The 72,089-nt window shown below is 37.5% G+C and overlaps 1 protein-coding gene across 2 annotated transcripts; it reads right to left on the bottom strand.

Moving 5' to 3' along the window:
* Nucleotides 1-12,097: 12,097 nt before the first annotated feature.
* CHIC2 (cysteine rich hydrophobic domain 2) lies at nt 12,098-65,845 on the bottom strand. 2 transcript variants are annotated; one of them, XM_025921484.2, is made up of 6 exons: nt 65,358-65,845; nt 42,590-42,644; nt 42,286-42,441; nt 17,236-17,292; nt 17,010-17,069; nt 12,098-13,542 (listed from the first exon to the last, which is right to left on the bottom strand). In XM_025921484.2, exons 1-6 carry the CDS (start codon nt 65,474-65,476, stop codon nt 13,492-13,494), a joined length of 498 nt encoding a protein of 165 aa, XP_025777269.1. In that variant the 5' UTR covers nt 65,477-65,845; the 3' UTR covers nt 12,098-13,491. The 2 variants fall into 2 exon arrangements, with proteins under 2 accessions (XP_025777269.1, XP_086561174.1); XM_086705048.1 differs by lacking the exon at nt 65,358-65,845 and adding an exon at nt 60,732-63,214.
* Between the last annotated feature and the right edge of the window lie 6,244 nt (nt 65,846-72,089).

Here is a 72,089-nt window from a genome sequence, read left to right as displayed (position 1 = left end):
AATGACAATGGTAAATTTGTCAAATTTGTTTCTCTCTTTTGCTTTGAAAAAAAGATATTCTTGAAAGGCAATTTTGTAAGTAAATAGATTTGCTGTCATAGTAAATCCTCTCTTGTTTGACTTATTTTTGCCATTCCCTTGGATATGTTTTTAAAACTTCAACAATTAGACCTAGCGGTTTCAAAAAATCCAAAGCCTTAAGCCTTTTCGTTGCTGAAGAAAGCAGAATCAGCATTTTGTCAAAATAAACATAAAAATAACACTCAAATTCTGAAATCTAAATGTTACTTCAAGGCAGAGCTACTACTATTTCTGGTCAATACTTTGAACTGTTTAAAAACAAAGATCATTTTTGTTTTACTCCTTGTTTTAAGCTACTTAAATATTCCCCCAGTTGGTTTTAGACATCACTCAAAGGTGTACCTTGAACAAATTCTAGCATGCTATTTAAGTAGATAGGGTTCAACATTGTCAGCTGCTATACTTCATCTTCCTGTTTAATTGAAAACATTCTCCAGTTGGTTTCCAATGATGTAATGAACTTCATTTGTGGTCTTAATACAAATTCATTCCAAGAATGTCATTTCGATGAGTAAATCAGAGTAGTTCAATGGAGGAACCACAGATATAACCAAGAGATGCTTCATGTTTACCCTTCATGTTTGAAAATGTGGCATTCAGGATAAAGAAATTGTGGTTTATATACACAATGGAGTACTACGTGGCAATGAGAATGAAAGAAATATGGCCCTTTGTAGCAACGTGGAAGGAACTGGAGAGTGTGATGCTAAGTGAAATAAGCCATACAGAGAAAGACAGATACCATATGTTTTCACTCTTATGTGGATCCTGAGAAACTTAACAGGAACCCACAGGGGAGGGGAAGGGGAAAAAAAGAGAGAGGTTAGAGTGGGAGAGAGCCAAAGCATAAGAGACTCTTAAAAACTGAGAACAAACTGAGGGTTGATGGGGGGTGGGAGGGAGAGGAGGGTGGGTGATGGGCATTGAGGAGGGCACCTTTTGGGATGAGCACTGGGTGTTGTATGGAAACCAATTTGACAATAAATTTCATATATTTAAAAAAAAATGTGGCATTCAGGTAGAACACACCTGAAGCATAGTTTTAGGGGCTCCATACTGCCGCAGGAAGACAATTACCGTAAGAGAGATACCGTTGAGCTCAGAGATCCTACATCAAAAGGCTCTATCTTCGCTGACGGCTGCTTCTTTGAGAAGAGAATCCCAAACTATGTAAGAATCTGAGAGTGCTCGAAGCATTCAAAGGAAAAGCACATTCATAAAAACTATTAAAAATTCTGTGATTTTTAAAGTTTATAGTTTCCTCAAAAATATACCTACAACTGCTATGTTTTTTTAAGCTGCTAAATTTTCAAGCTGTACAAGTCCTTAAATGGGAGATTCTGGCCAAAGGACTTTCAGTCAGTAAAAACAATTTTAGACATTATAACTTTCTGCAATTGAATAGTTCACACTTGAAATTCATATGATAGACTACTTTCTTCTTCAGTCACGGCCTAGAGCCACAATGTCATTATTACTGATGCCAATAACTAAAACTAGGGCCTTTCCTCTCATCTCTCAGGCACCTGCTTGTCAATTACCCTACACTGGCAGCCTGCTGGCCAGCCAGCCCCTCCAGCATAGAATTCTTAGTTCCAACATTTCAATTCATTACATTAGTCAGTCGCTATTTCCTCCACAACCCTTTCAAATCCCTTGTAACTTCACAGAACTTCCCAAAGTATAAGATGTTTAAAAGAATGGCAAACTGAAGTCGAATTTCTAGTCCCTGGTGAACATTAATTGTCGAACATTCCATTTTTATATTGTCACTCCTTATCAAGACAATTGATTTCTATCCACGTGGATGCAGAACTAGAGTGGCAAGTCTGTGGAGAATGGGTTTACTACACAGCTGAGCAATGATGCTCAGACTACACTTCATTATCCCCAAGCATTTGTTACATAGGGAAGAGTACATGAAGTTTACATGCGTAGATCTATAGAAAATGTAAAGCAGGGTTCACTGAAATTAATGTTGCTACACATTATAGTTAACTCACACTTTAAAATAAAAAGAAAAAAAAGGGGGGCGGGAGAAAAAATAAATAAAGAGGGAAATTAATGGTAAGGAAACAGGATATAGTTAAGTTAGCATTACATTATTCACTGTTTGCTTGGAAAATGCAATGAGAACACACACATACAAATCGGTATTTGTAGACCTGCCTTTGTAATTTAAAATGTTAATGAAATGTAAATTTTTTCAATACAAAATTCATGAATGTTCATCTCTGGGCCACATTGTGTCCAACCTTGTTGGAGTCCTTTTTTTAATTTTATTAGTACCAAAAGTCCCTCGTTGTCCATTTCTCTTCCATCTCACCACCACGGAAGAAAATACACCTGACAATCACAACCAGAATGGTGGCACTAACACATAAAATAATTTTAATTTAGAAAACAACACACCCCTTGCATTTTTTGTAACGAAATCAAGTTTTTGGGTTCCAAGCTATTCATCATGAAGAGAATGTGTTTAATTTGATGTGAAGTTGGCTACCCAGCAGTCTCGTCAGGCCGTAGAATGTTTAACTCGGGCCTGGGAGGCTGCCAGCCATTCTGAATGTTTTCACACGGATCAGCAATAAATAACTAAATGTCTAAGTCACAGCTCTCAGGTTGGGCAGGAGCTAGAGCTAAAATTTCCTCACTTTGGACCTAAGAAATTTTGAGAACTTTCTGCTCGAACAATTTGCTTTAGATGATACTCTTTCAGCGACAAAGAATCAATTTTGATAATGCTTTCTGGATTTCAAGTGGTAACTTCTTGGATTTTTTTAAAAAAATCACTAAGTTGGTAAAAAAGACTCTATTTATAGCATTTACTGCAAGACAGACCCCACATTTGTGAACCAGGGATTTTAGTCCTGGTACTATCACTAACCACCTAAGAGTGTAGACAAGTGACAAACTGCCTAGGTCATTATAAAGTTAGAATGGGAAGGGAAAATGTCTTACCGTAATTTTTTTTTTCAACGTTTTATTTATTTTTGGGACAGAGAGAGACAGGGCATGAACGGGGGAGGGGCAGAGAGAGAGGGAGACACAGAATCGGAAACAGGCTCCAGGCTCTGAGCCATCAGCCCAGAGCCTGACGCGGGGCTCGAACTCACGGACCGCGAGATCGTGACCTGGCTGAAGTCGGACGCTCAACCGACTGCGCCACCCAGGCGCCCCATATCTTACCGTAATTGAGAACACTTTTCAAAATATACATGCTCTCCTTGCCTCTCCTCCCAATTCTAATGGGGGTTGGGTGGGGATACAGTCATGGGTAACGGAAAAACAAAAGTACTCCCCAGTTGATTCTAATGCACGCCCCCCATAGGACATCTTTGGGGTTTCTTCCAGATCCGATATGCTACATAAAAAAAAAAAAAAAAAGGTCTGTAAGCTATGGCTAAAAAGCAAGACCCACTCACTAATGACAAAACTGGAAAAGAAGGTAATTTATTTCCTACACATATCCTTTCTTCAGAGCTCTTTTCCCAGCCAAATTGTCGATGGTTTTGACAGTATTTACACACACACCATGCATTTATAAATAATCCAACTCATCTTTGCCCTAAGTAGTATGCAGAAGAAATCCTAGTCAGTCAAGGCAGAGTGGTTGGTTTTACACCTGTATTTTACAAAATTACCTTCCAGCAGGTAGTAGTAGCATGTTATAAACAGAAGACTAACTAACTATAAAGAGCTGGTTTATCAGAGTTCATCAATCTTATAATACTTCTGGTAAATTTTACCTATATTTGGAAAATAACTTCACAAGAGTTTTTGGTACATGCTTGATGCACAGAGTAAGACTATAATGATTATGTTTTATGTACATGAACAGAACAGGTTTGCCCGCCTCTTCAGGTCAGGCTGTCCAAGTATGAGAATTCCAAAGTTTAAAATAATGTTGGAGCACCTGGGTGGCTCAGTCGGTTGAGTGTCAGACTTTGGCTCAGGTCATGATCTCACGGTCTGTGAGTTTGAGCCCCGCGTCGGGCTCTGTGCTGACAGCTCAGAGCCTGGAGCCTGCTTCGGATTCTGTGTCTCCCTCTCTCTCTGCCCCTCCCCTGCTTGCTCTCTGTCTCTCTCTCTCTCAGAAATAAACATTAAAAAAATAAAAAATAAATAAAGTAACGTAAAAGTCATTTTCAGTGGAAAGAAAAAAGCTCTCAATATATAAAAATACTTGTGTTTCTCACTACTTTTCACCTATGATGAAGTCTTAGCCATTTTCCTCATTCTTACAAATTCTCAATTTTAGGATTCCAGCATTGAACGGTAGCATAGAAACCATTGATAAATACAGTCAGAAACACAAGGCTGAAGATTTAAATTCATCCCTATACTTTTCAACTTTAGTCTTTAAGCTATAGGTAAGCTTTAAAGAAAAAGCTTTAAAAATATCACAGGGGGAAAAACATCCACAAATATGTATATACCAAGGTTTTTGATTGTAAGAAAAATTCTTACTGGATGTAGTCTGGAAATTGGGATTTTATCTATGACGCACAGTAGCCAACAAGCATCTTCTGGGGGGAAACAACTAATGAAAAGGTACGATAAGTAGAGGAATTAAGAATTTCCTTTTCAGATGTCTTTTTCATAAATTTCGTATTTCCCCCCGGTAGCAGAATGCCTTTGCAATTTATGCTTCTTGCCCAGATCATTCAATATTAAAGAACTACTAGTTTAGAGTTTTTACTGATGTAATTAATTGCTTTGACCAGGAACAGTCATTTCTCACCTCCAAATCACACAGGCTTGTCCTTTTAATACTTGAGATACTTCCCTTGTGATCAATTTTAAATTTGCGGAGACTCATGTAGCAATTTTCCTTCCTAGTTTCTAGATTTCTGACATTTCTAATTGAAAATGTCTAAACTCTCTTCAAGTTATATCAGTGCAGTATTTGTGCTGAACAAAAAAAAAAAAACAAAGCCACATGCATCAGTGCCAGACTGTCTGAACGATGTCAGCCACTAAAAGGGTGTGTGTGTACGATGCGCCATAAAAGGAAGTCCTTAGCACCTTCCGGTACTGCAACCTAAGCAAGTCAGTCCACTGGTTCAAGATCGAATTGGATCCTCCTTCCACTCAGCTTTATAGTGAAGAGAGTCTTGGAAGTCTGGAACATGATACCAAGTAAGGAGCATATAACTAAAACCTTCAATTTCACAACCCAGTTAAGGTCTTTCTCACCTAGAGGCTTCCCAACCATTATGAATATGCTAATCCTCACAGCCAAAACTGGTTCACCCACAGGGCTTCCTTTAAAGGACAACTTCAGGTCATAAGGTGTAGGAAGTCTAGCCTCAGTCACGCACCAGGAAGGATTCGGAAAGAGAGTTGAACCATCTCTGTGCCACTTCAGAAAAGAGTTTCTCACTGTTTTAATGGCCCCATATGAGTCAGTGAGGTCATCTATGGTATGCAGCCTTGCGCTCCAAAAAGTGGGTGGTCTTTGCAGAGGGGAGGTGCTCACTCACTCTACCTCTGGCCAGAGCCAGTTCCTGCAGCTGGACCGAAGGCAGCCCACAGACTACACTCGGCACAGTTCTTCATTTCTCACTTGAGTGCCCTTCTTTAGTTCCCTTTCAACTGCCCACTTTATATCGGCTTCATTACACCACCGCTCCATTTGTGATGTAAATTGGGAAACTCGGGGAAGTTTTTCTTTTGGCCTTGTCTGCGGAAGAATACGGAGAGGTATTCAAAACGTATTAACACAAATCAATGGCACCAATAAAAGCAAAATCTCCTTAGCAACATAATCTTGATTGCAAAAGGAGAACTGAGAGCATTTAGCAGAACAGTGGCCCACATGGAATACGCATTTGTCTGGAAGAATCCAGCACAAAGCCTAAAAGAGAGATTTTGAAAAAATCCAAAATTAACTCACAGGGAACAGTTACTCTTTTTTTCAAAAGTACACAATTGGCTACATTAAATCTATCGTGTGCTTTTGGCTCAGCAACATTGTATCACACCGCTTTGCAAACTGAAATTACAACACCCTGCATGCTTCACATGAGTTACAGGGTGTTTTTTGTTTGTTTTGTTTTTTGAGGGTTTTTTTTCTCTTCGTTGATTTCTTTAGTAAAGCAAACAAAAAAGTCTCAAGAAATATTCATCTCACACACAATGCAAAGAAAATTGAATGGCTACCTAACAGTATCTAAGGCTGTAGGTACAAAAGGTTGAGCTATCTTTTTTAGGCTTTCTGTGCTGCCTTCTAAGATAGTAACTGCTGCAAGAGGTAACGGCATTTTTGCTTAGGCCTCCATTTGTGAAAAAGGAAACTGAATACACGTCTGAGAACTCTCATATTTTTCTCATCAGAATGAAAAAAAAAATAAGCTAATGAAAGAGCAGGAATTCAGAAGATAAGGAATCAATTCTTTGAAAACTACAGTATTGAGATGATTTGAGGAAACAAATAATCCACAAACACAAAATTTCCCTCTTAGTTTTTAAACGTTTCAAATAGAATTGTCATTTTTATTTTAACGTCAGCAATCCAGGTGACGGACGGAAGCACCTTTCCTGCCTACTGTGAAGAGACGCCTTAGTAAGCTGAGTTACAATTTATCTTCGAATGAAGTGTGTGTGCATGTGTGTGCTGGGTCATCAAGTACAATGAGAACGTAAAAAATCTGTACGACAGTTATTTGAAACAATACAACAAACTTTAAACACTGCTAAATATGTATATTTACAGGAGTAGTGATTAGAATTATTTGTGTCCCCCTGAAAGCTTAAAAACCGAGGCTAAACCTAAATAAGATAATTGAGAATCCTATTTTAAAGCTGTATTGGCTTTTGAAGTTTAGGAACAACTTAAATAAGATCTTTGGAGAAAAAAGATGATATGTAAGTTGTATTTTTTCCTCTTCTTTTTTCTAATTACGTGCAAGTTATGAATACATAAATATAAAGGTTTGTTAGGCAGGGTTCCTAAACTCATATACATAATGTCAATTATTTAATTCCCTGATATTCGTACAATCCATGTCTACAGAAGTATTTGTGTGTGTATTCATTCATTTACATGGTCAATTCAACAGACATCCTTAGTTTGGCCAATTTCTTTTAAAGTGATTTGATCTCTACATACCAGGCTCTCTTTTTCAACTTCGCCTAAATTGCCTTAAAATTTTATCTAATATAGTAGAGTGTGCAAAGAGCAAATGCTGTAAATCAGCCCACATTTTAGTTTCAAGCATAGAAACATGCACTGAAGTCACTCATTAAAACCAACTCACTTAACAAAAACTCAACTAGCCAAAGCAAGCAAGTAAAGAAAAAGTAAAAAAAAAAAAAGTCCCCTATTTCAAATTACAAATCCATTTACTAGAAAAACCCTCTCAATTAAGACTTGATTTTATAAGACTAAACCTACTGCAACCAACATGTGACCAAAAAGCAAATCACCTCAAATAGCACCCATCTACATATTTCTTCACAATTATGAAGGTCAACAAATTTTTATCTAACCCCCCAAAAATCTAATTTTAATAAAAACAGACGTTTGACAATGGTGTTAATTTCTCAATGAAAGAAAAATACAAGTACCTTTAAAATTCAGCTGTATATTTTACCGGTTATTTTCATTTTTTGCAATGTTACTAGACTTACCTGATTGTAACTAGAATTAACCGAAAACACAATACGGACCCTGATCTTGGGTCTGCATAATTGTTCACCCATCATGAGTTTCTGATTATTCTATGTGAAAACTATTCCATGCTCATTAAGGATATATATATAGGAACAAATTCCTAAAATCCTTTATTTAGTATTTTTTTAAAAAACTGTCACACTTCCATTATAAAAGGTAAATAAAAGAATACTTTATTCAAGGTGGCCTCCCATTCTCTTCTCAAAGGACATGATAGCCGAGGAAGACTATCTAGAACAAATTAAAAAAAAAATTCCATTGTAATACATAAAGAATGTATAAAAAGGAAGCAGTAAAGCTGTGTGCAATTGCCAGCCATCGCATAATTTTGCCCCTTGTAACCCAAGTGTAGGATGACAATGCAGTTACGTCTCTTGGCCAGTAGATTTCAGCATACTGCTTTCCAGTCAGGTCTACCTTGCTTCCACTGCCAGCTTCGTAAGGCTCAACTCTTCTGCCAGGACAAGATGTCAGTCATTAGCTCCGACAAATGTCAAGAGAAATACGAACTTTCAAAGGGCTTTGATAACTTCAGCTAATACAAACTCCTGTTCATGAAGACCTCAGAGCAATGCAATGAGATTGTTGCAATTAACCTAATTAAATAAGCTGCTACTAGAAGATAAAGAAGGAGGTGGTCTTTGTATTAGTGCCAAAGGTTTCTTGAGAGAACAGAATGCTCTTTCCTTCTAGAACATTTTAAATCTGTATAGTATTTGTGTCAAGAAAGAACTGGAACCAGCTATACTAAATTACAAACCGGCAGGAAAGATAATAGGAGGAAATCTGCAGTTTGAGGATGTATTATGGTCCAGAAGAGTAGCCAAAACACTGATCCATTAACTTGTCTTCTCTTAAAGGCTGGTTGACTTTCTTTAAAAATAAAATGTTGGCTTATCTGCCCAAATTAAGAATGCCTGGTATAGTTAGTTTACTGAAATATTTCTGACAAAGAGCTAGGAAAGCAATTTATTACCTTTCATACAGAGAAAAAAGCACTCAACTCTCAAATTCCGAGCACCATGTTTTATGAAGTAGAGGAAACGTCACTAAAGGGGGGCATGGTTTTGCTCAAGTATCTGAGATGTACCTATTATATTAAAGGGTCTTATTAGAAAGAAACCTTTCTCAAGTATTATATTTAATGTCTATGTGATTTTTAAACATGCAAATCATTACTATATATATAAGGAGTACTCACTCTAACTCTTTAATTTTAAATGCAAAATTGGACAGTAACTCAAATTTCTGCTGACTTTGTAACTCAATCAAAAAGCTACTCATTCGTTACTATTGAACATCTAGCTACGTACTTTTATATAGGATTTAGTAAATAAAAGCAAAATAAATGACTTAAAAATATGAGGTAGTCATAGTATCTTCCTTTTGTGGAAATGAAAATAAATGCAAAGAAGCCAAGTAATCTGATGATTTTGCAGCACATCAGAAATAAATTCAAAATCAGGATTAGCACTCTGAATTTCTGCTTTCAGTACTGTCTATTAAGGCTACAATCAGCCTCTGCTGTTTCAATTTACCATGGTGGGAGGAAGGGCAGTATTGCTCCCCGATTACAGAAACAAGTGCACAGAATTATGACTCACAATATAAACAATATTTAAGCTTCTCTTTTGTTACTACCTAAAAATCTCTGTAAAAGTACAGAACACGATAATAAGCCTTAAAGACTAATCACCTTGAAATTTCAACTTAAATAAAAGGTATGTTCCTTAACATAACATAAAGTTGGCTATTATATCTAAAAGTATATTTAAGCACAACTATTATGGGATGATTAACAGTCTGGTTTAGGACTGGCCTTAGGGCGCCTGGGTAGCTCAGTCGGCTAAGCATCCGACTTGGGCTCAGGTCATGATCTCATCATTCGTGAGTTCGAGCCCCGCATTGGGCTCCGTGCTAACAGCTCAGAGCCTGGAGCCTGTTTCGGATTCTAGATCTCCCTCTCTCTGCCCCTCCCCCACACCCGCTCTGTCTCTCAAAAGTAAACATTAAAAAAATATATATATATTAAAAAAAAGGATTGGCCTTGAGCCTCTTCTTTCTAATACTCTATGAATAAATCAGCTTTCTTCAGGAATGGTGGTTTGAGAAGCCCCACTTGCAACCATCCTTGCAGAGTCTGGACTGATAGTCTGATGAAAAGGGAAATACCAATTGTACCACTGCAACAATGGGAAACTTAAGTCAGGAAATTTTTTAAATTCAAGTACCATCTTAGCAGAATTGAGAGAGTCAGCCATTAATCACTTAATGTGACTAACTCAATTTAATTGGCCTTCTAAACACCTAGCCAAGAACGCAAAAGAATTACCATTTGTACTGGGGAAGGAAGACAGAGGCATGGTAAACTCTGTCCATGGACATCTGGACATCGAGAGGGCAGCAAAAGGACCCACGGTACTTCAGTAGGATAGGACAAGAGAAGGAAACAGGGTCCAGGACTAGATGCTGGAATTCAGTCAAAGACAGTTTTTTAAACAGGTTGTACTTCTGATTTAGTACTGCTGACCAACAGCCGAGCCAAAGCAAATATTTACAGTGAAAATCAGGCATGCAGCTCAAGGTTGTAACTGTAAAGCAGAATACCATAAAAGTGGAAACAGTCTATGTACATAATGTTATGTAAGACTACTGTAGTTTGAACACATGCAACGGTGAATCCAGCTGTACCTGTCACTATTAATATCATTCTTTTATAACCAAAGATGGATATGGAATGTTGTCAAAGTTTTACACAGTTTGCCTGTGTCTACTAGTATAAAGAAGCAATCAGAAGTCGTCTGCAAATAACATTGAGAACACAACCATGGAGAAATTTGTAGTTCTTCCCGCTCCAAAACTGTTCAATTATAAAAGTACTTTTTCTAGTAAGAAAAGGGAATCATTGCTTACTATTAAAGGTTTGAACACTTCCTGATTTTTGGCCAAAATTGTATGTTTGAATTTCAAATGAATGGAACCTAGTCATTGAAGAGTCTTAATAAAGCATCTGATGACCATTTGCTATAGGTAAGGTGACCCTCTTGTGAGCGGGGCCAGTATCTGCCTTAGAAGCTAACTGTGTCACTTGAGTTTTACTATAGTCATTAGGTTTTAGAGTATACGTTTTAACCCAGTTATATTGTAGTCATGTATTAAAATATAATAAGCTTTGCAAAGTAAATGTTTCCACACAAGAATGATGGACTACCTGTAAAATGCCAATCATACATAAACAAGGATCACAGTTATTCACTTAGCCTATGTAAAATCTACACATTAGATTTTCTGCCAATAATACCTTTTCTTGGCCAACTTAAAAAGTACCTATAGTTTATGTCTCAGGAACTTTAAGTCAGAAAATAGGAACCGAAGAACAACTACCATTTTAAATATTTCCTTTGGGCTAATGTTCACACAACATATGCATCTCTGACATTTCAGCTTCTAGTAACATGGGCCCTTAGATTCATGAATCAAGAAAAGATAAGCCAGAGGGCTCCGCGGGAGCTAATAACGAAAAGCCGAACGGGGAAATGGAACTGCTCAAGGTATAACTGGCTAATGGTGATGCCACATATTAATCATTCATCGTTCTTTTGTACACACACATTAAAAATATGAGAGTGCATATTTCTAGGGAACCTTAAAGCAACTGACATACTTCTCAAAATCAGAAAAGCTTGAAAAAATCCTATTCCTAAATATTGTCAACTATGAATATTATCTTACTGTTAAAATATTCTTATGGGAATAATTTTAAAATTATAATTTCCAGAAGACTAATAACAGGAGAAAAAAATTATGTCTAAATAGGTATAGTTCTTCCTATAAAGCTGATCAATATGGTACTCTACAAATTTACAAAATTTTTGATATGGAATACCTAAAATATGTAGACGTGTTGCAGTGTCTACATATGTATTTTTCTGTTCTTTCTGAATCCTGAGGCAGTCAGCCTTCTCCACTTAATACTTTTTCACACTGAAACCATACAGGAATACTAGTTTTTGAGTAGCATTCCCTTTTAGTTCCACTACTTTAATGTGGTAGGACATGCCCTGGACATGAAGTCAATAAAGCGAGAAAGAAGTGTTTGAATCTTTGTACTCTGAACTCTTCGCAGGAAAAGTGTTTTGGGGGGCAATGGAAACAAATCATTCTCAGACAAAAAACAAAAACAACACCCTAGTTTTTAAGATAGTTCCTAATGTCCAATATAGGATATAGGATATAAGATTCTAGACTCCAACTATTCAAATTTATATACAATTACAGTACTCTGGAGAAGTACAGAGAAATACTTTTAAAAAATACAGGTATATAAATTAAAGAAACTGGTATTTAAAAGATTTAATACAAGGAGAAAAGATACTGTATAGTGGTACCAATTCTTAATACAAATTAGTAAGCATAGTTTATATAATTTCAAAAGTTATTCACATTATTGCTAGATACCACAGTTGAATGGAACAAGTTCTTGACACACATTAAAACTTGTATAATTTCAGGTTTATAAAAACAAAAATTTACACATAGGCCATTCAGAAATTTAGAAAGTTTTAAAATGCATGGAGATATGTACAACCAAAAGGGGGGGGGATATGTATATTTGTATATATTTAGAAGAAATATGTTAATCTGATTCAAACTTACATGTCGCATTCTCAGTCAAAAAAGTATACATAACTGGACTGAAAGCAAACTAGTGGATAAAAACAGTACTAAATAGGTCCTCCGTTTCTTAGCAATAGTAATCTGTTCTAAGTATCAATGGGGTATTTAAACACCAGCTTACTTTTAATTCTAGAACTTTTGCTTTCTTCCAAAAACTTTTCAGAAACATATATCCATTCTACAATTATGTTAGATTGGGAGAAGTATTTTCCTTAGAAATTTTTAAAAGGAGTATTTCCATACTTTTCTATAGAAGATTTGATAAACAATAAAAAATAACGCAAGTAAGGCCATTATTATCATCTTGATCAAAAATATACACAGATTGTAATGCTACTATATTTTGTGATCCTGAGCTCTAGTAACCATTAGGTGCATGCATACCATTCATTATTTGTCTATTCTATTAAAAATAATTTAATACTGCCTTACTACCTCTGAAGACAGAAACACTTTCAAAATTTGTTGATAGGTCTTCATAACGTAACAGATATTTCTGCTGTAAACAGAGCATTAGGAATTGTATGGAAAAGGATATGTTAGATTCCAAAAAGCTATTAAAGAAAACTTACTATTTTAAAACAATAACTATTTTAAATTTTAAAAGGAAGAAAAATAATACAAAGAGTGTGCTTGGAATAGATAAGTAGAGGCTTACAAAAGTGTTCTTCTATATTATGGAATTAATAAATAGAGGACTGTGTGTGTACCTTGGTGATAAAATAAAAAAGGCTGGCCACTTTTTATGCTAAGTTCAAATGTATTTTTTCGGTAATACAAAAAAGTAATCCTTGAAAATCAGAATACATAACAGAAAAGAGCACAATAACTTAAGTATTAAACATCTGTATGAAATAACTGTTGCAAAGTTTGACAAAAATGCACACTTAGAACATGCGGTTATTTAAAAAAACAAAAACAGAAAAAAAAAAACAAAAAAACAAAACACCACACGATTCTGTAGAACCAATGTTATGTCACCACCAGGAGAGCACCAAGCAAGGCACCATTGGAAAGACAACATACTTGGAAAGTCTCTATAAATAAAGTGAATGCTAATCTGGTCGAAAAATCGGTGTCTTTGGTAAAAATTCTATGAGGATGACCTGTAGAGGGAGAGAAAAAAGTTTTAAAAAGATTTAAGTACATCTTTATCTTAAAAACGTTCAATTCTAGTCCGTCGCTCACAGCAATTTCGCTGTCTCTGACGGAGAATGCATGCATGCGTGACAAGAAAAGGGAGCCAGAGCTAGCAGTCATGGGATGAGAACTGGACTCCATACCAAGTGTTTCATACTCTACCCATCTATTTAATCCCAACAACTTTTCTACGAGGCAAGTATTAGCATCCTCATTTTACAGATGAGGACAGCGATGATCCAAGAAGTATAACATCATGGACTGTGGAGTCAATACTTGAACAAAGGGCTATCTTAACTCCTAAGCCTTGCCCTTTCTACTGCACCATGTGGTTGCAGCCAACCCAATATTTATTTCTTCAGGCTTCCTCTTTTGTACCTAACCCAGTTCCATGGGTCTTTAGGTTCTAGATTTGCTCTCACTTTACTGTACCAGGATATGTGGATCTCTTGATAAAGGATCTCTTAATTTTTTCAGAAGCCCTTTTCTTCCTAGGTTAGCAAAATTAAAGGTTAAATTTGTTCCAAAAGACCTTTTACTAGGAAAACCAATAAAAACAAAACACAGTAACACAGAAAAACACAAGTTGACTAGAGCTAATTTTTATTCCAATCTTGAGCTGCTTTAAATTACAATCAATTCTTTCCCTTGTTCCAACTCTGTATGAAATAGATGCTAAACAAAACATTACTTGAACAGCTTCCAAGTTTGGTCAACTCCTCATTTTTTCTTTCACAAACTTGTCCTGATGTAACCTCCAGGTTTGGACACTCTTGTACATTTAGCCAAATAGGCCAGAAACATCCATTTTCACTATTCATTTCTCTTGACTTTTGATCTGCCTCAATAAAGAAGGCTCTTCCACATACAGCTCAAAAATATTCCTCCGCTACTTTGGTTATCTCATACTAATAAGCCTTAGGTGCCACTCTCTGACCTGTTATTTGCTGACAAAAAGTCCACTAGCTTCCTGTCTAGCTTTCTTATTTGAGCTAGATTCCCCTGTTTCTCAGTTTCCTCATATTAAATAAAGGGACTGGACTAGATGACAAAATTCTGTGCAGCTCTAAAATCTGATGATTAAACTACCTGATTTGAGGTTTAACAACTTATGAGTCAACATTCAATAAATACTTCTATATTTCAAACATGTCCTCATCAAGCAGTTTTTATAATTTCAGGTCTTAGGTGTAGGCATTACATTACATACTACAAGTACGTAATACAAAATAAAAGCTATCTTTGACTACACGTCAATTATTACTGGTTTCCAAAAAATATATCCTAGAAATTCTTTTCCTTCAGAGTCACACACAGAAACTGGCCACTTGTCTTATTTCTTCTACTGCATCTGGATAAAAGTTGGTATCAAGTTTATTTTTTTCCAGATTGTCCCCAATATTCAAAATATAACCGAGGAGAATTCTTTTCTTTTAACTAACAAATGAAATTTCTGTAAGTTAAAGAAAAGCTAAGGTCAAAGAGAAAGCTGTGGTAAAAAGGCCCAATTCATTAGAAAAACAAAGCACTCTCTTCTTACTAATTATTGTGCTATCTTAACTTTTTAAAATTATTTCTTAGGGAGTTTTTGAAATTATGTTATTCCACCATGCGACTATCACAAATGACACGTACTGTGAGAAAATTTAGATAAAAATACATTTTGTAGCAATTTTCCTGTATTTTTCCTTGTTTAAAAACAAAATTTGTATTTTTAAGTAATCTCTATACCCAACATGGGGCTTGAACCCACAACCCCGAGATCAAGAGTCCTATATGATCTACTGACTGAGCCAGCCAGGCATCCCTGTTTTTTTTTCCTTTTTACTACTCTTCTGGGTATCTCCTATGATGGTGTAAGAATAATATGGCTTTAGAGGAAAAGTGTTTATCTAAAAATTTGTAATAAATTAAACTATTTTACAAACAAAGCACATAGTTCAGAATGTTTTGGAAGGTTAGTAAATTATTTTTAGTTAATAAAATATGTCATAAAAATAAGCATGAATATAATGAGTACATTTTATGAATGGATGACTTTCTCATAGCTCTATCTGGAAATAACAGCATTGGGAATAACTTTTATGTTTTACTTTTGAAAGTCAATTTAGAAATTCACTACTATTTGGGTTTATAAATATAGCAAGTATTTTTTCACAAAAGCCTTTAAATCTACATATTCATCCCTCCTCACAAGATACATAAACTCTCTTACCATCATGAGAGCACAAGACCAACATTTTCACAGGTCAATCTCAAAACGAGTTACTGGAATGTACTTTTTTTAATAAAAAAGTATCAAGTGACTTTCACATCATCATACATTAACATGTCTGCTATACTAAATAATGATAAAATCTACGTTTTTGATTCACTGAAAAGACATTTTTAAGATGTCTTTTCTGTTCAAGGTTAGAAATGGGATTTGACTGTATGATAATGAAAGAAAGGGAAAACGCTACAGAGAAAAATGATTTTATGATAATTTGCAACTATTTAAGCACTGTTTTAATCAATCTCTTAGCCACACACAGACTCTCTCACACATGCACACACAAATCTACACTATCTATGATGGCTGTACTGTTTCAAAGAATAGACAAAATTTGTCAGAAATGTGCCTGGTACTTCACAAAGACTAGGACTTTAATTTTCAACAGTTAACCCTTCACAAATCTTTTTCTTTCAATATAATAACCTTTCCATACTTAAAATAAAGCACTCAAGCTCAAGGGAGAGTAAATAAAAATTCATGATTTTCTACAGTATTTTCAACTTTGTACAAGGAAAATCGCTCAAGTAAAATCAAGGAGTCAGTAAGTTAAATCCCATACTGAATAAATTTTCAAATTCATTGTATACATGCACCACTTAGATGTCTTTTAAAGAATACAGGATGAGCAACATCTCACCTCCTGCCTTCCCTCTAAGATAATTTTTACAAAACAATATTCTAATAACATTTTTAAAGATTCTTTAAAGGCCACTGAGGTATGGGCAGTTAAAATCTATAAAGGCTAAAGGTTTCTTAAGCTCCGACGGCTTGGTTGAAAGGTTTTCTTCCATACTTGGAAACTTGATTAGCATTATATAAAAAAGCCATATCTGACTTGCTGCGTAACCAAAGTTGTGGTTATTCTTTATACAGCATCTAAAATTTCACACTCCATCAACACACGTTCAGGCTATTTTATCTTGGCAATTAATTTATTATTTTTCAGAACACAGTGAAGCCTTGTTCTCAAGTCATTCATAACTTTATAAATCAGTCCTGCACATGAAACCACGCATCTGTGAACCGTAGAAAATCCTTGCACTCAGGAGATTAAGCTCCTGACACCTTTGCTGATTAATAATCATGGAAAGAATAAGATCAGAAGCAAAATAAATGATCATTTAATAGAGAAACTCACAAAACAGCCCTTTAACTTACATATTCCATCATGTTATTCGTTTCACATTTCCTTTTGCTCAGTCTCCAGTGCAAGCACAGCTAGACAAGTGGGAGAGTAAAAGAAGAAAAATGAGCTCTGTTTTATTGCAGCGCACAGACTAACCCATTTGTCCACCTTTCATATTTTTAGTTCAACAAAAGCATCTGTTTCCATACTGTGCAATTCAGACCCCAACAGTACGAAGCTGCTCCCTGCGGTACTCACCTTGTGGTATAACCTATTGTTTTCCCATTCTAATAACTTCTCAATCGATCTTCGTGTCTGGAAGACAAATGAGAAAAAAGTTTACTCTTGACTGGTTTTAGAAAAACTTTGTTTTGCAGCTGTTTTTTGTGTGAAAAGGAGAGAGGTAAGAAGACAGTGACTGAGTACATGGTAGTCTAGAACACTTTCAGCATTTTCGTACTGCATAGTAACCTGACCAGAAGTAGTACTCTATTTTAATAAAGATATGGCTTTATTCTCTAGCACTGTATCTTTTTTTAACCGTTTCAAAATTACTAGCTTCTGGTTTAAAACTGCCAACGTCTAAAAAGCTAATGTAATCTACCAAGTGATATACATTTTAATCCCCGTTTCTTTCAAAAATATTTTTGCGGTATTTAGTGATGAAAGTTCCTTCATATCGATTTTAAAACAAGTTATCTAAATATCAGTTAACAAAATACAAAAGACTTTAGGGTAAAATCAAAAAGAAAATAATTAAAAATTAATAAAAAATCAACCAGCTATCAAAACAAACTTTTACATCACACTTAAAAAATAATGTCCAAATTTAAAAGCTAGTTTATTAATTATTCCACAAAGATTTTCAAGCAGAGGCAAAACTGTATATAAACCAACAAAAGTGATTATTAAAATCAAAAGTTTAAATCAATACTACTAGCTGCTCAAGGAATCAACTGAAAAATTTATGTTTAAGTTCACTTGATTTTTGCAATATACACCATGCGGCATGAAACGTGTCTTGCCTGGACGTGTGAATAAAGGAGAGGATAATTCATGATGCCAGGTGTTAGGATGAGACTGACACAGCTGCAGGTGCAAAAGGGACGGTGCTGCCACCAGAAGCAACTGCAACTTGGTGCAGCTGCAGCTTCCTTGCAAGGGAAGGAAAAAAAGCACCCAGCGCTATTAATGTGCACAACTAAACGACTACTAAGAATCAAATATGAAAATCTGCAGGTCAAGCAAGGATGAGCAAGGTGAAAAATTGTTAGGATCAAGCTGGTTTTCAATAGTTTGTCACAGAATAAATGGTTAATATTTAAAGTATATACAGTAACCTAAGTTACCACATTACCTTTTAGCATGTTGTACATACTAACGTTACACTAGTCACATAGGTGCCAATTATAATTCATAGCTACCAATGAGTTACCCACTATTACTATTTTCTCCAAGCTTATGTCCTAAGAATCAGAAAATCACCTAACTCTGAGCAATAATACGCCAATGACTAATTTATTACATTACTTTTTTTTTTTAACAGTTGTGTGGGTTTTTTTTTTTTTTTTTTTTTTTGGCAAGAGTTTTAAAGGAAAAAAGTGCCCTTGTTAACAATGATCAGCAGACCTCACTTGTTTCTTTGTAAAGATAGCCTTTTAGAGGCAGCTCTCCTTTTAAATGAAAATAGGGCAGCAGTTATGGTCACACTTTTTGTTAATTTAGTTGCCAGTCAGCCCCAAATCAAAAGAAAATAAGGCTGCAGAGTGTAATTAACATTCAGTTCAGTCGTTTTGTCCCTTGTCTAGCCCCCAAGCTTTGTTAAAATTGCCATCTGAATGCTGAAGGCTGTAGGGAAATCGATTTGATTCTAATCGCACCATGAAAAGAACATGATCTAACTGCTTTCAGCCCTCCGTAAATCTGTACTAGGTCTTTAGCACAATGCAACTTCCAATTTAAAAAGCACTGAATGTCTCGTCAATGACTTTGTGAAGAAAAAAGAACAAGGAGCAGACATAAAAATTCCAATAGTTGTTTAAGCATTAAAGTTCATTTGCATCACAGCGAACCTGAAAAGGGCTGACCTCTCAAACCGCCTCTCAGGTCTATGAAGTTGTAGCCTTGACAAGCTCACATTGACAGAGCTCATTGACTCTGAAAGGCTACTCTATCAATGGTGAAAAATGGCAATAGGTTCTACTCTGAGCAGGCATCTGCCTGCCCACCCGCTGCTAAACCAATGGCAAACCGATTCAAGACCTGAATCTACCTTGTAATCTTCCTTTCTAGGACTTTTTAATAATAGATTAAGATTACTATACAATTTGAGGTTTTACTTTTACTGATGTTTAAAACAGGGGGAGGAGAATGAAATAACTAGGGAGGAGAGAACAAGCTTTCCGAGTCCGTTGTTTTCTATCAATGTATAAAAAGTAAAAGCTTAACATTACATTCAGTAAATATTCATTGCGCAAAAAAAGAAAGTGTAGATACCATCAACATCATTTCATCACAAATTTAAACCTATGCTATACTATAGCGAGAATGGATCTCATTAGGAATGGATCTCATGGTGTATATGATGCACACAAAATTAATTTAGAAACTTGAAAGTAGTTACTTTAAATAACTGACATCAACTAGCAGTTTTTGGATAAAAGGTAAATTACAAAGTATGAGCCTGAAATTCCAAAATATTTATGTAGGAATTCTGAATTGACTCTTTGCCTCTAATTAGGAGTTTAATGATAGGGTTTGGTATAATAATTGTATCTTACGACATTTAAGAATTCTAAAGCAAACAAACCCTGGTATGCCGTATTCTGAATAAGCATCTAAATATAAAATATTTCTACGTACTTAGACAATCTGGAGAAAAAACTGTGAATTAGCAACATCTAATCTTGCGATAAGACTTCTTTCCTGCTTGACAGGTGAAAAAAAGCACTTGCACGTGCAGCTTAATTAATCACTGCACTTGACATCTCAATGATTTACAGTGAGGAGCAGGTGAGAACATACAAAACCAGAAAGGAACCCTTGATCTAAGTGGAACATTTCTAGGACACTAAGGTGACAAGTATATAGATTCTTAGCAGTCATTTGAAAAAGGAGAAAGAAAGAAAGAAAGAAAGAAAGAAAGAAAGAAAGAAAGAAAGAAAGAAAGAAAGAAAGAAAGAAAGAAAGAAAAAGAAAGGAAGGAAGGAAGGAAGGAAGGAAGGAAGGAAGGAAGGAAGGAAGGAAGGAAGGAAGAAAGGAGGGAAGGAGGGAAGGAAGGAAGGAAGGAAAAAGGGAGCAAGAAACTGTGCCACAAATGATTTGTTAATAACAACAAAAGCTCAAATTAAATGGAAAAATAAAGCTTTAACTACCAAGAATGGTTAATATTCTGTACTTATTTTAGCTAACAAAATCAAAATATATTTTCAAGATCAAATACAACATCAATTTAGCAAATATTGAAAAAATATACATCTCAGCATTTGTAAAAGCTATTTAAAAGTCTTTAAACAGGAAGAGAAAGCACCTCATAATTGCAGTCACCTAGAAATCAAAGAGTTTATGTCCACAGTGTTGTTAGATAGCTATTTCTAAAGAAATATAAGATTTAACACTGCCAAACTCTATAATTACTACTAGACAAGCAAACCTAGCCATATAAAAATTTGTTCTTGATTTTTTAGAAGTTTGTATCCATCACCAAATTCAATAATTAAAGCAAATTAATGTGCATCGAAAAAAATTAGTATGTACAGGATCTGTCAACACAAAATACCAAAAAAAAAAAAAAATCCTTTTTCAGTATTCTAGCCCAGTGGATTTCTAAAAATAAGTGATCTTATTAAAAGAATTTGGTGCTTATGAAAAGCACCAGATTGATATTCATGGGAACCAAAAATCTTCTTCTATTTAACTGAAAAGAACAGGCGAGAGGGCAGTGCAGGCTTCAGTGCAAGCTTCCCTACAGTGGGCCTTAATCCTTTTCAGCGTTCACACCCTGGGGGTGAGAGGACAGGTTAGTGGTTCTTTACCAATGAATCCTCGGTCCGGCAGCATAAGATGATAAACAAAAATCTGATTTTATCATGGATTCTTAACGAAAAGGACCAAGACCACCAACTCACACCATGCAAGCAAAACAAGTTTTTAAGGGAATAATGGCATGCCACTAACCTGGTCTGTAAGGGGACAGCTCCAAGAACCTGGACTCCCACCTATCTTCCTTATCACAAAGCTCACTTTAACTCTTTTTTCACACATTTCTTCAACATCTTGCTAATTCTATTTCTGTCACAGGTGAACTAACTCTAATATAGCCATATGGCAATGTTAAAGTAAAAAATAATAGAGATTCAAAAACATTGCAATTCTAAATAAACTTATTTAACAAACAGACTTTTAAGTAACAAGTAGTAATAACAGAAGGATAGAAATTTTGGCTTCTATTTCTATTACCTTTGAGACCACTTTTTTGAGAATTGTGAAATAAGTGAAAACGTGAAAATCTTAAGAGAAGTAAAACGGCCTGGATAATTCACAAAATGGCTACCTAAATAATGATTAATAAAAAAATTTACAATACGTATGACATGTTCCTATCAATTTCCAAAGAGGCATCTAAATAAAGTAAGCTTACAATAGTAAAATACCTATGAGGCACCTAGAAATAGTAAGTTAGCACAATTGAAAATTAGGGTTTCCTGAAAATTCAAATTGGACTCTTTATGAAGCATTTTTGTCATTTTTTTCTAAATATCATTACTTCCTAAGGAATAAATTACTACTCCCTATAAGCAAATTATGTGCCAGTAGATCTAAATAAGTCATTTAGGGCAGCAAGAAATCCTCTAGAAAACCTGGAGCATGTTACTCCTCTACTTTGCTGCAAGTATTACTTAATAGCATCCTCAATTACCAACGATTCATTGATCACAATCAATTGTTTAAAAAGTGGTTTTTCAAAAAGTGGTTTTCTAAAAGTTGCTAATACAATCAATGGAAATCTCATGAATTTTAAAGTACTTTAAAGCCAAAGAAAAAAATGCTAAATGTAGAAGCTGTAACAAAATTTCTCTGAAATTTTCCCAAAGAAATGGCATTCTTACCAGTCTGTAAAACATAAAGATGCTAAGATATGTTAATAAGATGTATAAATAAAATATCTCACGAATAACTATTTATAAAAGTTCAGCTATTGAAACTTCAAATTTATTTGAATAAGATTAATTTATAACATCACAATATCAATTCTTATTTAAATTCAATTTCTTATTTAAAACAAGTTTTAATTTTAAACTCCTAAATTTATAATGCATTAAGCTTTAACTAGAACAATGCTTGAATATATGCATAATCTTATTTTTTAAAGTATTTTAAGTATTTTTCAAGAACTATACTTTCTTTTAACATCTGTGCAAATTCAAATTGCTAAAATAAGTGACACAAAAATGTTTTTAGCTGTAATTCATTAGAAACCATATAAAATTTTAAATGAATTATTTGAACAAGAGAAAATTACATGATACACCTCTATTCGGAATTAATATAAGACTTATATTGTACTGATGTGCAGAAAATTAAATGGCATATCTTATTGTGACACACGAAAAATCTGGATTCAGCAAAAAGACAAACTAGAACACGATCAAATTCCTCAGAAGGATGTTTAAGCAAATTCCCTCCCTATACTTAAAGGCTCCTTTTGAAAATTTTATGTGGACATTAACTTTTTAATAATTTTAAAAAATTTTAAATGTTTACTTATTTTTCAGAAAGAGAGAGAGAGAGAGAGCGCGCATGGGTAGGGGAGGGGCAGAAAGAGAGAGGGAGACACAGAATCCAAAGCCAGCTCCAGGCTCTGAGCTGTCAGCACACAGCCCAATGCTGGACTCGAACTCATAAACCATGAGATCATGACCTGAGACAAAACTGAACACTTAGCTGACTGAGCCCCACCCAGGCTCCCCAGTAATGATTTTACTTTAAGTTTCTTTCAAACCTTTAAAATCCCCCTACTTCTAGGTATAAAATCAAATTATAATCAGTAATTTTTAAAAGCTTAATTTTGTATCCTTATCAGAGAATGGAAAAAAAAAAAAAAAAAAAAAAAGCATGAGATCTGGAGCAGTAAGGCTGGGATTCTAACCGTGGCTTAGCCTTGAGACTGTGGGGCTTCAAATAGATTACTTAACTTCTCCAAACAGATTACTCAGTTTTCTCATCATTAAAGTAGGAATAACATGAACATCTACTCATGAAATCTGGGGAAAATTACATGACACACTACAAGTAAAATGATTAAGCCAATCCCTGGCACACAGTATGCACTCAATAACTATTAGATATTGTAATATTTACCACATAGGACTGGTATAAAAATTTTAGATGGGTTTCAACAATGTATGTATATATCAAATCATCATGTTGTACACCTTAAATTTACACATGTCAATTGTATCTCAAAGCTGGATAAAAAAGACAATGTATGGAACAGATCTTACAAGTTAAATACTCTATCATACACACAAATACACACACAAGAGGGAGGGAAGGAGGAAATTATCAGAGGTGATGGTCATGTTCATGGTATTATGGTGACAGTTTCACAGGTGTATACTTAGCCGCAATTCATCAAGGTGTATACATTAATATGTACAGTTTTTATGTACACCAATCATACTTTAGTAAAAAGGGAGACAGAAAATCCAAAAAGAATGCATATAAAATGCTTTGCTAATAGCAGGTGTACAAGACAGGTTTCCCCCACTATCCAAAAGAGTGTTCTTAACAAAAACTTGTCCATAAACTGAAACAGTACAAAGAAGCAATTACCATTAATTTATATGGAAATTTTTTTGAGATTTCTCAGACCCAAAAAATAACCTCTTAGGTTCTTCTGATACATCAGGACACATCTTGCTAACAAATGTACAAAATAAAAGGAGATAAGGTACTGATGCTCACAGACACAGTTCAAAGCTATGGTGGCTGGATGCTGAGATGCTCACTGTAGTTCCCCGGGGAGGCAGCTTGGTGGGATCCTTCCTGCTGCCCCGGGTGCCCACTGTCTCTATGACGGCTGGCTGCAAAACAAACGCTAAACACTATTTTCACTTTTTGTCTTTTTTCCTAAAAGCCAAAATCCTCTTCAGATTTCATTCAGTGAGTTACCAAAAACAGGTACGAATACAGAACTTTTGTAAAACTGAAGTATTCACAATGTGAACTTTCAAAAAGCAGGGGCTATCTATAATGATCTTTCTCTTCATTTGTTCCTTGGAGTCTATTATTCCATTACATATCACTACAGAGTTTATATCTTATAGCAAAATATTTTCAGTTATCAGGAATTTAGCAATTTGGAGTGACTTACGTTATAAACCAAATGTTAATATGTTAAATTACATTAAAGAAGGTATAAAGGTCAGATAGCCAATATGAAAGGTTTTCTTAAATATAACATTAATACATTTCTACGTTAATACATAATGTGAGTTATACCCAAATGTATAATTCAAGTTTGTTTCTCCTGGTTTACAGGATAGAAATTTCTATAAATCGTATTTTATAATACTAAGTGTATCACTATACATTAAAAGAGCATTAAACCTTCCTTCGCGACAAAGATCAGATTCCTGAAAAACCTCTGTAAGAAGGGCATATAAAGTCAAGAAAAAAAAGACATTGAAGACAAAAAGCATTACTGACCACATGAAAGCCCTTATAAATATCCATTATATTTATAGAAACAAAGCAAACTGGATAGCATTCTAAAAAAGAAAAAAAGTTAGCACTGATTTTCTACATCTTCAATTAATAATAATGACTATTATAAGAACACATTTCTTTCATCATCCCTTGTTTGTTAGAAACTTTTCAGGATTCCCCTTCACTAAAATTTCATTAAGATGTTTTTAAATTTGGGGGTGCCTGCCTGGCTCAGTTAGAAAAGCAGGTGACTCTCGACCCATCAGGGTCATAAGTGCAAGCCCTACACTGAATGTAGAGATTACTAAAACATAAATAGATACACTTTTAAAAGCGAGAGAGAGAGATGCTTTTAAGTTTGTTTTGCTTCGTTTCATTATCTGCAATATGGTAGAGGCATTTTTGTTTATCTAATTCTTCACCCAAATGTTCAATGCCATTCTCATTTTATGATTCAGTTACTGACTACAAATTCTCACCATCTAAACACAGAGTAACTTAGAGTTCTGAAAACTCTGGTAACTTTTAATACTATAGTATAACTGAGTAACTATATTTCAAATTTCTCCCATATACAAATATTTGTAGCTTCCTAATTATGATTCCCCCAGGTTGACTTTCCCTTGAATTTCTTCAAGTCTTACAAGACTATATTCTCACTCAAAAACTCTACTCCTGACCTCCCCCGTTTGGATTTTCAACTCCAACTACATCCCAAGGAAAGTAATTCATAATTATTAGTTAACTAAACTGGGGCTGAGAGAAAAAGATATCCAGAAGTAAATCTAAGCATACCACAATTTAAAGAGAAATTCAGTTAGACTGTATACAGGCCCTTTTCATCAGTTTCAAAACCTAAATAGCAATTACCTTTTAAAACAAACAAACAAATAAACAAACAAACTTGAGGAACCTGGCTGGCTCAGTCCGTGCGTGGAGCCTGTGACTCAGGGTTGTGAGTTCAAGCTCCTCGTTGGGTATAGAGATGACTTGAAAATAAAATCTTAAAAAAACAAACAAACTCAGAGAAGCCAAAATTAAAAAAAAAAAAAAAAAAACCTATATGAAAAATTTTACTGAAATGTTCATTCTTTACATTTGAAATTAAAATCAACACTGAAAACTTCTTTACTTAAAGCTCAGAAATACAAACATTTCTGGTAGACTGACACAGATCAATTTTTAAAGGATTACAGATTTTCAGAGCTGGAAAGAACCTGAGAGGTCAGTTAGGCTTCCTTTTTTTTTTCAGATTAAAAGAAAAAGAGGAGTAGGGGATAGAAAAACTTCAGGCTCACAGAGGTGTTAAGTGATTCCCTCAAGGTCACCCAGTTTCAAACGGTGATTTACTATTACACTATTACACTGCAGGAAAAAATGCCTGTTACTTACTCTAAAAGACAAAATGCTTTTATTTACGTAGGAATCTTGTTTTGAATAGTAAGAACCGTATCTTCTGAAATCTTAGGATCTTACTACTCAAGGATTTCAAAAGCCAAAGGGTACATTCATTCAACACATATTTATTGAACACAAGGTAGACGTGAGGCACTGTGAGAGGCACTGGGACATAGCAGTTAGCAGGACAAATACCAGGAAAAACAATAATAAAATGATAATAATAGCAACTGCCATTAACTAAGCACCTACTATAGGCAAAATACTATACTAAGTATTCTACCTGCACTTGCTCTAAGTCTTAAAACACTGCAAGTAAGAGATTAACACCATTCTATTTAGGTAAAGACTGAAGTTTAGAGTGTAAACTGAGAAGTCACTCAGAGTAAGTGCCACTTTCCAAACCAGTTCTTTCTAGCACCAAACTACAGATCCCAGGTACCACATGGTGCAGCCTACTTCCCTATTCCTAAGCAAATGATTCCCTGATAGAGGACTAAGTAAAAATAAAATTAATAAATAAATAAAAATAAGTAAATAAAAGAGTATAAAGGGAATGGAAATATACACTATTTACAACAAATCCATATAGCATTTTTAGAAACCACATAATTCTGGTCATATGTAAGAAAGATAAGGCACGGAAAAGAGGAGGTAAATTTAAACTAACAAGTATAAGAAGTTGGTGTATGAACAGTCAACAACTTAGGGTTTTCAGTCAAAAAGGATAATGGCTAAGAGCATATACAGAGTCTATAAAGTTATTAAAGTTGGAGTAGGATATAAATATGCACAAAGTCTCAGAAGACTGAAACTAATAGTTACTCCAATATGAAACACAAATCAAAACAAAAATACTATAACACAACACACAGTAAAATTATGAAACCTGTCTCCTCAAAAAATCAGCCAAACCCAAGTGAAAACACATACAAGTCAGAGTTCACTTACTTGGACATAAATTTTCTAAATTATAATACTACAATTAAGGCACAATCAGGGAGCAAAGTATAAACAAATATGTAAGCAAAAATAAGCTTTTGCAAAGAAATGCCATAAAATCTATTTAATGAAGCTAAAGCATTTTATTCACTTGGAAGCTCCTCAGGTGCTTACCAGAGAACCTACTAAGAGGCTGAAGTTTCCTGTTTTATTGTCTTCCAAGTTCTTATCAACTATCTGTAATCACCTCATTGCTTTTTGTCTTTTAAATTCACAAGAGGAAACGCATAACCTCTAAATAGTACCTAAACAGCATCTAAAACAGTACACCAAGCCCTAATGAGATTTCAGAAATATTAGTTGAATAAGTACTTTCCAGAGAATGGCACACTAGCAGCATAAAGAAATGGCAGTTGAAACCAGCATTTTCATAAGACAAATATGCTTTTTCCATACTATCAACTTAAGAAGTAATTTTAGGGGTGCCTGGGTGGCTCAGTCAGTTAAGCGCCTGACTTCAGCTCAGGTCATGATCTCACGGTTCGAGCCCCGAGTCAGGCTCTGTGCTGACAGCTCGGAGCCTGGAGCCTCCTTTGGATTCTGTGTCTCACTTTCTCTCTGCCCCTCCCCCATTCGCACTCAGTATCTGTCTCTCAAAAATGAATAAACATTAAAAAAAATTTTTTTGAACAGAAGTAATTTTAAACATTTTTTATTAAAACAAATATATGTTATGCAATAGAATGAAAAATTCAAATGAGTATTTGAGATATAAGACAAGATTCAAATGCATTTTGTGATTGCAGGTGGCCACTTCATGTTCCTAGGCCCTAAGGACATATATTTATTGTCTTCTGTTATTAGAGCTACTTCATGAAAAACATTACAAGTAATTACAAACTTACACTATTTCTGCACTCACTCAGCCAACTGTCCAAAGAGACTACATACTCTCTAAGCATTAACATACATGTTTCTATCCCCAGCATCCAGCATAGTACTTATATGTCAAGATTGGTTCTATAAAAAGAGAACGGACTTCCATTTTCAGCCCAGATACTACAAGAGGCACCATACGTACACTCTGGCCTGACACAACAAAGAAAAGTGGGGGCAAAACATATGAAATTGTTTCGAAGACAATGGACAACAGACAGTGAAAAATACTGATTCCTGAGAGACCAGGAAAAAATGACACAGGTCCCATGCTTTCCCAAGCTTATTGATATAAGGCAGCTTCTGGGTCACAGCACATGGAGAGAGCCCAGACAAAGCCTGGGGCCTCCCTAAGTTAAGGCGACAAAACTGAGGGTCTGGGGAGACCAGGGCAGCTAGAAGCCACAGAACAGAACACCAAAGAGAGTGCTACACGCTGAACAAACCCCAAAGATAAGCAGACAGTTCCTACTGAATTGCTAAGGTGAGTCCTGAGCAATGCTTGCAGGTAAAGAAACTACCAGAGGTGGAGCAAAGAGAACTACTAGAAAGAATTAGAGGTAACAATGTCCCGAATTCACAAAAATCTAGCAAACTGCCTCTTTCCATCAGCCATACTAGAAACTATAACAATTCACAGGCGGTTAAGAAAAGTATCCAGGATAGTCTTGCCTCACTGGTGGGAAATAACTAGCCCTAAACATAATACTGCTCTGGTTCCTCAAGAAATTAAACATAAAATTACCTTATGATCCCACACTCTTAACTATACACCCAAAGAACTGAAAATAAGTATCACATCCATGTACACCCATGTTCATAGCAGCACTAGCACCTTTTGGGTAAAAATGGGCTAAATGTCCACCAACGGATGAATGGATAAACAAAGTATGGTATATACACAAAATGAAATATTATTCGGCCATAAAAAAAGAATGAAGTATTGACACAGGCCATAACATAGATGAACCTCAAAAACATTATGCTAACTGAAAGAAGCCAGACACCAAAGGTCATACATTATACGATTCCATTTATACCAAACAACCAGAATAGGTAAGTCCATAGAGACAAAACCTAGAATGATGGTTAGCAGGGCTGGGGGAGGAAGGTAATGAAGAGAAACTGCTTATTGGGTTAGGGATGTGGAGTGATGGAAAGGTTTTGGAACTAGAGAGAGGTGATAGTTGTACAACACTGTGAATGTACTAAACGCTACTGAATTGTTCACTTTATAATGGCTAATTTCTGGTAAGTGAATTTCACCTCAATAAATTATATTAATTAGAGATTAATATATTATATTAATTCTCAATACATTAGAGAAATAAAAGGCCGGAAAATGAAAATGGAAACTAAACATTGATGTAGGAAAAAAGAAAACAAACAGTAAAATGAAATTTTAAATTTGGCCATGTCACTGGTCACAGTAAGTGCAAATGGTCCAAAATCCCTAAAAGGCAGATTGCCAGACTGAATAAAAAAAAGCAAGACACAACACTGCCTGGAAGAAATGAACTTTATATAAAGGTACAAATAAGTTAAAAGCAAAAAAATGAAAGATCTGGATATTAATCCAAAGAAAGTAGAAATGACTAGAGAAAGTAGTGTTCAAAAAAATATATTATCGGAGATAAAGATCAATTTCATAATGATAAAGAGGTCAATCTACAACGAAAATACAAAACCTGTAAGTTTATGCACCCAATTATAAAGTGTCACAATATAAAACAAAAACTAGAAGAATAGAAAAACCCACGGTTACATAATTATATCAGAGATTTTAATACTAGTCTCTTGATAATTGATAGAACTAATAATCAGTGAGAATACAGAAGATCTGAACACTACCAACCAACTTGACTTAATTGACATTTATAAAACACTCTACCCAAAAACAGATGAATGCACATTCTTTTGAAGTGCACAAAAGTTATTTCACTTACCAAGACAGCTCATAGCTGAAATAAAACAATTCTTAATAAATAGAAAAGGATCCAAAACAAAGTGCTATCTAACCACACTCCTAATTTCTAATTTACAAATTAAATTAAAAATCAGTAACAGAAAGATCTCTATGAAGTCCCCCAAATATCTGAAAGCTAAGTAAAATACTAAATAACGCACTAGTCATAGAAGAAATCAAAAGAGAAATACATGCAAAAGAATGAAACTGAACCACTTCCTTTCACCATACATAAAAATAAACTCATACTAAGGGGCACCTGGGTAGCTCAGTTGGTTAAGCATCCAACTTCAGCTCAGGTCTGATCTCACAGTCCATGAGTTCAAGTCCCGCATTGGGCTTTGTGCTGACAGCTCAGAGCCTGGAGCCCACTTTAGATTCTGTGTCTCCCTCTCTCTCTGACCACCCCCCACTCACACTCTGTCTCTCTCTCTCCCTCTCTCTCTCTCTTGAAAATAAACAAACATTTAAAAAATTTTTTAAAAACCTCATAATGAATTAAACACCTAAATGTGAAACCTGAAGCCATAAAAATTCTAAAAGAGAGAACAGGCAGTAATTTTTCTGACATTGGCTGTAACATTTTTCTACATCGGTCTTCTATGGCAAGGGAAATAGAAGCAAAAATAAATTATTGAGACTACATCAACATAGAAAGCTTCTGCACAGTGAAGGAAACAATCAACAAAACTAAGAGGCAACACACTGAAAGGGAGAAGATATTTGCAAAAGACATATCCAATAAAGGGTTAGTAACCAAAATATATACAAAATGTACACAACCCAATACCCTGTAAACAAATAATCCAAGTTAAAAATGGGCTTCAAGAAAAAGACTTGAACGGACATTTCTCCAAAGAAGACATCCAGATGGTCAACAGAACATGAAAAGATGCTCAAAATCACTCATCATCAGGGAAATGCAAATCAGAACTGCAGTATCACCTCACACCTGTCAGAATGGCTAAAATCAAAAACTCAAGAAACAACAAGTGTTGGCAAGGATGTGGAGAAAAAGGAACCTTTGCGCACTGTTGGTGGGAATGCAAACCTGTGCAGCCATGGTGGAAAAGAGTACGGGGATTCCTCAAAAAGTTAAAAACAGAACTACTCTATGATCCAGTAATCACACTACAGAGTATTTACCCACAAAAAATCCCAAAACACTAATTTGAAGGGATACACACACCCCTATGTTTATTGCAACATTATTTACAATAGCCAAATTATGGAAGCAGACCAAATGTCATCGATAGATAAATAGATAAAGATGTGGTATGGGGCACCTGGATGGCTCAGTCAGTTGACTGTCCAACTTCGGCTCAGTTCATGATCTCATGGCTCATGGGTTGGAGTCCTGCATCGGGCTCTGTGCTGACAGCTAAGAGCCTGGAGCCTACTTTCGATTCTGTCTCCCTCTCTCTCTGCCCCTACCCTGCTCACATTCTGTCTCTCTCCCTCTCTCTCTCTCAAAAATAAATAAACATTAAAAAATAATAATAAAAAAAGATGTGGTATATACATACAATGGAATATTACTCAGCCATAAAAAAAGAATGAAACCTTGCCATTGGCAACAACATGGATGGAGTTTGAGAATATAATGCTAAGAGAAATAAGTCAGGTAAAGACAAATATATAATTTCATTTATACGTGGAATTTACGAAACAAAACAAAGGAGTAAAGGGGAAAAAAGAGAAAGACAAACCAAAAAACACTCTTAACTATAAAAAAACAAACTGGGGGTGCCTGGGTGGCTCAGTCGGTTGGGCGTCCAACTTCAGCTCAGGTCATGATCTTGCGGTCCGTGAGTTCGAGCCCCGCGTCGGGCTCTGTGCTGACAGCTCAGAGCCTGGAGCCTGTTTCAGATTCTGTGTCTCCTTCTCTCTCTGACCTTCCCCCATTCATGCTCTGTCTCTCTCTGTCTCAAAAATGAATAAAAGTTAAAAAATAAAAATAAAAAAAAAAGGTGTACTCTTAATCCCCTTCACCTATTTAAAAAAAATAAAAAAATAAAAAATAAAATAAAATAATAAAAAATAAAAAAACAAACTGATGGGATGGGGCACCTGGGTGGCTCAGTCAGTTAAGTGTCCAACTTCGGCTCAGGTCATGATCTTACACCAGAGCCTGGAGCCTGCTTCTGATTCTGTGTCTCCCTCTCTCTCTCTGCCCCTATCCTGCTCTCTCTCTCTCAAAAATAAATAAACATTAAAAAAAAAAAAAAACCCTGATGGTTACCAGAGGGAGGTGGGTGTGTGTGTGTGTGTGTGTGTTAAATAGGTGATGAGGATTAAAGAGTACACTTAACAACATGAGTACTGAATATGTACAGAATTGCTGAATCACTATATTGTATACCTGAAACTAACATAACACTGTATGTTACACTACACACCATAGTAATGTACAGTAGTATACTATATACACCATAAAAAATCTTAATTAAAAATAAAAATATATATATTATTCAAAATAGCATAAAAATAATACATACTTGAGAATAAACCTAAGGAAAGATATACAAGACATGTCCACTCAAAACTTAAAACATTGCTCAGAAAAAATGTTAAAAGTAAATGGAGTGATATATTATTGTTCCATGGGTCAGAAGATTAAATATTTTTAAGACACCAATTTCTCCAAATTGATGCATAGATGCAACGCAATCCAAACTAAAATCCCAAAAGAATCTCCTTGGTAGAAACTGACAAGCTGATTGTAAAATCCATATGGAATACAAACAACGTAAAAAGCAAAACAACTTTGAAAAAGAAAAACAACTTGACAAAGTTGGAAAACACTACCCAATTATACGACATAATTATAAAGCTACAATACTCAGGACAATGTGGTATTGGCATCAAAATAAACAAACAGATCAAGAGAACAGAACAGAGCTAAGAAACAGATGCACATATATACTGACAACTAGTTTCCAACAAATGAATAAATGCAATTCAGTGAAGAAAGAATAGCCTTTATAACAAATATTACGGAAACATCTGGATACCTATATGCAAAGAAAAAATATTTTAACTTCAATCCATACATTACACCATATAAAAATTTTAACTCTAAATCAATCATAGACCTAAAAGTAAAACTTGAACCTATAAAAATTCTAGAAGAAACAGGAAAAAAATCTTTGCACCCAGGCTTAGGAAGAGTTATAAGATATAACACTAACAGCACAATCCATAAAAGAACAAAGGAATAAGTTAGATTTTATTAAAATTAGAAATTTCCACTTTTGAAAAGACTGTTAGGAGATGAAAAGTCAAACCACTAATTGGAAGAAATGTTTTTTTTTTTTAATTTTTTTTTTTTAACGTTTATTTATTTTTGAGACAGAGAGAGACAGAGCATGAACAGGGGAGGGGCAGAGAGAGAGAGACACACACAGAATCTGAAACAGGCTCCAGGCTCTGAGCTGTCAGCACAGAGCCCGACGTGGGGCTCGAACTCACAGACCGCGAGATCATGACCTGAGCTGAAGTCGGACGCTTAACCGACTGAGCCACCCAGGCGCCCCTGGAAGAAATGTTTTTAAAGCATATACTTGTACCCATAATACATAAAGAATTCTCAAAACTCAACAGTAAGAAAACTCAATTTAAAAAAAACAGGCAAAAAGTTGGAATACTTCACCAAAGACACACAAATGTTAAATAAACATGAAAAGATGCTCAACATCATTTATTATTAAGGAAATGCAAATTAAAACTATAATGATGACATTATATACCTATTAGCATGACTAAAATTAAAAAGACTAACCATATTAAATGTGGACAAGAATAGAGCAGAAGAGACTCTATTGCACACTGCTGGTGAAAATGTGAAAAATCAGCACCACTTGGGCACACAGTTTCTCCATTCCTTAAAAAGTTAAACACACGTATACTATATGACCACACTACTCTGTTCTTAGAAATTTTTACTCAAGAGAAAAGAAAGCATATGTTTATAAAAAGGCTTGAACAAAAATAGTAATAGCAGATTTATATAGACGAAAACTGGAAACACAAATGCCAATCAAATAAACAAATGTGATAGATCCACACAATAAACATTATTCGGCATTAAAGGGAATAAACTACCCACCATCGACCCAACAACATGGATGAGTCTCAAAATAATCATGAGTAAAGGAAACAAAAATGAGGGGCGCCAGGGTGGCCCAGGTGGTTAAGCATTCAGCTCTGGATTTCGGCCCAGGTCGTGATCTCACAGTTTGTGAGATCGAGGCCCATGTCAGGCTCCTGTTGCTGACAGTGTGGAGCCTGCTTAGGACTCTCTGTCTTCCTCTCTCTCTCTGCCCCTCCCCTGCTCACGTGCTATGCATGTGCACGCTTTTAAAATAAATAAACTTAAAAAAAAAAAATGAATACATACTGTATGGTTCCATTTATATAATACTCTAGAAAACGCAAACTAATATATACTACCAAAAAGCAGATTAGCAGCTGCCTGGAAGGGGTGGAGGAGGGGATTACAAAGAGACACAAGAAAACTTTTGGGGGTGATGAATATGTTCACTATTTTAATGTATACCTGTATAAAGGTGTTAATTTTATGACAAAATTCATCAAATGATACACTTAAAATAATATGCAGTTTATTGTATGTGAATTACATCTCAATAAGGCTGCTAAAATAAAAACAATTTTATCATTAACAAAATACACAATACTTGAGGCCCTAAAATAACACATTAAGAAAATGAAATTACACAAAATATATTCCCTGACAACAGAATTAAACTAGAAATCAGTATCAGAAAGGTGTCTGGAAAATTCCTACATATTTGTAAGTTAAATAACACATTTCTTAATAATACATAAATCAAAGAGAGAGTTTCAGGGAAAATCATAACATATTTTGAACTGAATGAAAGTAAAATATGGAATGCAAGCAAAGCAGTGCTTTAGAGAAAAATTTCAGCTTTATATGATTGTATCAGAAAAAAGGAAGTTCTCACATCAATGTCTTCTGCATCAATCTTAAGAAACTAAAAAAATAATAAATGAAATCCAAAGCAAGGAGACAAAATAATAAAAATAAGAGCAAAGATCAATGAAATCGAAAACAGAAAAACAACAGAGAAAACCAAGACTGAAGCAAAGAGTCCACTCTCATCACTCCTATTCAACATTTTACTGGAAGTCTTGCCCAGTGGGAAAAAAAGAGAGAAAAATAAATACGAAGTATGCAGATTAGAAGCCAAGAAATAAAACTGTCACTATCCTCAGACAACATGGTTATTTTCTACATAGAAAATCCCCTGGAATCTAGAAAAACATTCCTGGAATTTAATAAGTGAGTTTGGCAAGGTCACAGAACACAGTGTTAATATACAAAAATCAATTGTAGTTGTTATGTACTAGCAATGAACAACTAGAAATCAAAATTTTAAAAATGATACCATTGGGGTGGCTGGATGGCTTAGTCAGTCTGGATTTCAGCTCAGGTCATGATTTCACAGTTCATGAGTTCAAGCCCTGCAACAGGCTCCATGCTGACAGTGCAGAGCCTGCTTGGGATTCTCTCTCTCCTGTCTCTCTCTCCTGTCTCTCTCTCTCTCTCTCTCTCTCCCCCTCTCTCTCTCTCTCCCCCCCCCCCCCGCCTCCTCCCCCATGCAAGCTCTCACTCTCTCAAAAATAAACTTAAGGGGCGCCTGGGTGGCTCAGTCGGTTGGGCGTCCGACTTCAGCTCAGGTCACGATCTCACGGTCCGTGAGTTCGAGCCCCGCGTCAGGCTCTGGGCTGACGGCTCAGAGCCTGGAGCCTGCTTCGGATTCTGTGTCTCCCTCTCTCTCTGCCCCTTCCCCGTTCATGCTCTGTCTTTCTCTGTCTCAAAAATAAATAAAACGTTAAAAAAAAATTTTTTTTTAAATAAATAAAAAATAAACTTAAAAAACTACCATTAACAATAACACTATGCACAAAGAAATACATATAAAGCTAACAAAATGTGTGTATGGTCTGTATGCAATGCAAAAAACTACAAAACACTAATGAAAAAAATCAAAGAAGATCCAAATAATTGAAGAGTTATGCCATGTTCATGCTGTGGAAGACTTGTTGTCAATTTTCCCAAAAACTGATCTACAGATTTAATCCCAATCAAAAAAAATTTCAGACACAGTATTGGCAAGCTGAGTTTAAAATTTACATGGAGGGGCGCCTGGGTGGCGCAGTCGGTTAAGCGTCCAACTTCAGCCAGGTCACGATCTCACGCTCCGTGAGTTCGAGCCCCGCGTCAGGCTCTGGGCTGATGGCTCAGAGCCTGGAGCCTGTTTCCAATTCTGTGTCTCCCTCTCTCTCTGCCCCTCCCCCGTTCATGCTCTGTCTCTCTCTGTCCCAAAAATAAATAAATGTTAAAAAAAATAAATAAATAAAATAAAATAAAATAAAATAAAATAAAATAAAATAAAATTTACATGGAAAAGTAAAGACATCAGAATAGCCAAAATAATCCTGAAAAATAAGAACAAGTTTGGAAGCCACCCTATCTAATTTCAAGACTTACTATAAAGCTATAGTAAAAATCATGTGGTATTAAAATTAAGATAGACACACGAAGATCTAAAGAACAGAGTCTAAAAATAGATCCATGTAAATAGGGTCGACTGACTTTTGTCAATGTGTAATGGCAATTTAATGAGGAAAACATAGTCTTTTCAAAAAATGGTACTGGAAAACCTGTAGTTATATACAAAAAAAAAAATGAACTCAGACCTGTACCTCACACTTACACAAACATTGACTCAAAATGGGTCATAGATCTAAAAGTAAAATACAGGGGCGCCTGGGTGGCTCAGTAGGTTAAGCGTCCGACTTTGGCTCAGGTCACGATCTCGCGGTCCGTGAGTTCGAGCCCCGCGTCGGGCTCTGTGCTGACAGCTCAGAGCCTGGAGCCTGTTTCGGATTCTGTGTCTCCCTCTCTCTCTGACCCTCCCCGGTTCATGCTCTGCCTCTCTCTGTCTCAAAAATAAATAAACGTTAAAAGTAAAATACAGAAGAGATCTATAGGAGAAAAAGTTTGTGACCTTGATTTAGGCAAGGAATTCTTAGAGAGAACACCAAACACACAACCCATTTTTTTAAATATTGATAAATTAGACTTCATCAAACTCAAAAACTTTTGCTCTGCCAAAGGCATTAAGAGAATGAAAAGACAAGCCACAGACTGGAAAAATATATTTGGGGGGCATCTGGGTAGCTCAGTCGATTGAGCCTCCAACTTTGGCTCCGGTCATGATCTTGCAATTTGTGAGTTTGAGCCCTACATCAGGCCCGCTGCTGTGAGCCTGACAGTGCAGAGCCTGCTTCGGATCCTCTGTCCCCCGTTCTCTCCTCCTCCCCCACTTACGCTCTCCCAAAAATAAAAGAAAAGAAAAAAAGAAAAACCATTTAAAAGAATTTCTTCAATGTTTATTTTTTGAGAGAAAGAGAGACAGTGTGTGTGGGCGAGGGAGGGGCAGAGAGAGGGAGACAGAATCCGAAGCAGGCTCCAGGCTGAGCTGTCATCATAAAGCCCCACAAGGGGCTCAACTCATGGACCATGAGATCATGACCTGAGCCATGAGTTGGGACACTTAACAGACTGAGCCACAGAGACTCCTCTTTTAACTTTTTTTTAATATTTAGAAAAAGCATTTAAAAATATATATGGCTACATACCTAACAAGGGACTTATACTCCAAACATATAAAAAATTCTCAAAACTCAACAATAAAAAATATTTTTGAGAGAGAGAGAAAGTGAGCAAGGAACAGAGAGAGAAAAAGAATCCCATTAAAGGCATCAAGAGAGAGAAGTGGGGCTCACCCTAAGTGGGGCTCGTGCTCACCAGAAGCAGGGCACGAGGTCACCTAATGAGGGACTCGAACTAATGAACTCACGAACTGTGATCATGACCTGAGCTGAAGTCAGATGCTTAACTGACTGAGCCACCCAGGAATCCTAAAAAATAACGATTTAAAAACGGGCAAAATATTTGGGGGTGCCTGGGCGGCTCATTCAGTTAAGCATCCAACTCTTGATTTTGGCTCAGGGCATGATCTCACAGTCATGAGATCGAGCCCTGCGTTGGGCTCCACGCCACGCAGTGCAGCCTGCTTAAGATTCTCTCTCTCTAACCTTCTGCCCCTCTCCCCCACTCTTGTTCACTCACTCTCTCTTTCAAACACAAAAACAACAACAAAATGGGAAAATACTGGAATAAACACTTTAACAAAGAGGTACAAATGGCAAATAAGCACATTAAAACGTGTTTAATACCATTAGCCACAAGGGTAATAGGAAGTAAAACCAGAATGAGATGCACTTCATCTATGAGAACGACTAAAATTTCTAAAACTAACAATACTAAGTCCTGGTAAAGGTGCCGAGCAACCGGAACTCTCATATACCATTGGCTGGTATGTAAGATGGTACAGCCACTTTGGAAAACAATTTGGAGGTTTCCTATACAATCAAGCATGCACTTACTGTAGGATCCAGCCACCCAACTCCTAAAAATAAAAACTTATGTTCACAGAAAAATATGCATGTGAACATTTACACTAAGTTTATTCAAAATCACCAAAAACTGGATTGTGGAAACCAATTACACAATCCACACTGGATTGTGTAAACCACACAATGTCCCTTCAGCTGGTGAGTGGATAAACAAATTGTGACACATCCATACAAAGGAATGCTACTCAGCAAAAATAAATAAATAAATAAATAAACTATTGATACATGCAACAAAATAGATGAATCTCAAATGCACTAGCTAAAGGAAACAGCCACACTCAAAAGGCTACATATACTGCATAATTCCATTTATATAACATGCTTGAAAAGGCAAAACTGTAGGGATAGCACACAGATCAGTGGCTGTCAGGGTTGAAGAGCTGAAAAGGGTATGACTACAAAGGAACAGCGCAAGGAAGTTTTCTGGAGAACCGTAATGTATCTTGGTTGTGGTGGTAGCATACTACTCTATGCATTTGTCAAAAATCATTGATCTCCATCAAAAAGAGTAAATTCTGCTGTATATTAAATAATTTTCAAAGATAGGTTATGGCGGTTTGTTTTTAAAAGGAAAGGCAATTTGGAAGGAATAATAATAATAATGCAGGTTGAAAACAAGGTCTCCAGAGGAAGGTCAACTGATACAAAGGGGTACTTAGTTGGAGATGGATTTAAAAAGCAATGCAGAAATCTTAAGGAATCTACTCCTGAAATCACTGTTGCACTATATGCTAACTAAATTGGATGTAAATTTAAAAAATAATAATAATAGAAAAAGAAAAAAATAAAATAAAAAAATACAAAGCAATGCAGATATCTAATTATCCAAATTATTGAATAATGTCATGAAGGTGGAAACACTGAGCTGCATAGAAAATATGCCTTTGGTCCTGATTCGACTTAAGAGTCGGAGACAATTCTAATTTTTTTTTTTAATGTTTATTTATTTTTTGACAGAGAGGGACACAGAGCGTGTGCAGGGCAGGGGCAGAGAGAGAGAGGGAGACACAGAATCTGAAGCAGGCTCCGGGCTCTGAGCTGTCAGCACAGAGCCCGACGCAGGGCTCGAACTCACAGACTGTGAGATCAAGACCTGAGACGAAGTTGGAAGTTTAACCGACTGAGCCACCCAGGCGCCCCAAGACAATTCTAACCAATACCACCTCACAAATGAAGACAAAGGAAAGGTTCAGTGGCTAACAATCAGGTAGGGTTTTAGCCTTTATTTATACTAGTATTTCAATCAAGGGTTCTTAACATGAAATACCTAGATAGAATTCTAGGACTCCATGAAAAGTGGATGAAACAAAGATTCGTCTTCATTTTCACTAACCTCTAACTGAAATGTGGTATAGTTTCCTTAGGTCATGAATGTATGCAACGGTCTGTGGTAGACTAAACAGGACTTGTACTTCCATCACTCACAGATATCATAGGTTTTTCCTATCACATAGTATTACCATAGATCCTCTGCTATCTTATTTTGTATATGCATTAATAATTATTTGCATCAATATTAATATTAATAATTTGCATTAATAATTAATAATTTGCGTTAATAAATATTTATAAGTAATATATTTGAGGGATTTTAGCACTTCAATAACGAAAGTTATAAGGAAACTTTATAACTTGTGTATTTCATTTCCTACACTTAAAATACATTAAATATTTCATTTCATACATTTAAATACATTAAATCTTTTAAAATACAAATAAAACATTCTAAGAGAGGGTTCATAGGCTTCCCCGGAACACAAAAAGAGTCCACAACAAATAAAAGTCAAAAATCCCTGCTCTAAATTATCCTGCTCCCATTGTACAAAGCACCTTCATACATGCATGAAGTGTCACTCTCTCCCTGGGTATGTAATACTTTACATCAGAGACAAGGAAATGCACAGCTTTTTTAAAAGCAGTAATCGTTTTGTTTGCACTCACTAGATAGTAAAGTCCATATAAAATTAAATTATATACATACAGAGACCTTGGACTGAATACTACATTGTTGAACAAAATGTACTTTCTGAAACTACAGATGAGAATAACCTAAAAAAATCAATCTATCTTATGTCTCAAATAAGAATTTAATGAAAGCATCTAAGAAATGATTTATGTTGGGGCGCCTGGGTGGCTCAGTCGTTGAGTGTCTGACTTCAGCTCAGGTTGTGGTCTCTCAGTTCGAGAGTTCAAGCCCCGTGTCAGGCTCTGTGCTAACAAACAGATCAGAGCCTGGAGCCTGCTTCGGATTCTGTATCTCCCTCCCTCTCTCCCCCTCCCCTGCTCATGCTCTGCCTCTCTCTGTCTCTCAAAAATAAATAAATGTTTTTGACAAAATGATTTATGTTGCTAAAAACACATGGAAAAGAGTAGGAAGTTTAGTTTTGTTTTCTAAATCCTACACTGTACACACATTGCAATGTCTTGTTTTCTCGTTTAAAAGGTAAAAAACAAAGGATCTCAAAACCTCAAAAACCAAAAAAAGTAGATTTTAAATACCTAGATTTCTAAAATAAGAAAATTCTTATGATTCCCTGAGTTAAACAGCAGTAAACTGCCAACCAAATGAGATACAGCAGTCATTTAAATAATGAAAACATCCCAAACAGGAGGCAGAAGTAAGAGGATCTAAACTCCAAGGGCTGCAAATTTGATCATGGATCAAGGGACAACCAAAGATCAAAAACAAACAAAACAAAAACAAAAACAAAAACAAAAACCATTCTGTGGTCTGAAGATGATCTGGTCAGAAATACAGGAAGGAAAAGAAGAAATATTCTTGGAGAAAAAATGAGTATTACAGATATTACAGTAAATATTACAAAATTCTAACACAAAGGCATTATCTCCTTCCTATCAATAAAATGTACTAGCTAAAATTCTTTCTCATTAGGAATATACTGCTTATTTTTATAACAGAAATCAAGGGACAAACTGAATTTGCTTTTCCATGTTCCCTATCATTATTTGATGACAAAATGAAATGCAGCCACATAAAACCACTCATTCAATTTCAACTTAACAGTATTTCATTTTTATACATATAGTTACCATACTTTTTAAAAACTTTAACAAAAATGTAATGCATTCCATCAACAATTTGCCATATCTCTATCCATATCTGAGTCAAAATTATGACTCTTTAGATCATTTTTTCCTGATTACAGAATCACTATGTACTCATCTCAGGAAACTTGTAAAATACAAAAGAAAAAAAAAGCCACAAAATTTCTTCAAAAGAAAACAGAATTCCCCATAATCTGACCAACAAGAAACAAACATTGTAACCATGTTACTTCATCTGTTGGTACTATCTTACATTTTAGTAATCACGCCATTAGTCAATGTTTATTAGACGCTTTGAGCTACTTAGTTAATAGCTTTCCATATACTATTTCACTTTATACTTGCCACAATCCTATTCAAGTAGTTGGGTGAATACTGTCATTTTGTATATAAGATAACTAGATTTTAAAAAGGTTAGGAAATGTGCCTAGGGTCACAGAGATTAGTGGTAGACCTGCACCCAGCATTCTCAATCACTATGCTATACCACCATTAATGTATACGTAGAGAGAGAATGCTGTATTCTACTCTACTCTTAGGTAATTTCTTAGATCATAAAAATTACAGATATAACATATAATTAAATTTAATATAACATTATGGACATACCATAATGTACTTAATCATTCTACTGGATCAGATTATTTTTGTTGTCGTATTCAACATGGTGTGATTCATTCAATACAAAAATAAAATTAGGTAAATGAAAGATTTGCTTATCTACTTCTAAATTTAAATTAAAATATATTAATTCAACTTACTCTTTTACTGAGGCAAATAACTGGCCACATACTGCAACCTAATGTGCAGCAGCAACAAAGGCAGCCACAAAGTAGCCAACGTACATTAACAGGAAGGTTCTTCTTAAGACAACTGTTAACTCTGTTGATGCTGGCTTTAAATTCTTCAGGAGCTACCTAAAGAAAAATTTTAAGAAATAACAACACTGCAATATTAATGTCAAGAAACATGTCTCATTGGCATAATTATTTTTTCTAATTTGTTACGAAAAGACTCTACTTTTGAGGTATATAAATAGTACCTAAGTAAACAACAGACACTCACTTTTCCAGTTAACGAAGAAGGGAATTCTGATTCAAATTTGTTGCTCAGTCCAAATCTAGTTTTTAAAAAAAGAAGAGAAATATGTTATTACATGTCATTGTTGAAAAAAACCATACCATTTAACTTAATCAAAGGTCAAGTAAATAGATGCAACTTGATATACAGAGTAACAGTGGAAGTTTGAGACACAAAAACATTGTAATCAGCAAAAATTTATGAAATGCAACAAGCAATTTTAGCAGCTGAATCAAAACTTTTGTATAAGAGGCTAAAAATACAGAAAGAAATGACTTCTTTGGGGCTCTCTTTGTAAGTCAAATATTAATGTAATGAGAAACAACACAACCGTCCAATTTTGCCAAAATTACTGAGATTCTTCCAACTAAGTAATAGAAAGCCACAACCTCTGCTATTAGTTATTTTTTAGGTCAAGAGCACTTGTCAGCACTCAATAAAGCAGAAACATGTCTAAGAATGCAAGTTGATCAGTTAGCATTTTCTGAGATCACATCGCCACTGCATTACAACCAGAGAATGCTAAAAACAACTGGACGATGTGACAGCTGCCCTGGCTAATTAAACTTTCAAGTACGAGGACACCTGCTATACGCATATACCCCCAAAGAAATAGAACTGAGGTAGTACATTTCAATATCTTTAAGCTTTTAAATGTTTGCAAAAATCATGAGATTGGACTGGGCACTTGACTATTTCTTTGTATGAGTCATTAGGAAAGAATAAAATACTCATGGACACATTGGTAATAGCAGATTGCACCTGGAAATAAAAAGTGAGATACTTAAAAATGATAAGTTGGATCCTGAAACCAAAATGTTTTCCACTTTTATTGATATAATTGACATATTAACACTGTGTTAGTTTAAGGTGTGCAACATGACTTGATACATGTATATATTGTGAAATGATTACCACAGTAAGTTTGGTTAACATCTATCACCTTACATAGTTACAATTATTTTCTTCCTGTGATGAGAACCCTTAAGATTCGCTGTCTTAACGACCCTTATAAATACACAATACTGCACGTCAGGTAGCTGGCACTAGTAAGAAGGATCCCCTAGGATAGTCTGTGTGAAACAGCTGGCCAGATGAGACTTCTAACTTAACCATCAGTAGAGCCAAACAGGAAAATCAAATAAGGTGAGCCATGCGAAAGCAGTAAGGAGTGGTGGAGACTGGCCAAGAGGAGGGTATACAGAACGTGTGTGTGTATGGTGTCATGGGACAGATCCAGCTGATTATGGTCCTACTAGAATGCAGGCCCACGTCTGAAAAATTGTATGATTTGTCTTTCTTTAAGAAGAGTTGGAAAACTAGATTTCTATGTAAAATTTCCCATCTTTAAAGTACCGTGCAAGGCAAACAAAACACTTCTGTGGGTCAGGTTGTGTGGTCTGCATCATCATCTAGATTTCCCTACGTGCGAATGGTGGCCTCGGAGACCATTTTATCATTATCATAAGTAATTCATACATTATTTTATAGAAGCATTGAAATGATATCAATCTCTCTTTATAAATAACAGATACTGTTTACAAAATAGATTACAACCCAACTACCTAAGTCCAAGCCAAAGTTCTTTTCGTACTAAACATAAACTGGCAACTATTGGTGTTGTACATAATCCTGGCATTAATGCCATTCTAAGACTGAAAGACTCTGAGTTAAATCTATTTTCTGTCTATGCAGGGCCCTCAGAGCAATGTGGTTTTACTTGAAAAAGCCCCAACAGATAACTCACTTCCAACCTCAAAAGTCCTGGCATGAGGAAGAAGTCACTGTGAAGTGTTCAATGATAGCTCTCAGTGAGGCGTCTACATAATGTACTTCCTTTTCATCTATTTCCCTCAGGGAAGAGGACATTCAACAAATGTTCAGTGAGTATAAATTATAAATTTCCATCTCTTGAAGTATTATCTCCCTTGGTCTGACGGTTCTTGCTTTCAATCAGTAGCTCCCATTTCAACCATGTTTATTATTGCAATTAACCATCTCCTTCCAATTGGTCTTTGAAAATTTTTTTTAGAGAAGCAACCACCAGATAACTCCAAGTCCCCTAAATAGAAAAGCCTCCCCCTTTCATCCCAATCATTAAACATTTAACACAGATTCAATTATTTTAGTGAATATCTACACTTTACTGCCAGGTAATATGCTAAATTGAAGGGAACAGTCCAGCATGAGTTTAAACCCCAATTGCCTTTCTTTCTAGAGGCTGAGTATTTCCTTATTGGCTAAGTGGCTGAGTATTGATGCTTTGCCCAGGGAGCACAACCAGCTAATAAATCGTCCTGTTGTTCCTGCAGGTCAGGGCTCCTTTTAAGTCAGGCTTTTTATTCTTCCAGTAAGAACTGGTAGCTCCAAGGATATTCACTCAGTTCCTCTTCAGTCATACTTTCTGTTAGGTTTTATCTTAGGAACAGATCGTAAACCTGCCTCTTCCTTCATCTCACCCCCAAAAGAATGTCCCAAAAAAAGATTACCCAGGGACATGATTAACACTATAAGGGAGTGCTTAGTTTTTCTACCAGCCATTAACTTGGTGCTGATGATTTTTCCATTCCTCTTTGCTCGAGTTTCCCATCCACAGAACAACAATACCTGGAAGGAAGGTAAAGAAAATCCTGTGCTTGAAGCCCTTGAAGTCTCCCCAGCCCAACAGGAATGAACCCCAACTGTGCTTTCTCTTTTAAAGTCTCTAAACAAGGCATTTAATATTCAAATCCAGTACTCATGATAACCAGGAGAATGAGCCATGATAATCAAGCGCCCCTTCTTCATCTTCATTTGGAAATTAGTTCTCTGCTACAGGGGAATTCAAAGGTTTGGTCAGGACCTCTTCGCTCTCTTAAATCCTTGAGGACCTCAAAAAGCTTAAGTTTATGTGGTTTATATTTACCAGTATTTTGGATTAGGCATTAGAACTGAGCCTTCAAAACATTTTTAAAACTTATTCTTAAAGGAACCTAGTATATGCTAATAAATATAACATTTTAATGAGACACAACTTTTTCAAAAAAAATTTTAGAGAGAAAAGTGTTGTTTTACATTTTTACATCTCCTTAATATCTGACAATGGAAGACAGGTGGATTCTCACATTTCTTTGTGCATTCAAACTGTTGTGATATGCTCTTTTGGTTGATATTTAAAAGGAAACTTAGGCTTCACCAGATACGCATTTGGAAATCTGTATATATCATTCTTTGATTATATACAAAAAACTCAACACGTGGTAGTTTCTTAACTGTTTTTTTTCAAGAAGGAAATTGAAACCATATCGATAAACTTTTAATACTTTGTTACATAAAATTCCGTTGATATATTTTGCCTTTTGATTTTATAACTTACACCTGATTTTATAACTTACACCTGATTTTATAACTTCATGCATTTGTCCCTTGGAAATGGAAATATTACTAAGTTATGCAAATACTCCAAATGTTGACACACTTCATTGTATGATGTTAGAATCATCACACTCATTAATAGAACCACTGATCTCATCAGAAAGGTCTTTTAAGTATTGGGAAGCTGTCAAGTTCACAGTGACAGATACAAGTTTTCCAAAGTTCTAATTTTCATACTGAAAGCTAAAATTTTATTACTGACAACAAATGCTATCAGTTGTTTTGAAGTGACAGTCTTGCTTTATTTAAAAAAAAATTTTTTTTTAATGTTTATTTATTCTTGAGAGAGAGAGAGACTGAGCATGAGTGGGGGAGGGGCAGAAAGAGAGGGAGGGAGACACAGAATCTGAAGCAGGCTCCCGGCTCTGAACTGTCAGCACAGAACCCAACGTGGGGCCTGAACTCGCGAACCTCAAGATCATGACCTGAGCCGCAGTCGGACACTTACCAACTGAGCCACCTAGGCACCCCCAGTCCTGCTTTATTTTAAAAAAATATTAACAAAAGGGGCACTTGTGTGGCTAATTCAGCTGAGCATCCGACTCTTGATTTTGGCTCAGGTCATGATCTCACAGTTTTGTGACTCTGAGCCCCACGTTGGGCTCTGTGCTGACAGTGCAGAGCCTGCTTGGGATTCTCTCTCTCTCTCTCTCTCTCTCTCTCTCTCTCTCAGCCCCATTCCCCTGCTCACTTTCTCTCAAAATAAACAAAAAAATTATAAGAGGCTGAAAGTTAACTAACCAGCATTACATAAACAAAGAAAAAAATGATTCATTTAAAATATTTGCACTACCATCTATACCTTAAAAACTAACAGCATATTATTTTAATAGTTGTTTTTCTAGCTTTGAATGTTACTGGTAGAGATACACAATGGTTGTTAATTTTAACAGGTCTCCTGGCAATAAAAGCAGGAGAAAGGAAAATGTAAGGAAAAGTGGGGAGGGGAAAGTAGAAGGAAAGAGGGAGAGATGACATAAAAAAGAAAGTAAGCATTAACAAAGTGCTACCAACAACTGTCTCATTTACCCCTCAATACTTATTGTCAGTCCACCAGATGGAATTAAAGAAAATGCAGACGTGCTATATCGACATCTATCCCTATTACCTAAAAGACCTTTTCCTCAATTATGGTTAAAATACTCACGGCTTCAGAACTGATAAAATAGTTAAAATTTTTTCAAAGAATGGCAAATATAACAAGATAAAATACATTAAACTTAGCCTATTTTACAAGTTTACCATTACAAGTTTACAGGTCTCCAAGTCTCCAAATACAGTTGGAGAAAAGACAATTCACTCAAATCACAACCACCGAAAACCTTCTATGTAATACTTCAAGAAAACAAGGTCCTACAACAGAAGACATAGTTTTGTTTTGTTTTTTTTAATTTTAAAAAGCAAGCATGTACAAGGCTGATTTTTACTTTTATGTAATTTGAGGTAATTTTGAAAGTTCATGTAATATACTTAGTAAAGCTTTGGAGAGACAGCAACTTTACACCTAAATCTATTTAGTTCGTTTGTTTGTTTATTTAAGCAATCTCTGCACCTCATGACCTCGACATCAAGAGTTGCACGCTCTTCCAACTAAGCCAGCCAGGTGACCCCAACACTTAAATCTAAATGAAATCTTCAAATAGGTTTGTTTTACTCCTATCCCTTCTTCAATTTCACTGTCCCCTCATTCTTACAATTCTTTTTTTGTTTGTTTCGTTTTTCATTCTTACAATTCTATAGCCATAATTCAGAGTGTGAGCCATTCTAATCTGTTACCCTGCACTGTCATGTTTATCCAATTCAGAATCTCCCTTTCCTGATAGACCACTCCTCTTCCAAACTCCTTTTAATATTTAACTCTGGTACCCCTAACCTGGATACCTTCTTCTATCTTCTCTTTAAAAAATTTTTTTTCTTCTGAGTATAACCAAAAATCCTGTTGGAATGACACTCTTTCCTAGAAATTCTCAATTATAGCTTATTTCCTCAAAGTCCACCTTTCAGACTCCCCATCTTCCAGGTTCCAGTAATACTTGACTACATTCTCTCCTGTACAGTCCTTACCGTACCTTATTATAATTATGTTTACAAGCCTAACTCCCTACTCTGATAAATAATGAGTTGTTTATAGGTAAGTATGGTTTCTTAATTACACCCCAATGCCTGATAGTCAATAAATACTTGCTGAATAAATTAATTAATTTCCAAAACAAAAGCTGAATCTACATTCCACTAACTCTTTGTTGCAAATTTCCATACCATTTTTCTCTCTTCCTCTGATGCCCATGACGTCTGTTTCTGCCACACTGTTCTAAGTCTCAACCATCATTTTCAGCCTTCCAGGTCACCCCCTTTGTTGGAGGTCCACAAAACTACCCTCAGGTTTGATGATTTACTAGGATGACTCACATGACTCAGTACATAGTTGTACTCAAAGCAAAGGATAAAAAGCAAAATCAGCACAGGGAAAAGGCACATAGGGAAAAGGCACATAGGGCAAAGTCCAGAGGAAACCAGTAACAAGCTTGCAAGAGTCTCTTCTCAGTGAAGACACAAGGATGCGTTTAATTCCTCCAGCAACTAGTTTTGACAACATGTATACAATACTGTCTACCAGGAAAGTGCATTACAGATTCACTGCCCAAGGCTTTTATCAGGAACTGATAGAATGTACCCTCTGCTTAGCATATACCAGAATTCCAGATTCCCAGAAGGAAAGCAGGTGTTCAGCATAAACCACACTGTTTGTTCAAATAGTTTAGGCTCAGTGAACCATGCCTATCAATTTTGGGAACACTGGGAACTTTCCAAAAGTTCAAGTTCCCAGACACCAGCCAAGAGCCGACAGTATAGGCAAGTATTTCTAAGGACAGCAATCTCAAGCCTACTATGTTAAATCTTTTCTGTACACCTTCCTACTCTCTAAGGACACACATCCTAACTCTCTACGGATGAAGACTGTTGTCTTTATCCCAATCACATTTACCTACGTCTTCAGTCTCTATCATCTGTCTCAAAGCAGGCAAGCTTCCCAAAAGCTAAACCATCTGCTCCTGGTTGCATCTCCCCCAGTCTCCTCTGTAATCCGCTCTATTGTTCCCTCTCGTTTGGCTCCTTACACATATCCTACAAACCTGCCTATGTCTACCCAGCCTGAGAATCTGAATCCCTATTTTCTTCTCCCTCAGTGAATGACGGCATCCACCTCTTTTCTTTCCTCATCCAATGTCTTGAAAGAGTCCTTATATTCACTATCTTTATCTCGCCTTCCATCCACTATTCAAACTACTACGAGCCAGACTTTACATTTCTTTACTGATGAGACCACTCAACAGACTAGTTGAAAACAAGTCTTTTCAGCAAGTCCTCCTTCACAGAGCATGCTTTCTCCCAGCAAAAAGCTTCAGCATTACATTGGCAAATGTCTTTTTTTCTTTAAGTTTATTTGAGAGAGCGCGAATGGGGGAGGGGCAGGGGGTGAGAGAGAATCACAAGCAGGCTCCTCAAAGTCAGCACGGAGCCCAGGGCGGGGCTTAAACTCACAAACTGTGAGATTATGACCGGAGCCAAAATCAAGAGCCAATGCTTAACCAACCAAGCCATCCAGGCATCCCTAGAGTGGGCAATGTCCTATTTGGCACAGGTTACAGCAAATAACTCCTTAGCATTGTCTTTGAGTTCTGCTTTGATTTTTGTTTGTTTGTTTAATTTTAGGCCAACCAAAGCAATACCGTCAGATAAAGTTTTAAGAAAATCATCTTATTTTATTAAGTGAATAAGAAAAGTCATATTTCATGTGTGTTAATATAACTGCAAAGTATCTTAAATGGTTTTGATGTGACCTAGATCACTTAATTTTGATGTTACCTTAGTTCCAGTTTCAGGGGGTTTTAAGTTTGCCAGGAAGTGGGGTCTGTTAGCAATGAAAATGAGTTATATGTTTCAGCTTAACTTGACCACATTATAAATTACTGCTTTTATTATAAATTACTTTTATCCATTATGCTCCTCCAAGTTTAAAGTCTTTAAATATGGCAAAATATAATTTCCTTTCTTCTAAATCAAAGGACAATTGGCTCTGGACAGTACTGAAAAGGCCAAATTTCGTCTTCTACAATGCCAATTTGATATGCTTGAAAGAAGAGCAATGGGTAGGAAGCTGAACTGCCTTCAAGCCTAATAACCTAACATCGTATTGATCCAAAAAAGCTGTAAGTAACAATAATTTCAAAAGATATGATTCAGGGTGGGTGGCATCTTAATTCAGTTATCTACAAAGACTAATATATGAATACAACAAAAAACTATTTGTCAAGAGGTCTTAAGATAGAAAATACCATGCACTGCTAATGAAACTTTAAGTCATTACAACCAGGGGCACCTGCCTGGCTCCTGTAGAGCATGCAACTCCTGATCTTGGGGTTGTGACTTTGAGCCCAACACTGGGTATAGAGATAACTTACAAATAAACTCTTTAAAAAAGTAAATAGGGGTGCCTGGGTGGCTGAGTCGGTTAAGCATCCAACTTCGGCTCAGGTTATGATCTCATGATTCGTGGGTTCGAGCCCCATGTCAGGCTCTGTGCAGACAGATCAGAGCCTGGAGCTTGCTTCGGATTCTGAGTGTGTGGGTCTCTCTCTCTCTCTCTCTCTCTCTCTCTCTACCCCTCCCCCACACACACGCTCTTTCTCAAAAATAAAGTAAATAAATAAATAAAATTAATTAATTGATTAATTATAACCATTCTAGAAATCAATTTGGCATTACAAACATTTAAACCTTTGTCCCAGTAATTTCTTTTTCAGTACTCTAACCTAAAATATAATCTGAGGGGTGACTGGGTGGCTCAGTCGGTTGAGCATCTGACTCTTAATTTCGGTTCAGGTCATGATTCCAGGGTAGTGGGATCAAGCTAAGCTAAGCATGGAGCCTGCTTGGGATTCTCTCTCTCTCCCTGCACTTCTCTACAACTCACATGCTTGCTTGCTTGCTCTCTCTATAAAATAAAAAGTAAATAATTTAAAAAGAAAGAAAAATAATCTAATGTGGATAAAATAACAGGCATAAACAAGTTCCCTGAAACTTTATTCACAATAGAGAAAAATAAACATAATAACATTATGGGAATGTTAAGTAACTTTTAGTATCTCAATATAACAGAATATTAGACAACTATTAAAAATGAAGTTTGCAAACAACATAGGAGATACATATACAATACTATTAAGTAAAAAAAATACAAAGCTGCACATACACTATGATTTTAATTGTAAAGAAAAAAAACTTACAAAATAACAGAAACCTTCAGAGTACAATTTGATTGTAAGAGTCAAAAACATACACATACCTTTTGACCCAGTAATTCTCCCTCTAGAAATGTATCAGAGGAAAATAATTACAGTTGACACAAATATGTTAATAAATAATCAAGTTTTCTAGAGCATTATTTTGGTATGAGAGTATTAAACGTTTTATTTGTTGTTTCTTAAAATAAGATCTAATTTTCAGATGTACTATAGTTGCTAAATAAATACTTTAAAAGCGTTTCATAATATACAATACCATTATAATTTTTTTATATATGAATCTATTTGGTATTAACTAGGTAACTTATCATAAGTAAACATAAAAAAACATAAAAAAAGTTTGGGTTCACTAATCAACAGTTTTTCTGAATGCATTTCAACCTTTTCTGTAGTTCAAGCCTATATAATATCCAGTCTTGGGGCACCTGGCTGGCTCAGAGAATGCAACCCTTGATCTTAGGGTTGTTAGTTAGAACCCCATACTGGGTATAAAGATTACTTAAAAATAAAATCTTAAAAAATATATATCCGTGGCACCTGGATGGCTCAGTCAGTTAAGCATCCGACTCTTGATCTCAGCTGAGGTCTTGATCTCAGGGTATTGAGTTCAAGCCCCATGATGGGCTCTGCGCTGGGCATGGAACCCACTTCAAAAAAAAAAAAAAAAAAAAAAAAAATCCAGTCCTTTTTGCCTCCATTTTTAATTCTTCCATGTTCCTTATATCTTCTCACATTAATGTCTCTTATAATTCACTAATGCACTGTTATTTTGAGTTGAATCATGTTTTGATCTCATGACAAATTTTGTCTTTGAAATACAGAACTGCAAGAATCTGACTGCTTCATCTTGCTTTGTATTTATTTTCCTTACTTCTCAGTTGCAGTGCTATTTTTGACAGTGAAAATTCTCAAATACTAGAAATGTCCTACAATTACATTAACGATAATATATCCATCTGAAAAGACACTGTGTAGCTCAAAACCACGTATACTAAAGAGAAGTCTGTTACTCTGAGTGCCTGACCAGGAGTTCCCTATGCTCTGGTGAATTAGACCATAAATGGGCATCTGATTTTAGAACCTCTAATCCCTGGGCTAGCTAGCAGCATATGGGACGGAGGCCCAACAAACCCGCCCAACTTAGACAACATTCACTAATTCGGTCCGATCCTCTTTCTCGAGGTGTCTATCTACACAGGAGACAATAGTTGGTAACATGAAGCTTCAAGTGAAGCCAAGATACAGTAAAGCCATGAATAAGTAGAAGTAAGGAATAAGCTGAGGCCAACAGTAAGCAGATACAACAAGAGAGGGGAAAAGCTCTCTGCCAGTTCACACTACAACAGCACAAGCTCCAACTGAAAGTAAGTCATTGTGATAGACCATTAGACCAGGGAGCAAAGGACACATGCTATTGAGAAAAATAACAGAATAACCTCATAGCCAGATTGCACTATATCCAAAAATATTAATATTCCAGTCTCCTTGAAGCCTGGCTGTACAGTGACAAATGCCTCCTGTCTTCCTTAGTGTCCATGCATTCTTACAATAAGTTTCCACTGACTACGGTCCTCTGAGTGATTCTGTTCTCTGAAATCTAATACAGTCTCATATTTCATACTTTAAGAACCCATAGTGACACTGGCATATTTTCCTAGTGTCAAATGAAAAATGTAGAATACAAAAGACTTTTAAGTATGGTCTCAATTTTTTTAATAAAAATATTTACATATACAGAGAAAATTTTTAAAAGATAAGCCATCAAAATATTAATAGCGGTTAATCATAGGCAATTGCCTTATAGGTGATATTTCACTTCTAATATTTTCAAGTTTTCTAAAATTTCTATAACATATATTGCTATTTTAAACTAAAAAAGAGATTCCTAGAAAGAAAAATTTAATAAGGACTAGAAACAAATCCACCAAAATATTAAATGACCTTGGTCTCTTGCTGATTATAGACAGTTTATTTTCTGCTTCACTGAGAAGTATTACTTTGCAATTTTTAAGTAATCTTTGTTTTTCACTATAATTAGAAAAGAGTAAAAAAAAAAAACAAAAAACAGACGGGATGCATGGATGGCTCAGTCAGTTAAGCGTCCAGCTTCAGCTCAGGACATGATCTCACGGTTCATGAGTTCCAGCCCCACATCGGGCTCTCTGCTGTTAGCACAGAACCCATTTTGGATCCTCTGTCCACCCACCCACCCCTGCTTCTCTCCTGCTCACGCTGTTTCTCAAAAATAATAAAATAAACATAAAAAAAAAATCTGTAGCATAATGCTCCATTTAAAATCAATCAATCAAAGGATCACTATGTCAGATGTACTAAGAAGACTGTATAGGTTGAGAGGCAAAGGAAGGAGGGAGGGGGAAAAAATTAAGTGTACAGCAGAAGAGAGACGATGACAACTCACACCAGTAGTGGAGATGATAAAAAATGGTCCAATTTTGAATATGTTTTGAAGACAGAACCAATGAATGATTTCTTGACAGCCTGGATGCAAGGAAAGAGAAAGACGGACTTTAAGGATGTATCAAAGATGTTTTTAATCTAAACAAATAGGATGCCAGATCTGCCATCAACTGAGAATAAAAAGACTGCAGTTGAAATTAATTTGGGGAAAAGATTATGAAATCAGTTTTGGCTATTCTGGATCTTGAGACACTCAACCTGTACAAACCTAGACTCACAGAATTTTATTTTCCTATTGATATGACAAGATCTATGAACATATGAACTAGACCTTTCAAACTGAACACGGGGAATTATGAGGATGGCAAGTGAAGACAACATTTATTTCCTAATGTTGAACTCTGAGTTCAACGGAATCAGTTTTTTAGCTATTTTGGAAGATGAAGTCGTAACTATAGAGAAAATTAACAGTTTAATGCATAAAAGCCACACTTTAAATTCATCTGGCTGTCTCGATAGACATCAGAATATCAATGCGGCTCAAGGAGGAAGGGACAGAACTGAAAGTGCAGTGTTTATTTACCCAGAAGATATAGAATCCCTGGTGTTGGGGGACATATACACATGCATCTCAGAACACATCTAAAAATTTTAACTGTGTGACCAAATTCTGAATATCTGGGGTTCATCCAACTCTGTAAAAGTACAATCTTTTTTTTTTTTAATGTTTATTTATTTTGAGAGAGAGAGAGTGTGCATGCCGGGGAGGGGAAGAAAGAGGGAGAGAGAATCCCAAGCAGGCTCTATGCTGCCAGTGCAGAGCCCAATGTGGGGCTTGAACTCATGAAGTGCGAGATCATGACCTGAGCTGAAATCAAGAGTCAGATGCTTAACCGACTGAGTCACCCACGCACCCCGTGAAAGTACAATTTTACTAATAAACTTGTGAAATCAAAGACTTATTTAAATCATTTATTAATTGACTCATCACTATATAGTTCCATAATAGTCTAGCATTAGAATTTTACTAATTTTCAATTATTAAGATTATATTTTCAAGTATTTATAGATGTTTACATATGTTGTTAAACAATGGCAGTTATGTAATATATATTGATTAAACTTAATGGTATTGACTTCTGATGATATAGGAATTCAATTAATCTAACTATCTAATTTATACATATGTTAGAATATTCTTCACACGTAAATTGTATGAGCAACACAATAATGATAAATTATGGGGGCGCCTGGGTGGCTCAGTGTGTTAAGCGTCTGGCTCTTGATTCCAGGTCAGGTCATGATCTCATGGTTAGTGAGACTGAGCCCCCTGTAGGGCTCTGCACCAACAGCACAGAGCCTGCTTAGGATTCTCTCTCTCCATCTCTCTGCCCCTCCCCCACTCTTGCACAAGCATGCTCGCTCTCTCTCAAAATAAACATTTCAAAAATAATGATAAACTATGTTCATTTAAGAATATGTGGTTGAACTGGATTATAGTATAAATTACCAAAAGTATCAATTTCAAGTGACATTTACAATTGAATAGTTTAGAAAGAGCAGAAAAAGAAGGTTAGTATACAGGAATTCCTTTACTAGACTTAACCAAGGACTCCACTGTAACTACAACACAAATTCAAAGAGAAAAAAAAAGGAGCTCTTGCAGGAAGCATACACACACACACACACACACACACACACACACACACACACACAAAAAAACAACAACAAGGGTAGCTTACCCCAAAGTCCAACCAACTCTAACCTAAATAAGTTTAGGTTTACTTAGATGGTAGGGCCCTACATAATGAGAGGCTGGAGAAGAGCTTAAGGAGAAAATGAATCATCAGCCCGGGCCTTAGTGAGAAAATTTCATCCACTGTGTACTCAATTTCACTTTAAGTGTCAAGACTTTAAAAGCACAGTCTTTTCTTCCAGTCTAATAGACAGATCATTGTCAAACACCACGTCTTGTCGTTGAAGGGTAAGACCTGACAAAGTTCCTCGCTTCCAAATCTATGATCTTGTGGGAAAGCCCCTCTCCACTTCCGACACAGGCTGTCCTCTTGGCACGTGAGCTGCCCTGTGGCGGCAGAACAGGAAATGCAGGTATGTCATCAAGACAGTCGAGTCTACAGTCAGGGAAGCCACAGGTCTCCGACCTCACTCTTTACAAAGCAAAACAAAAAACACAAAGCAAAATAGAAAATGAGATGGGAACGAGACAGCCAAAGCAGTTACTGCTATTTTTTCCGGCTCTCACAGGAAAGTTGCGAAATTTGATGACCTCTAGACAGAACTGTAACACCTCCTTTATCAAAAGACTATCACCACCATCATATCTCATCTACACCATTCAAAAGCCTTCTGAATGTGGTTTCAGTCTAATCCCTCTACCATCCTTTCCTGCCCCTACGGACCTCACCGACCTCATTTCAAGGCACCGTCCCCTTAAACTCCCTACATTCACCGCAGTTCACAAGTAGCTTTTCAGCATCTCAGGCCAGCCAGACTTATTTTACTGTTTTCCACACCCGGGATGCTCTTCACAGAACTCTTTCGCCCTTCCTAAATGTTACTCCTCCGGGAGCTTCTCCCTAACCACGTTATTTTCAGTCACAGCACCCTACCGGGCTCCTTCACAGCAATGTGCTCCGACATAATTTGTCTCTTAACCGTAAGCTCCAGGAGGACAGAGGAACTATGTGTTTTATTCATAACTATGTACCTAGAGTCTCACATAACACCTTAACACAAAATCTGATAAATGTTTGTTAAACTACTTATCAGGAAACTTTAGTAAGATAGCTGAGAATGGGGGCGCCTGGGTGGCTCAGTTGGTTGAGCGTCTGACTTTGGCTCAAGTGACGATCTCACTTTCCATGGGTTCGAGCCCTGCGTTGGGCTCTGTGCTGACACTCAGAGCCTGGAACCAGTGTCAGATTCTGTGTCTCCCTCTCTCTGGGCCCCTCCCTGGCTCACGCTCTGTCTCTCTCTCTCTCACACACTCTCTCAATAATAAATAAACATTAAAAAAAAAAAAAAGACAGCTGAAAATGAAGGATTAAGCGAAAAATTCTCTGATTAAACAAATATCTTAAAACTCAAGGATCTAAATCCAGCACCCAGAACCAACTACTCTTACTTTATTCATAGTTCTAATAATGTTGGTTGTCTCATTCTCAACCTACAGTTCATCCATTAGATAAAGAAGGTATATAGAAAAGAAAAGCCCACACATGTGAAATTTAAAATAAAGTGCCATTTAGAGAAGATCCTCAGGATGCCTCAGTGGCTCAGTCGGTTAAGCATCTGACTTCGGCTCAGGTCAGATCTTGCGGTTCCTGAGTTCGAGCCCAGCCTCGGGCTCAGTGCTGACAGCTCAGAGCCTGGAGCCCCCTTCGGATTCTACCTCTCCCTCTCTCTGCCCCTCCCCCACTCACACTCTGTTTCTCTCTCTCTCTCTCTCTCTCTCAAAAACAAATAAACATTTAAAAACATTTTTAAAAAAGAGAAGATTCTCAAACTCCAAAATAACTCAAGAACCCCTAAGACTATGACTGTGTACCAACCTGATAATATCTGCTTTTGATTAAATGTTTCCTCAAGACAATGAGATAATTCTGATTTACAGTCAGGATCTTGTTTTACTTTTATTTTTTTAATTTCTTTTATATTTATTTTTTTTTGAGAGAGAGACAGAGTGCGAGCAGGGGAGGGGCAGAGAGAGAGGGAGACACAGAATCCGAAGCAGGCTCCAGGCTGAGCTGTCAGCACAGAGCCCAATGCAGGGCTCAAACTCATCAGCCTTCAAACTATGAGATCATGACCTGAGCCGAAGTCGGCCGCTTAACCAACTAGCCACCAGGATCTTGTTTTAAAGTAGGAAAGCATATATTACGTTTTATATGGATTTCCAGGAAAATGGTAAATATTAGCCAAAAATGTGCACAAAAGCATAAATATCAAAATATGTAATAAGTAATAATTTGCTGTATTTCTACTGTGGGCACATGACATTAGATAAATTATTTCTGACTCTCACACCTAATCTCTGAGGCAGACCTTATCCCTTTTGCAGATGAGGAAACTGAAGTTCAAAAATGTTAATGGTTACAGTTAGGTTACAGTTAGGAAGTATCTGAGAATTAAAACTAATCTGCTTAACATCAAAGACCATACTCTTTCCACATATCATCAATTGCTTCTAAATGTGTCTGATATGAGAATTACCGAAGCTCTTATTAAAAATAAAAATTCCCAGGGACACCTGGGTGGCTCAGTTGGTTAAGTGCCCAACTCTTGATTTCAGCTCAGGTTGTGATCTCACAGTTTGTGGGGTTGAGCCCTGAATCAGGCTCCACGCTGACAGCACAGAGCCTACTTAGAATGGATTCTCTCCCGTCTCTCTGCCCCTCCCCAGCTTGTGCGCAATCTCTCTCAAAATAAATAAACATTAAAAAGAAAATAAAAATTCCTAGACTCTTCTCCTTAAAGATTCCAACTGGTGGAGAACCTAAAATGTATATTTTTTAAAATGCTCTTGGGTGCCTGGGTGGCTCAGTTTAGCGTCCGACTCTTGGTTTCGGCTCAGGTCATGATCTCACGGTCCGTGAATTCAAATCCTCCATCAGGCTCTGTGGAACCTACATGGAGCCCGCAGCCTACATGGAGCCCGCTTGGGATTCTCTCTCTCTCTCCCTCTCTCTACCCCTCCCCCCACCCCCAAATGAATTAATAAACCTTAAAATAAAAAAGAAAATAAAATACTCTCAGTGATTCTGATAATCAGGCAAGTTAAAGAAATCCTGCATTGGGCAGGGGCACCTGGGTGGCTCAGTCAGTTAGGCGTTAGACTTTAGCTCAAGTCATGATCTCCCAGTCTGTGAGTTCGAGCCCCGTGTCAGGCTCTGTGCTGACAGCTTTGAGCCTGGAGCCTGCTTTGGATTTTGTGTCTCCCTCTCTCTCTCTGCCGATCCCCCACTTGAACTCTGTCTATGTTTCTCTCTCTCTCTCAAATAAAAAAAAAACAAGAAGGAAATCTGCATTGGGACTAAGCTAGACTACATGAATGGTGAAAGTCTGGCTTAAGATTTGATTTTATAAATGGATTCTGAAACAAATTATGAAAAGTCACAAAAAAAATGTTAAACAGAAGATACTAAACTAAGGATACTTAAAAGTATCTGTTGCTAAATGTTATATTTAAAGCCTAATTTTATTGAGAATAAAATCTTAAGTAGCTTTATAGTTTAGAAAGCTAAACCAGGCATAGATACTACAGGGAGTAAAAGATCCTGGGCCTTTAACCTATTCCTAATAAGGACTATAAACTCAGGACGCCTGGATGGCTCATTCAGTTGAGCACCCAACTCTTGATTTCATCTCAGGTCATGATCCTAGGGTTGTGGGAGCAAGCTTCGTATTAGGTTCCATGCTGAGCATGAAGCCTGCTTAAGATTTTCTCTCCCTCTGCCCCTCTCCCCCACTCCCACGATGGCACTCTCTAAAATAAATAAATAAATAAACGAAGGAATATAAACTCAAGCTGGAGTTTAGGAGTAGCTCTCAAAGTAAAAATATTACTCTTTAGAGAAATATTATTATTCAGAGTAATGTTATCTAGAATAGTATTTAAGTAATTATAATTTCATATAACTCATTTTCACCATTTAGTCCCTGTATTGCACTTAGCTAGCCACATAAAATTTTAAGCACTAGTCAATTTCACATCTGTTAATAGGCAGAAATCCAACACTGAACTGTTTACACTGAAACACCATGTAAATTTCATATTCGAATACAGTAAAATTTTGAAACTTCAGCTTACAGCCATAATCCTCATTTCTTCAAGAAAGTTTACCCACTGAGAAGTTTTGGTAGCTGATCCAATTAAAGTGTTTAGCATTCTTTTTCTTTGTGTTAGTTACCAAAAGATATGTTCAACTCTATATTCTAAATCAACCTAATTTCCTTTGAAATAATGAAATTATTATCTGGGAAATTATTATCTGGGGAAAAAATATCTTACCTTAATTTTACAATTTCCTTAAAATTATCAATTAAAAAAAAAAAAAAGGAAGCCAGTTATCATTTGAATATGATTTTATAAGAGTTCTATTGTAAAACACTGTTTGCCTTCATCAGGAGGTTCAGGAAAGAAAACAGTTACTCCTTTGGCAATTCTGACAAGATCCAAAGATGTATGCAATTATCTCATTTATTTAGCAAACATTTTAGGACCCATAAAATTCCAGACACTAGATTAAATAGTGGAGAAATACAAACTAATAACCACAATTCCTGCCTTCAAACAACTTCACAGCCTTATGGAGAAAGATCAATAATGTCTTAAAATAAAATCTCAGAACAAAAGTTTAATCTTTAAAAATGGAATACACCTGGGGCACCTGGGTGGCTCAGTCGGTTAAGCATCCGACTTTGGCTCAGGTCATATCTCGCAGTTTGTGGGTTCGAGCCCCATGTCGGGCTCTGTGCTAACAGCTCAGAGCCTGGAGCGTTTTGGATTCTGTGTCTCCTCCTCTCTATGCCCCTCCCCTGCTCATGCTCTATCTCTCTCTGTCTCTCAATATTAAATAAACATTAAAAAATATTTTTTAATAAATAAAATAAAATAAAATAAAATAAAATAAAATAAAATAAAATAAAAATGGAATACACCTTACATATCATGCTGGGTGGAGGACAGAAGGTGAAAGCTATGAAGTTAAAAAACTTGTTTAACTGAAGTGATTCTGTTATTCGGGAAAATCACATTCAGATCTCCTGTTGCTAACTACAGCATCTGGTAGCAGTCTTGGAATACTGATACATTTCAAGATAGACCATTTTTTATTAACTATACCATTTGAAAGGTCAACGTGTTCTTGTGATGTCTCCTATGCAAAGATTTTATTGCACCCCAAAGTAGTTTCCAAGTTTTTTCATTTCAAGCCCCATTCTAAATCTTTCAATTTTCCACAGCATACCTGACATGAAGACAAGCAAAGAGAGTGAGTTCCACAGCCATTGGTAAAAACTGGTACTGAAGAATGAGCAATTATTTGTGGAGATGGTAGGAAGATTATACCTCAGAAGAGAGTACATGAAGATACAATAATTTAGTGAAATTAAAAGAGAATAACATTATTAGAAACAAACCTTAGCAAAATAACTTGCCTCTTTGACAGGACTTAAGTTAGAAGTCAAAGATTATATATGCCCTAGGAAAGCCCCAAGTGTGATTCTGATATGGGAGGGCATTAAATGAGACAGAAGCAAATAATGTCGGTTATAATGATAGATCAACTAGAAAATACTGATCTAAAAACTATTTTTAAATTCTAAGTTTTAGATTAAATCCTTTAATACTGTCATCATTGTGAAAAATCAAAGTCTTCAACAATGATCACTATATTTTGACAAATCTACTGAAGAGTAAAAAACTTTATAATTTAAGAATATTAACCAATCTCGCCTATACCCCCTAATGAGATAATCACTTTCCCCTCATTTTCATTACATAATAAAATGAGAAAACTCTCTCTCTCTCTTTCTCTCTCTCTCTCTCTCTCTCTCTCACACACACACACACACACACACACACACACACACACAGGAAATGTACTTTTAATTGAAGTGTGAACTCAAGTCTTAAATTCCATGCACATAAATGTTATGCAATAATAGGAACTTATTTCCCTCTTCCTTCAAATACCACCTTTCCTCAAAATATGCTTCTGTATAAGATTTCTCCCTGTTGGAGCTGCCACTCTGTTCCACATTGTTACATGCAAATCTAGCAATGAAGAAAATTATTAAACTTATCCAGAAGAATGTCAAAAAAGAATACTGATCATGATGGAAGTACAAAGTATAAGTCTGATTTGCAATAGATGTAAAAATATTTGTGTTAAAAACACATTAAAACAGACTTTGTTTAGACAAATTGTTTTACATCCTTATATCCCAAAAATCTGATTATACAATTATACCCCCAAAATAACCACGACCTGCCTATGTAGGAGAAAATGGAAGGTATCTTACTTTTTCACATCACTATAATGACATGCCAGATCATGTCACATGAGAACACAGTAATTTCTAAAATAAAGTAAGAGTAATACTATAAAATGATTATTATGGTAGGGAGGAAAAAAGAGTGGAAATATTCAGATATAAAGGTCTACTCAAAAGTGAAATCTATGAAAAACAAATATGGATGAATCGGTATGTTTTGAGATTGATCACGATTACAGACGATTCGGGTGGCACTATCATTTACTTCCAAACCTGTAAGAGAAGACTGCTCTGAAGAGCTCCTTAGTTTAAAAAAAACAGGTAGGGTGGGAGCAGCAGCAGCTTTACTACAACTGTTTTAACAACTCTTATTTATATTTAAAGGTAAGAAAAACTGAACATGCTCAACAGTTATAGTAACCCATAAGAACCAATTTCAGAGGTGCCTGGGTAGCTCAGTCGGGTAAGCGTCCAACTTTGGTCAGGTCACGATCTCACAGCTTGTGGGTTTAAGCCCTGCATGGGGCTCTGTGCTGACAGCTCAGAGCCTGGAGCCTGCTTTGGATTCTCTTTCTCCATCTTTCTCTGCCCCTTCCCAGCTCGTGCTCGCTCTCTCTCGCTCTCTCTCTCTCAAAAATAAATAAACTTTAAAAAAAAATTTTTAAAAAAAGAGCCAATTTCAAAAACCTTATAGGCACTAAGTGGGCTACCCACGGGCATAGTATGCCAGTGAATTATGTATGACAGAGTCATGTAAAAAGTTTTGTATTACTATTACTAATCTATGTCGTTACAAAACAGGTTTAGGTTTTCAATGAAGATTCTCACTAATTTTCATGCAAATACTTCACATAGTAATTTAACCTCATATACATTGTTTAGAAATGGAAAAATAGGACTAAAGTCAATCATCGTTAGGTTTGAAAATGGCAGTTCAGATTTCTTAGTACTGTGCTTTACACTTATGTTTCTCAAAGTGGAACACTTTTAAATATAGAGGGTAACTAACGAAGGTTAATATTTATTGGGCACAGTATCACACAATGTGATGATTTCCTGGCGTATACTGTCTCATTTAATCCTTAATAACCTTAAAAATTAAGGACTATAACGATCCCCATCATAACTGAAGAGGCATAAATAATTTACCCAAGTGGCAGAGAGTAGATTTGAACCCAGAGCCTAGAACCAAGGTAATGGGGAAAAGAGGGAAAGTGACTGAGAGAGAGCACAGAAACATGAACTCCAGTGCAGAAAGGCATACTGCTTACTGGGGGCATGTAGTCCCTCCTCATACTCAGGATGAGAGGTTTTCAACTCTGCCTGTACATTAGAATCACCTGTAGGACTTTCTAAACCAACATCCAGGCCTGGGACCTCACTCAGATACTAGGCCTTCAACTGGCCTGGCCCTGGGGAAAACACAGCTTTTCTTGTGTTGTTCTTTTGTTTGTTTAATTTCCGCAGGTAATTTTATTTTTTTAAAAAAATTTTTTTTTCAACGTTTATTTTTTATTTTTGGGACAGAGAGAGACAGAGCATGAACGGGGGAGGGGCAGAGAGAGAGAGGGGGAGACAGATTCGGAAACAGGCTCCAGGCTCTGAGCCATCAGCCCAGAGCCCGACGCGGGGCTCGAACTCCCAGACCGCGAGATCGTGACCTGGCTGAAGTCGGACGCTTAACCGACTGCGCCACCCAGGCGCCCCCCGCAGGTAATTTTAATGGGCAGTGAGATTGAAAACCACTAATAATCATTTCCCACCCCATTAACCTCTCTGAGTAGCCAACTACAATCAAATTTACTAATCACCTACTTAGTTCTGAGCACTTTACCTATTATATTTTCTATTTACCCAACAAAGTGCTTAGTTTTTCTTTTCCTTAAACAGAGGAAACATTATAACTCTAGCAGCGCCTTTTTAAATAGAAAAAAATTGCCTGCTTTTCTTTAACAAGAGGAATTTAGGGGGGAAAGGCAGGGAGATAGCATCAAAGAGTTTGAAAAAAAAATCCCTTCTTTATGCACACATACACTCATTAGGTTTAAAACAATGTAAAAAGAAAATAAATAAATGTATGTATGTATGTATGTATGTATGTATGTATGTGAACAGGTCCTGAGTATCAAACTAAAAAATTAAATGGCAGGCTATGAGACTAAAAAAAGTTCTGTAATACATGTTAAAGAAAGATTTAATATCCATGAAACTTCTTAATTCTGCTGGAGATGACAGTTAAAATACTAAGTAACTGTTATTGTGGTGATAAATCCCATTGTCTTCCCATGGCACTGTGACAATGATTATGCAGTGTTTTTACCCTATTAAGTCACCTGAATATAGACTAACAGGTGCTAAAGAAATCAAAGCATTACATAAGCACACCCAAACAACAATATGGCTGGTCATATCACGTAGTGAGAAATACAAGGATTTTGCTGAAAATCTTCTATAAGGAGTCTTACCTTTTCACTAAAAGTTATTCACTGCACATCCCACTCACCCCACACCAAAAACGCAACGAAAACTGTTCCAGACAGTCTTGGATCTGCTGGCCCTTTTATTTTACTAGAAGGGTGTAGTGGGGAGATTTCTGACAAGCATACAAGTTTGATCTAGGATTTGAACAAGAGATCTAAAATGAAGAATATAAATACTTCAAGTTGTACACAACTCTGGACTTCTCAGACAAACATTACAAAACTTCCTGCTTCCGGACAGCTCATTATTTGGTTCAAGTCTTCACATTCCTTTATTAGTCATGACCTTTTTACAAAGCTCTCATTCCTTATTGTTTGAATAACATCGGACTTTTAAATGTTGCAAATCAGACTTACAGGAAGGAACCCTTATCAAATGAAGAAGCCATCCCAGAGTTCATGCCCAAAGGAGGCTCTGATTACAGAGAGAACTCAGTAACCCCAGCAGAGTGTGTCCAGCACGTAGATTTCTTTTTAAAAACTGGTAGTAAACATATATCGTTCTGCAGATCTTAAATTTAGGTTCATCCACACATTTTTATCATACACAATTACAGGAGCCTGCATTTCCGCAGAAATTGACTCTGCAAGAAACTGGGAAGACCTGTGAGTGTGTGTGAAAGGCACAGACACAACGGTGAACCACTCATTACCAATTGTCACTGGGGTCTCACATGGCCCAGATCTGGCCTCTGAGCCATATGTCACTAGGCTCAAAGGCACAGATGAGAGGAGAGAACCACAGGGTAACTGGAAGAGAAAACAAGGGGGAGGAACCTCATAAATACGTGTACTTCCACCCCGAAGCTGAAGAGGTGGCCCAAAGGGCAGACTCCAGAAAAACCTTCGCTCCTGGGATCCGTCACATCGCCCAGGCCTGTAGGGCCTGCTAAAGGGGGCGTGTGGGGGAGGAAGGGCAGTGTCTGTGCCCCCTCCGGAGATCGAAACAAACGAAATTAAAGCAAGTTCTCACTTCCTGGTCGCCTACTCTTCCCGAAGGCCCCGACACAAGACGGACACCGGGGAAAGAGGGCTCCCGAGGAGTAAAGGGGGGGGCCCGCCCCCACCCCAGCCCTGCACCTTCCCGTCCTCGCCCTCCCCTCCTCCGGGCCTTACACGGTGACGTGACCGGAGCCGCGGACCACCACTGGGTCCGGCGAGTATTTGAGCAGCTGCTCCTCCAGGGCCCGCTCCTCGTCCTCCTCCTCCTCATAGATCTCGTCGAAATCCGCCATCCTGAGCCTCCGAGGCCCCCTGCCCAAAGGGGCCTGACTCCAGGGGCCGGCGCCGCGGCCGGGAAACGGGCAGGCGAGGCGGCGGAGGCTGAGGGGAGTCGCTGCCTCGGGCTCAGAGGCCGCGGAGTTCGCTCTTGGCTGCCTCGGCTCCGGCTACAGAGATGGGGTCCCGGCCGTCGCCACCGCCGCCGCCGCCATTACCATCAGCAATAACAACAACACAATGTCAACATCCGCCCAAGGGCCGACACCTCCACCAGTGCCGCCGCCGCCGCCGCAGCAGCAACTCAGGCAACCACAGCAACAGCCAGAGCCACCCGCAGCGGGAGCAGCCGGCTACGGCATCGCGAGACTTCCCGGGAGTGCGGTCGGGCGCGTGGACGCGCGGGCGCGCGCGAACGTGTGGCCTCGCGCGCTCCCAGGGCGCCTTCCTTCCTTCCTCCGCTCCCACCCGCCGACGACGCTTCGGCAGCGCGCCCCCGCCGGCGCGGTCCCGCCCTCCAGCAAGTGAGTCCTGCAAAGGGCGGCTCCGAGGGCCCGGGGCGTTGATCCCGCCTGGAGGAATGGAGCCCGGAGTGTCTGTCCAATGGAGCACTTAATCTCTACCCCAAACTACTACCCCAAAGTAACCTCTACCCCAAAGTACTCTACCCCAGAGTACCCAAAGTTACTCTACCCCAAACTACTAAAAACAAAAACCCCGGTTGGAATACAAAATTTATAGTGCGTGTTTGCCAGTTTATCTAATAGCTGAATCTCGCTTTTTGTCAGTGTTTTTAGTCTTGATGGAAGCCAGAGTCTGCACTTTCCCAATTTGAGGAGCCCAACAGAAACATTGCAAATGTTTTTGCCCACTTTGATAAAAGAATTTTCAAAACATGTCCAAACTGAAACATCATGTCCCATCATCCCCTTAAATACAGGCCAATGATGCTATTTTTTTCTTACAAGAGAACTCACTGTAGTCATGACATGAAGCAAAAAAAATGCCACATTCTCTGGGTTCCAGTTTGAAAGATGCAGTTTCCCTGCCCCAACTCCCTCATCAACCATAACCTGTTTTCTTCCCTTAAGACCTACGGAATCCCTTTCCCTTCCTTACAGCCCCTTCTAGAATGGAAAGGGTAGAGGAGGGAGAGGAGGGGAGGGGAGGAAGAGTTTAATGGATTCTGCTTACCTGCCTAGACCACTAATGAAGGCCTAAGGGTCACTCTGGGTGCTTAGTTTCATAGTCAAGAACCTGTCCGGCCATACAAAAAGTTCAGGGGCAGGAGTGGACTCCTGAGGGAGTCCTAGATAATGAGTATATACCACAAAGACAGGAGAGAACAGTCATACTGGATCCAGGGCTGGTGTCAGACTATTCTGCAAGTACAGTGTTCACATTCTGACATTTCCCTTTAGATGGGTCATTGTTGAACTTGAGAAAAATGCGAAGGAGGGCAATAAGGACAGCAAGAAATACCAAACATTTTCTTACTGGAAATGGTTGAAGGAAATGAGCATAGGTAGCCAAGAAAAGATAAAGGAAAACCGTAGTAGTTGTATCAGACTTGCTGTATATCTCCCCAGAGGGCATTTATTCATTTACTAATTCAACAAATATATACTGAGCTCTATGTGTCAGGCATTGTGTGCGCGTGTGTGTGTGTGTGAATGAAATACAGTCCCTGCCTTCTAGTAGTTTATTTATCACTAACGTAAGCAATTATAATTGTGTCAAGTGCTCCCAGAGGAGTATACAGAGGGTACTAATGAAGCACACAGAAGGCAGCTTAGTTTGGTGGTTAGCAGTGGGCTGTGAAGCGTGACTGCCTGCCTTTGAATCTCAGCTCTGTCACTTACTATGTGACCCTGAACAGGTCACTTAACCTCTCTGTTCCTCATGTGTCAAATAAGAATAATAGTACCCACCCCCCACCCCCACAATGGCCTCCTCCGCAGATGCATGAAATGCCTAGAAGAAGGTCTGGCACACAGCAAATAAGGGCTGTCTAAGGCCCCATCCCACTAATCAGCTCTATGAGGATCAGCACAATTGCTCGCATTATGTAATGCTTTACTGTTTATAAAGCACATACATATCATTGAATATTCCCCCAAGACTCCTATGAGGTAACCAAGGAGGATGTAATTTAGTCCTTCATCTCGGAGACGCTATGTGACTTCCTCATGGCCAAATAGCTATGTAATAGTCAAACCCACGGCTTCAACCTCAGTGCACTGGGTAGGCCAAGCTCCTGAGTTTCCTTCTTAGCAGGAACCAAGAGGCCAGTGGCTGCCCTCCGTTGAAGGAGCCGCTGCAAATGGGAGGGTGAAAAAAGGGAACAAGAGGAAGCAAGGTCAGCGTGTTCTAAGCGTGGCTCACACCCAGCGTGCCGTGACTGAGAATTCACCTTTCTGTGGACACAGTGGCCGAGATAAGGGGCTGGGGCCCCAAAGTATCTAAACCATCACATAGCTGGAAACTTCCCAAGGGCAGAGGAAGTCACCCACAGCAACTCACAGCTCAGCCACAGCTCCTGCTTCAGAAAAGGAGCTGGATAAATGTTCTCTGAATGGACACATATTGCTACTAGTGCTAGTTCCAGAACAGCACGAGTTAACTAGGCTTCTGAGGACTGTGTGAATGTCACCCTTTATCTTAACACTGGTTCTGTGTGGGAGAAATGTTCTTAGTCTAAGATGTATTCAACAGAGAGATCTTTGTATCTCCCGCTGCCTCGGTGTAAGGTGGGGGGCTGTTTTATTTTTGTTCTTCCTATTTTGCTCTTCTTTTTCCTGCTCTGAAAAAAACCTGTCAGAGCTAGCAAAGGGGTGTGGGACCTGGGAACGAGGCGGAGAGGATGAGAGAAGAGGAGTCCAAAGTTTCCCTGATGATCGATGACATCACAATCCCAAACTCCACCCCCCAACCTTCCAGGGCCCAGTTTCCTGTCAAACTTCTTCCCCAGTTTCTCCCCGGGAACAAACTCCCCTTCTCAATATCTTTTCCCTCAGTGTTCAGTGTTCTCCAGCTCTCTACTGTACAGACTCCTCTCCATTTGGCTCCCCTTTATATTCCTACCTCACACGCTGTCACGTTTACCTTCAGACTAAATGGCTCAAAACCAAATGAGATAATGCCTCAGAGGCCTCCTGAGGCAACAGACGGACATTCAGTTGCTTTTAAGGCAGATATTCCTAGATTTGAAAACTTACCAGTTCTATCACTACCTAGCCAGTGGCTTTGGGCAGATTCAACTTCCTAAGCCTCCTTTTCTTCATTCTGAAATGGAACTCATGCCATTGAGGTTGTCAAAGATCAAATGAGGTAATGCTGTGGACTGAATTGTATCCCCCCACCTAAAATTTATATGTAGGAATCCTAACCCTCCAATGTGATGGTATTGGGGAAGTCAGGCCTCTGGAGGTAATTAGGTTTAGGTGAGGTCCCGAGAGTAGGTCCTTAAGATTTAGTGCCTTTGTAAGAAGAGACCAAAGAGCTTGCTCTCCCCACCAATCTCCCCTTGGTGTGAGGACACAGAAAAAAAGATTGCCACTGGCCTCACAGGAAGCTATCGCTCACCAGGAGCCAAATAAGCCAGCCCTTTGATCTTGGACTTCCAGTCTCCAGAACTGTGAGAAATAATCTTCGGTTGTTGAAGCCACCCAGCCTGTGGTATTTTGTCATGACAGCCCGAACTGACTATGACAGCATGTCAACCCTCCCTTTTTCACTCATTTATTCATTAAATAAATATGCATTGACTTATTCCCATGTGCCATATTCTGTGTCAGGAACGAGGGCTTAGCAATAAGATATTAAAACACAATCCATGCCTCCATGTAGCATAAAATACATTGGGGCACGAGGGAGGGCTGACGAGTAATTTCAAAAATGATTAACTATTAGAATTGTAGTCAGTCCTGTGGAGAAGTTCAGGGACCATGAGAACAGTTAATGGTTGTAACTCAACTCTGAGAAATCAGCAAAAGTATAAGGATGGGAAACAGAACAGAAGAGAAAGTTCCAGGTAGTGGGACAAGCATGTTCGTAGCAACAGAGGCTGCTATAATGGAGTACTATAGACATATAAAAAACAGAAATTTATTTCTCCACCCTCATGACCTATTCTTCTACCAAAGACCCCACCTCCCAACACCATCACATTGGGGGTTAAGACTTCAACCTATGAATTGTGGGGAAACACAAACATTCAGTCTATAGCAATGGTTAAAGAACCTGAAGCAGAAAAGAGCATGGCCTAAATCAGGTACAAACCAAAGCCACTGTGGTTGGACCATAATAAGGAAGGCAGAGCCAAACTGAGATGGGTTCAAAGAGGTTGATAGAAATTTGAAGGCCTTGCTAAGGAGTCTGAACTTCATCCTGAAAGTAAAGGTGATACACTGAGGATGTGAAGCCAGGCAATGGGTCCAAAAAAGCCAGTGCATTTTAAAATTTTCAAGTGGGAGGGGCACCTGGATGGCTCAGTTGGTTAAGCATCCAACTTCGGCTCAGGTCATGATCTTGCAGTTCGTGGGTTCGAGTCCCACGTCTGGCTCTGTGCTGACAGCTCAGAGCCTGGAGCCTGCTTCAGATTCTGTGTCTCCCTCTCTCTCTCTCTCTCTGCCTGTTCCCTGCTCACGCTCTGTCTCTCTCTCTCAAAAATGAATAAACTTAAAAAAGATTTTTTTTAATTTTCAAGTGGGAGACCAGTAGTCCAACCTACCCAGAATACATCTCCCACTTCTTCTGAAACCAGCATATCCCCAGATGATTTGCGGTAAATCATACCTCCCCCACTCTAAGTACTTGTGATTGGGTTAAGCTGACCATATCATCAATTCCAAGAGTGGGCTCATGGCCTAAAGCTGGCAAATCAGAGGCCATGGGATACCTTGGGGCACAGTGATTGCTTTGAATGGACACATGATTCAGACAACACCAATGAGATTCAATACCAGGACTTTTAATAGAACTATGGGGAAGGAGGGAAAACTCCTTTTGTATGAAACAGGAGCTATGTCGCTCTTGCCATGGTAGAAAATGCTTAGAAATGTTGCCAACCCTGAGGAAAATAGGGTCAAGGGATGAAACAAACATGACTTTGTCTTCATGATCACGTTTGAATCTCCTGCGTTCAGCCCAGGTTTATAGGAGAGGATAGTGGATTCAGTTTGTGGAATGGGAGACACCAAATGGAGATGCCCAGTAGAACATAGATAAAGACATTAGAAAGATAGATGGATAGATGTGCGCATGGGCGAATGGATAGACAGACAATGCAGGGCAAAGGGAAGAAAGGGAAGAAAGGGAAGGAGGAGATGCAAAACAGAATTCTTGGCAGGGAATGCAGTCTCTCCTATGCTGTCCTGTCCTCCACTCCCTTGTGGTGTATTCAATAAACTCCTGTCGCCTTAAAAAACTATTCTTGACAGGAAATACATTGGGATCCATCAGATCCCATAGATGGTAAAAGCAGCCATAGAAATGACCGAGATGGGGGTGCCTGGGTGGCTCAGTTCGTTAAGCGCCAACTTCGGATCAGGTCATGATCTCAAGGCTCCGTGAGTTCAAGCCCCGCGTCAGGCTCAGTGCTGACAGCTCAGAGCCTGAAGTCTGCTTCGGATTCTGCGTCTCTGTCTCACTGCCCCTCCCCCGTGTGTGTGTGTGTGTGTGTGTGTGTGTGTGTGTGTGCGCGCGTGCGCGCGCGTGCACGCGCATAAACATTTAAAAAATTAAAAAAAAAAAGAAAAAAAAGAAAGAAATGACTGAGATGGCTCAAGAGCCAAGAGGTGAGATGGCCTAAGGAGACTGTAAGAAGATAAGAGGATCTAAGATAAAGGAATTTCAGTGATTAGCGATAGGGAGAGGAAGAGGGACCGATGAAGGAAATTGAGAGGAAGAAGCCAAACTGGTGAAAGGCAAACTGAGACAGTGTGGTGTTACGAATGGAAAAGGGAAGGGAAGGGAAGGGAAGGGAAGGGAAGGGAAGGGAAGGGAAGGGAAGGGAAGGGAAGGGAAGGGAAGGGAGGGGAGGGGAGGGGAGGGGAGGGGAGGGGAGGGGAGGGGAGGGGAGGGGAGGGAAGGGAAGGGAATGCTGCAGAGATGATGTAAGATAGGAATCAAAGAATATCCGCTGTATTTGGGAGAAGAGCAAATCCTAGGGAAGGACTTAATTCTGTAACCAGCAATTGACAGAGCCAACCAGAACCCCTTGACTCTGCAAACACATAGGAATCCTAAATCAATATAATCATTAAAAAACAGTAACAAAAGGGGAGCAAAACTCCCCACTCCTTAAGTGGAGACTATGCAGAGACTTCCCTGCAAAGAGTGCAGCGTGGGGGCGCCTGGGTGGCTCAGTCAGTTAAGCGGCCGACTTCGGCTCAGGTCATGATCTCGCAGTCCGTGAGTTCGAGCCCCGTGTCGGGCTCTGTGCTGACAGCTCAGAGCCTGGAGCCTGTTTCAGATTCTGTGTCTCCCTCTCTCTGACCCTTCCCCGTTCATGCTCTGTCTCTCTCTGTCTCAAAAATAAATAAACGTTAAAAAAAAAATTCAAAGAGTGCAGCGTGGAAAGTAGAGATGACTACAATGGCAACACCTCACAAATGCTACTGCAGCCAG

The sequence above is a fragment of the Puma concolor genome, chromosome B1 (genome assembly GCF_028749965.1).
Source record: "Puma concolor isolate L17-30 chromosome B1, mPumCon1.1.hap2, whole genome shotgun sequence".
In the NCBI taxonomy this organism is placed as follows: Eukaryota; Metazoa; Chordata; class Mammalia; order Carnivora; family Felidae; genus Puma; species Puma concolor.
This window is presented reverse-complemented; position numbering and strand designations above follow the sequence as displayed.

Excerpts from the sequence above, each read along its gene's own strand:
- CHIC2 (XM_025921484.2), bottom strand. The coding sequence starts at position 65,476 with ATGGCGGATTTCGACGAGATCTATGAGGAGGAGGAGGACGAGGAGCGG. Across the intron at positions 42,645-65,357 it reads GGCTCCGGTCACGTCACCGT|ATTTGGACTGAGCAACAAAT; the intron begins GTAAGGCCCGGA and ends TTTAAAAACTAG. Across the intron at positions 17,293-42,285 it reads TTATTTGCCTCAGTAAAAGA|ACACGAAGATCGATTGAGAA; the intron begins GTAAGTTGAATT and ends TTTGTCTTCCAG.